The sequence below is a fragment of the Lactuca sativa genome, chromosome 6, assembly GCF_002870075.4.
Source record: "Lactuca sativa cultivar Salinas chromosome 6, Lsat_Salinas_v11, whole genome shotgun sequence".
Lineage (NCBI taxonomy): Eukaryota > Viridiplantae > Streptophyta > Magnoliopsida > Asterales > Asteraceae > Lactuca > Lactuca sativa.
In genome coordinates this window covers 176,996,299-177,068,387 of record NC_056628.2, presented here as the reverse complement: position 1 = coordinate 177,068,387, position 72,089 = coordinate 176,996,299, and the positions used below count along the sequence as shown (strand labels likewise).

Here is a 72,089-nt window from a genome sequence, read left to right as displayed (position 1 = left end):
TGGCTCCACCAGCTGTTATTGTAAACTGTATTCTTGTAAAACCAGTACTTTATATTCGTACTCTTTGGTTTAAGTATTTATACACTAATATTATTGTTAATATCTTTTTGTGAGTTATTATAACCATACTAATGACGCGAGGTCCTAATACGACGCTTACGTTCGCTGGAACTGTAACGACATTTGTCACCCTATGGCATGTCAGCCTAACTATAGCTAGCAGTTGGGTACGGGATTGTCAATCCCATATAAATCTATACACATTTTTCTCGCTCTCTGTTGGGAGATTCTAGTTATAATCATCAGCACTTTAATAGTGTTTGCTTACTTAACTGAATAAATAAGCTAATGAAAAAATGTCTCACAAAAACCATATTGACGCTTACGTGTATAATAAAAATGCACAATCATTATGTAATAAATGACTGATAGTATGTTCCTTGTTTAATATACTTGGATATGTAAAGTAATTCGCACATACGTGTTTAGTTTCAAATTATATCCTTATGTGATTGACTAGTAAAATAGAATCCTTGTATCGTAAATTATATCTATTATAATTTATTTGTTCTGTTTGGTATGAACTATTCATGAATGTACCCATTTGCTCAACATGTTACAAAGGGTATTGAAACTGATTGAAGTAACTTTTATATTCATATACATATGTAATATGTATAATTAAAACTTAAACGACATTCGGACAGATAACTATACCCTAAGCCCACATCCAAACAAGGAAAAGAAAATAAAGCGAGTTTCAGTTTCTGCTTCCATATATATATATATATATATATATATATATATATATATATATATATATATATATATGTGATTTTGGCAAAATTTAAGTTTAGAAGGATTTATAAAACATTTAAAGGGTTTAACAACATTTAAAAGAGTTTCAGTGATTTTGAGTCGTTTTGGAAGATATTTAGAAATCATATATTTGTAAACACAATAAGCTCGTGTTAGACTTATATTCTCCCCCCTAAAACATCGAAAAGTAGTAAAAACGCAGGGGTATGAACTCACATCGTGTATGAGTTCCTAGTTGGTTTCGATGTGGTTGCGATGATTCCCAGTATAGAATACATGTGATTAACTGTATCCTGATTATATTTTACACATAATTGTATTCCTTAAATTAGTTAACTAGTAATATAACAAGGTAACTAATATTTGCTCAAAGAGATTACTTACAATTAGTGAAGGAATTATGGAAGCAGATATGAAGTGTTCTTGAGAGTTTGAAGGTTCTCTGGATATAACTTGATACTTGAGAGAAAATAAAGAACTAAAGCTTGAAATTTTGTAAGAGAATGAAGAGTTTACGGTTGTTAAATGTGTAAATGAATTCATTTGCACATTATATATGAAAGAACTTGATGTGATATGTTCGCTGGTAAGTGTATTCTATCACATTGGTATGCTGAATTAAGATAAGATATGAGATATTTGATGTGTTCACAGTTCATGGCCAACCATGAACACCTATTTTGTTTTGAGATTCAATCGTGAACTACCTTGGAATAAGTCCCCAAACCGTGAACTCCCTTTTGGTTTAATTAAATGGACCGTGAACTTAAAAGATCCTTGGATCTTTGGACCGTGAACACTTTTTTAGGATCAAAAGCAATCTGTGAACTTTTGTCTATGTGATGTTTGGCCGTAAACTCCATTTAAGGAGTGTTTTCATGGCTTAAACTTTCATATTTTGACTTATCTTGACTTATATAATAAGCTATAAGTGTACAACTTTCAATGTAAGTGTTTACAACTTATAAATATGTGTGATTAACAAGGAATGTATAATTATATACCTTAACATATACAAGTATGTATTCTTGGTATTCAAAGTTCTTATTTTTTTTGATGATTATGATGTTATTTTACTTGCATACAATTGTAGCTTTGGATTTTATTCAAATAATCCCAACTTACATTGATTTGAAATTACGGGTTATTACAACTTCGCATGTTTTACTTCCAGAATAATAGGTTTATTCAAACAACCACAATCAATCATACTTTGGAAGTAAGTAGCGAGGTAATACTATCATGAATCCGACTATAGATTGTCTAAGTGCTTAAACATATCAAATGTTTGCTTCAGTGCTCATGAGTGCTCCTGAAATAAGAATTGAGTGTTGGATTAAACCTACGCTCATCTAAATCACTTCGTGGATTTTATCACGAGTGATTGTGAGATGATAATATCTTATATTCTTGAAACGGAGACATATACTTATTGTCTATGAGTCGGTTTTGCATTGATAATACGTAAACACATTAGTAACTTGGTGTTATAAAACGTATTATTGTGTGTGATTTGATGAGTAGATAGTTCAAGAATATGAGTTGAAGTTTATCCATTCCTCTTACCCTAAATGGGATAAAAGCGATATATGTGGGCCCCTCGATGATTTAGTGATGACACCCTAAGCGCTTGGCCAAGCCTGGACTGATTTGATTTGTTCAATTAGTCAATCATCATAAATCAGAAATCGGGAAACAACTCTTGGACAGAGAGAATGATTAGGATCCATGTCTCATGTCCATACGATATCTTGTAGAATGGAGGAATATTTAATCCTTATCTAAAGGGCGCGTTACTGATATGATCAGAGTTAAACAATGGCTTTTGAAAGCTACGATTGCTAATCAAATTCTAATGTCATACTTGTAATAATAGTTATTAGATTTATCCAAGTGGGAGACTGTTGGATTAGGTGTCTAAGCCCATAACTATAATTGGTGTGTATTTGATTTGATTATGAGCATGCTCCTTTTGGGTTGTCTTCAATCATGAAACTTGAAAGGATGACTAGTGGAGAGAGGGAGGGAGAGAGAGTAGGATTTATTATATGAATAATAAATTAGTACTCAAAATGATTTTATTAATATATTAAAAGTTTAATATATTATTTGGAAATCATATTATTAATTAGCAATTAATCAGAAATAAATTTGATATTAATTTTGGGTATTAAAGGAACTGATTAATAATAGAGGGACTGGTTTTAGGAATCATTAATAGTTGAAAAACTGGGTTAATGGACTCATTAATTAGGATTGGATGAAATCATATAGGGAGACCCTATAGATTTCGTCCAAGGCCTTATAAGGAGGAGTCCATGGGCTGCTTAAGCCTTAAGCAGAAATTAGGGTTTTCTCCAGAAACCCTAGCAGCCCATACAACTATAAAAGGACCCCCACACATGATGATTTCGGCCCCTATGCATTCCAAGAAGAACCCTAGATGACTTCCTCATCTCTCCATGTTATCCTTGTTGTGTTGAGTGTTTGTGACTCCATTAGAGATGCAACACGTGGGGCACTAAGCTTTCAAGAGTCAAGGATTGTTCTTGAGATTACAATATAACAAGTGAGGTAATCTTCTAACCCTAATATATATATGTGAATTTCGAATTGTAGATACTAGATCTAGGGTTATTGCTTTGTTGTTCAAATTTGTATGTTCAGTAGAGAAAAACTTAGATTCAAAGCAATTAGGGTTGCATGTACACATAAGAATGTTGTTAAGCTCATAACCCATCATTTTCTGCAACTATGTATACTAGAACTCTGCCAAATAAGTAGACATGTGACAGAAAATGGCTAGTATACTCCGAAGAGCTTGATAAAGTTTTTTGTTTTTGCTGTAAAATATTTAGAAAAGGGATCCCAAAGGTCAATTGGCTAGTGAAGGTTATGCAGATTGGCAACTTCTTAGTACAAGACTTAAAGATCATGAAGTTGGTTTAGATCATCTCACAAATTTAGCTACTTGGTGTGAAATGCGTGAAACATGGAAAGTTAATGAAACAATTGATAAAGTGGGGTATGATCAATTTAAGAAAGAAAAGGAGCATTAGAAGCAAGTACTATTGAGGATTATTGCACTAATCAAATACTTGCTAAATATAATCTAGCATTTCGTGGAACAAATGAAAAATTATATAAAAAAAGTAAATGAAACTTTCTGGGAATGATTGAGATGTTTGAAGAGTTTAACCTGGTTATGAAAGAGCATGTGTCGTATCACAAATGATGAGATCCATGTACATGATCTTGGCCACAAGATCAAAAATGAGGTGATACTTTTACTAGCTGATGAAATTAAACAAGAAATCATTAAAAAAGTAAAGGAAGCAAAATATTACTGTATCATACTTGATTGTACCTCTGATAAAAGTCACCAAGATCAAATGTCTTTGATAGTGAGGTATGTAAATTGAGGTATGTAAATTTCTCCTCTAATAATGTTAGTGTTGAAGAATATTTTTTAGGTTTTTGGAATGTTAAAAGGCTCTTTGATATTACATACAATGAATTAAAGTCTTGATATTGATGATATGCGGGGACAAAGGTATGACAATGGATCAAACATGAGAGGAAAACATCAAGGAGTTCAAAAGAGATTTTCGAAATAAATTCTAGAGCATTTTATACTCCATGTGGTTGTAATAGTCTTAATCTTGCACTGTGTGACATGGCTAACAGTTGTAGTAAAGCTAGAGATTTTTTTTGGAGTCATACGAGTATATATAATATTTTCCAATTCTACTAAGAGGTGGAAAAATTTTGAAAGATAATATCAAAGGTTTGACTCCCAAGTCATTGTCTGCCACTCGGTGGGAAAGTCATGTTGATAGTGCGAAGGCTATTAGGCAACAACTTCCGGATTTAAGAGAAGTTTTACTTGAAGTTGCGGAAAAATACAACGATGCTAAAATCCAAAGTGAAGCCAAAATCGCTAGCAAATAATGAACTTGGTGGATTTGAGTTTTTGGTATCCATAGTCATTTGGTATCAAATCTTGTACATGGTGAGCTTAGAAAAAAATTACAATCAAAAGATATGATAACATGTAAACGAAGCCCAGCCCAGTTCAGTTGGAAAAGAGGTTTAGGGCTTATAACCTTTGAGGGAGGTGGGGAGTTCGACTCCCATTGGAATCCCATTAAAAAGGGATAAGGGTTTGCCATGTAAAAGAACTCGAACCCGGACCCGGACTTCCGCTGAAAAAAAGGAGGAAGGCTTCCGCATGGTATTCGCTGTTTCAAAAAAAAAAAAAAAAACTAGTCTAAGTGTACATACAAGGGACTCGGATAATCCTACACCATACATAAATAATAGACAAAACCACACTAACAACCTGTACAATGTCAAAATGAACAATCAATACAATGATAAAAAGAATCAACACGCAAACTACTCCATATTTCTTCTTTCTGTCTTCTTCTTCGTATCCAACCAAGATCAAACATCATCAACAAAGAGAAGAACCCTGATATTCTTCATTTTCCCTGTCAAAATACCAAAGCTCAAACACCCAATCCAAACACACATGGATTTCTGTCAAAAATTAAACCCATATCCCCTTCATTATCATCGATTTTCCAGGAAAACCCAAACACCCCAATGATTTCTATCAAACAAAAAAAAAAAGAAAAAAAATCTCAAAAAAAAAAGAGAGAACTTGAAACCGATCGAAGCAGCAGACACACCGAACCCTCGCAGTCCTCTTCCCCTCCCGTCGAGCAAACCAACCGAACACCCCGTCATCGTCGCTACTGCTGCTCGCGACGCCTCCCAGACCCCCATCGGACCTCTTTCCCCTTCGCAACTACTTCCAAGACAGAAGACGATCAGTCCCGCTGCTTCGTCTCTTCCTTCTCGTCCGAGATCATAGCCGCCTCGCTGCTTCGATCCTTCTCCTTCTTCAGTCTAATCGAGCGCCGGAGGCCATCACCGAGGGCGAGTCGGGCGACGAACCTTCGTGCTACCTTTCGACCCATCGATTGTTCGTTCTCGTTCCTTTTCTTTACCCGCTCAAACAAATGACAACGATTAAACCACAAGATCGCCGGGGAGCGGCCTATCTATCCTCCACCTGCGATTGACCAGCAACCATCGGACCCCTCACCTGATTTTGTGTTTCCCTCGTCTGCCGTCGTGTTCCTTTCAGATCGTCGTCGATTTCGTTCAAGACTCTTCTTTTGATCAAGCAACTGATGACGACGGGGCATAAAAGCCCTAGATTAATTAAAGTTTGGCCATTAAACCTAATAAGCCTTCCATGATATTTCTTTACATATAAGCCCTAATTTTCTTTCAACTTTGATACATTTACAAAAGAACCCCCTACTGCCATATTTATCTTAAAAATCAATCCCAATCCACAAACCTTGACCCCATTTATTCAAAACAGTCCCTTCCATAGAATTTTCTTAACAATACCAGTCGAAGACTCGAAACATTAAACCTATTTAAACCTTTTCAGTCCCCCTATTTATTTATTTTAACCAAAGCAATCATATTTTGGTTAATTAAATTACCAAATAGCCCCCAATAGTTTAAATTCGTTACGAAGCGGTTTCAAAAATATTTCAAAGTTCAAGAATGGTGGATTTGTGGTTTCTCATGACAAGTTTCTCAAAAGAATCCGAATTCGAACAACTCGAACCCACGCTTCAAGGGTGAGTGTTTATGACCCCTTTTTAATATTTTAATTCTTTCGAGGGGGAATACATGTGCCTAAATATTATGTTTATACAAATCAATTCCCTTTTGATGCGAAAATACAATAAATCTAGTTTATAAAAATATTATTATTTAACAATTTACCAGATTGTTATGAATAAACTAGTAAAAAATTTCCGCATACGTATTAGGGTTATTTTATCGTGAAATAACCATTTCACATAACAAATACTACACGATACAAAATTATATGATTTTAATGTGACATTTCAAATTATAACAAGCACATTATGAAACCATGTAGTATTTCAAGGATTTAAGCTATTATTATGCATGTTTATTTATATGTTTAAGTACACAACATTTATACATGTACCTATGTCCATTAATTTGAAACATTCGTTTTTATAAAAGCAAGCACACCACACTTCCATGATGTCAAACATACTCAGGTTTTGTAACCTCATACAACGATATTCATTATGCCTAGTGACTATTAAATTAGGGCTGAGAGTTATTCACCAACTTTTTAGTTCATGGTTTTTTAGTGAGACATAATTCGTTAGCTGAGCTTAAACACTTAGCCTACCCACACTACTGTAACCGTTGATCTTCGGAGCGAGATACATATGTATATATTTATACGGGGTTGACATCGCCACATGCGGTTGCTAGCTACAACCCTCGACCGAGCAATCGAAGCAGGTGATAGGTGTCTACTGATTTTACTACAACGTCAAATGAAGCGTTGTAGGGGGTACACTCAAGTCATATAGCTTTGTTATCGGACTCACTATAAACATTAACTAGAATATCTCTCTCTCTTTCTCTCTCTCACTAACAATCATGGACTTGGTTGCTTTCAAAACTATTTTTAAATATGGAATTACTTATGTAACATAACACCTTGGTTTTCAAGGATATTCAAAGGTTTATTACGAACACAATTTAAAGTATGGATTTACTTATACAAAAGATACATTTTGGCTTTCAAGGATTTATTACAAACACAGTTTAAAGTATGGATTTACTTATACCAAAATACATTTTGGGCTTTTAAAGACTCATTGCAAACACTATTTTAACTATTGTTATACGTACAAAGATAAATCTTTTTAGACTTATTAAAAATATTACTACTTTTAGCAAAAAACCTGTAACACTCACCAACCTTGCGTTGACACTCAAAACTATATGTATTCTCAAGAAATCACTAAACAGACATTCAAGATGGAATGGATTACATGTGACCTAGTTTACTTACTGTTGTATTATATGCCTGTCTGTTAAGGCAATTCATGTATTATTATTATTATTTGTAAAAACCTTGTATTCAAATATCAAGATGGAGCAGGAATGTAAAAACCTATGGAGATTTTCTGTGACAGCAATAATGCGGTTGCCTTAGCCAAAGAACCGAGATATCATGGCAGATCCATACACATTGACAAAAAATATCACTTCATAAGACACAAGATTGAAGAAGGACTCCTCGTAGCAAAGAAGATATTGTCAGAGGAGAACCCAACAGATCCCCTCACGAATGGACGAACTAGGGTTAGGCATTTGCAACATGCGAGGCGCATCGGGCTGAAGGACGATATTAGTTTTACAGATTAGTAGTTTTTGGAATTTGAAAAGTGTAATTGACATTTGACGATGAATAAAAGTTGTTGTTTATTTATGAGCAAAGTGTTGATATCTTTTGTCAATCGTTTACTATTATTTCATTTTGTATGTTTTGACTTCCAAAATAATTATGTTACCGTATATCATATTGTTCAAATTCTCCACAGTCAGTCATATGTTGGAAGTAGATATGAATTAAGACTATCATGAGTTGGCTTGTAGATGTCTAAGATGTTGGACATAGCAAGAGTTGCTACAACACTCATGAGTGCTCATAAGTTCTGAGTATTGGATTCTACCCACGCTCACATGTATCACTTCATGGAATTTATCTCGAGTGATCGAGAGACGGTAATATCATATAAGTGTTCAAACCTAGAGATATGAGTCGTTAACTATGAGTTGGTTATGCATTGATTGTACGAAAACGTATCAGTTACTTGATGTCATAAAACGTACCTTTGTGTATAATTCAACAAGTAGTAGAACAAGTATATGAGTCGAACTTTATCTGTTCCTTCTTGGATTAGAAGCGATATTTGGGCCCCTCGATGATTTTGTTTTGACCTATGTACTGGGCCCGGTCAGAACTAAAATTGATGTGTTCAATTAAGTTCGATGTCAAACAAATCGGAAATCAGGAAACAAACTACTAAACAACAAGTACGACATTGTTCCATGTATTTGTCTGACTGATATCCAGAATAGAGGATTATATGACCCCTTATCTAAAATGGCGCTTCATAGTTCAACAGAGTTTAAAGAGCTACGATTGCTGGTCGGTTCCTGAAGTCATGCTTGCAACTATAGTTATTAGACTTATCCAAGTGGGAGACTGTTGGATAAGGTGTCTAAGTCCATAACTATGTTTGAGATGTATTTGACTCGACCCGGCATGGTCCATTTGGGTTGTACTTCACCTGAACAATTTATATGGATAATCATTTGAGAATAGTATAAGTTATGATTTATTAATATAATATAAGTTCTAATATTTATTATGAAATCATATTATTTAATTAGTATAGATCTAGAATTAATTTGGTGATAAACAGGGTGACTAATTAAATATGGACTCTTGTATTTATATAGTGTGGGCTAATGCTTATTTGGAATGGGCTAGGATTGCATGGAAAGTTCATGGATAGTCCATGGAGCTTTAACCCATGGATCTCATATAAATGAAAAGTCATGGGTATTAGGGTTTACATGGATGTAACCCTAATCCACCACACTATATAAAGGAGTCCTTGACACTTGAAATGGCACTAGTGTGTGTGTGAGCAAAGGTGGCCAATTTCTACAAGTGTTCACACTCTCTCTAAGGGTTTCCAAAGTTTGTGGTGATTTGTGACTTCCATTTGAGGCATCCACATTATTGGTGCTAGGCTCTCAAACTCTAAAGAAATCAACCACGACTAAAAGGTATGTAATTCTACTAGTATTTTATGATTCAAGTTCCCCATAACATGCTAGTTAGGAAGTAAACCTTGGAAAATCATTATTTGCATGTATTTTAGAGAAAACAAAGATCCAAGGTTTCTAGGGTTGCATCTACACCATAGGAGTGTTAGAATTCTCAAAACCCATCAGTTGGAGACTCCAAAATCATTCATATGCTTCATAGAACACAAGTGTACGGTTTTGGCTTATGAGGGTTTCTTTTATAGTGTGGGCTTCCTAAGGTTTAATCTTGTAAATGCTATTCTATTTGCTTAAGCCTTTAAGCAATCCAATAATCCATATGATGGGCCTTATGGACTAGCTCTTCATGGACTCCCACATAGAATTAGCCATTCCTATTCAATATGGATCATTGGTCCAAACTATAAATATTACTGATTGACTTAATCAGTCCCCGTTAATTTAATTAGTCTTTTTTATCACTAAATTAATTCTTGATCAATACTAATTAAATAATATGATTTCTTATTTAATATATTATGCTTATAATATATTAATAAGTCACATATAACCTCTTTCTCAAATATCCATCCTATCAAATTGTTCCAGAGTGTTACAACCCAAATGGACCATGCTTGTATCGGGTCAAGTACATACAAATTATAGTAATGGGCTTAGCCACCTAATCCAACACATGAACTATAAGCTGGAATGCACGTCCTCGATCCCCCGAAGGCTCTGCCTTACCCTGTCCCCCGTTAGTGATCTGTAATGTGGCTGGTGTTGGAGCCTACGCCGGCTTGGCGGCTAGTAGGGGACACTGGGCCTTCATATGTGTAACAACCCGGAATTTCATATCACTTCTTGTATCACAACTTGTAATCCGATCCGATCAACCAAACGTCATTTTCAATTTCGTTTCCAATTTCTCCATTTCATTAAGTCAATAGTTTTTATTGACCTAAAATGACTTAATGAGTGTCTTAATACATTTAGAAATCATTTTAGCACCCAACTGTAGTGATCGGAATATTTCTAGAAATTACCATATCGGGTTGCGGTAACTCTATCGGGTACGACTAAAAACCCCGTCTAACGCCGGTATCGGGTAGAATTCCACAGTGTCCAAAATTTTAACACTATATAAACGTGTTTAGGACTTCATTTGAAGCCTTTGGCCAAATTATCACTAAACATTTCTGTGACAAACCCAAATCTAATTCCGTTAAAAATCCCATTTTCACTAACGGAAAGCGTCACAATACGCTATTTTACGTAATATTTAGAATCGTCAATATCCGAAAATCTAAATTTAAGCATGGTTTGATATTATTATAAGTAATATGTCTCATAGGTGTTATCCCCGTTTAACCTAATAGAGTGGTTTTACCTTCTCAACCACTTCACCCGGGTAAAAAGTTTTAACCCAGTTAACTTTAAACATCGGGTAGCCGTGTATCGGGCGCGATTCTCGAGACATATGCAATGGTGTTCCCAACATTTGAACACTCATTCACTACACACCCACTCTCTCTCTCTACTTTCTCTCTCTAGACTCAAAAACGACCCCGACTCCGCTAATTTCCGACTTCCAAACGTAAGTACTCATCCCCTATCTTATTCTAGACATGCTTCATTGAATTTGAGGGCCAAAAACCATAGGAATCAAGATTCAAAGAGGAGTTTACGGCCTAAGAAGCTCCTTCGGCCGTAAACCCCCAAATTCATGCCCAAGGCCATGTTTTTCTTTCCTTTAAGCTAGTACACTAATTAAGGCTTATGACTAGAAGGGTTTGGACATTAAAACACAAGAAAATGGTGCTTAAAAAGGAGTTTACGGCCCAAGCATGTGCTTAGGCCGTAAACACCTCAAACACCCCATAAATCCATGTTTTAAGCCCCAAAAACACTTCTAGGATGTTAGGTAAATTAGACATGACTCCAAGGAACACTTAGATGCATCAAACATCAACATTTGAGGCCAAAAAGAGGAGTTTACGGCCTAGCATAAGCTTGGGCCGTAAACACCCAAGAAATTGTGTCAAAAAAGTCCCTAAACTACCCTAATGCATGAAAGGAATTAATCTAAGGCCTATGGAAGTGTGTTGTACCATTAAACACTTCATTTTGACACCAAATGAAGAGTTTACGGCCAAGGATGTTCTTGGGCCGTAAACTCCCCATAAATATGTGCCAAATTGCTCCAAACTCACTATAGGACCTTCTAGGATTTTTCTAAGCCATTTGGGACCATGTTGTACAAGTAAAACCATCACCTTAAAGGACTTATAGGAGTTTACGGCCCAAGAACAAGTCTTGGCCGTAAACTCCCCTAAAATATCACAAATTTAGATGTTTAATCCTTCCCTCTTGGTCCAAAACACACACCACTAAATCAAGGAAGTGAGATAAGGCCTTAAACACACATTTTGGAGTGTCACAAGAGTTTACGGCCAAGCCTAGGGGGCTTACGGCCGTAAACTCCCAATGAATGGCTTTTAGGCCATAAACTCTAAGAGAATAAACTCTAGGACCCTCCCGTAAATCATCCATGGCCTTGTACCACTCCCGGGAACCCTCTCTAGGCCTTAAAACCCCGAAAACGACACTAGAATGTCCAAATACTATAATGAGAAGCATAAGATGACTAACTTCTTGCAAAATACATATTTCATATGCCATTAGGGTCCTAAAAGGTGCTCAAGTGGTTATTTGGTACCAAACGCTCAATCGACACTATTACCCGATTTACCCGATTCACCCGATTTCCGCGATTTCAGGTGAGTTCATACCCCTTTAATGAACCTTTCAAGTGTTTTACATGTTTTAGGGGGGAGATACAAGTTGCTTATAAATGTTTATGCAAAGTTTTACAGAACGATTTCCGAGTTACAAGGGTTAATCGCATGTGATTCACTACTCTTAGTTCAAATCACATGTGATTTGCCCCTATGCCTTAAAAACGGGTTTTACCCTTTTCAAACTATTTTTAAACAGTGAATCAGAATTCAAATGTTCTTTTGGAAAAATACTTTTATTAAATCAATTTGCTTATAAAATGTAACCACTCTGATATATTTATATAAATAAGACTTGGAGGACTTAGGACCAATATCTCGCCTTATTTCCTGTTCTTGTTTGATTGTGGGCTTAGGGTAGTAGTTATCCGTCCGACTGTCGTTGATTTCTTACTTATATAAAATCTGTATATCAGTATGGGATACGAATATTTCTGCTCCCACTAAATGCTAAAGTCACTAACGTGCTAAGAAACACCCCCACTAAGATAACCATAATAGGTATGGTTAGGGTCGTTTCCGCTACTACTCGCTAAAGTTATTTACTAACCACACTATAATACTCACTATTACTAGACGATACACTAGCAAGAGAATACACTATGATCATACTAAAAGATGACTACACTATGACAATAGAGAAAACACTAAACAAACAATAATACACTAACCCGCTATGAGATACTCTATTCGCTATTCACTACGCCCGGAGTGTTCCAGCAGGAGACGACTCTACATGTATAGATCTATACGGGGCAAACGCTATTACATCCCGACTGTTAACTCAGTCCGCGCCGTACAGGCCCAGGGATGCCATTACTTCACTACACTATGCGTGACCGGGAAGGTCATGGGATCCTCTATTATCCACACTATTGGTAATATACAAGGAATGCCCTACAACTACACTAAAATACTACACTAAATGCTAAACCACATCCCGAAGTAAGTAAGTATTTATCACTAAAGGAAGCTCGCACCTCTATCATGAATCACGGGCTTAACTTGTCCTATCACATTTGTTATTTGGAGTTTTGCCAAAGTATTTTTACAATAAATTGTTTTCAAAGAGACAAAGAATGCATACTTTTCACAGATTGCCACTTACAATGTATTTCCTGGAAAATATGGGATTTTTCTAAGTTTCTACTACTTATGAACATAAATGATACATTTTTAAACACTAATGCTTTGTATACAAAAACTCACACTAAACTCTTATGAACTCACCAGCTTTATGCTGATAATTGTTTTCAAAATAACTTGTATCTTCAGGTCAAAGATAGACAGGTACAGACGCAACATTTTTGGAGAAGGTGGAGCACACAAGACCCATCTCTTATTTTTGAATTACTTTTGAGTGATTGTTAAACATTACAGAACACGCATGTAATTAAATTCACTATGTAATACTATGGTTGTATGATTCTTGTTTCTACTATTATGCAATTGTGATGATACTGTTCACTACGTCATCCACCCCGAAATGTATTCCGCCGTTATCGGTTTTGGGGTGTGACAGGTTGGTATCAGAGCATTGTTTATAGTGAATCAAGTATATCAACCTATAAAATATATACGAACTATAAACACTTCGGGACTAAAACACTCTGACCAAAAATATATACTGTTAAGTATCTAAAAGATCTAACTAAGTATATATATACACACATCACTATAAAACACAGGAATTAGTATCATCCTAGAACAAAACAAAAGTATTAAGATTGTTGGGCAACACAATTGGGTTTAGAGACATATAGTCACATTCAGGATGATGTAGCCTGATCAACTACGTTTTCCTGAGGGTGACTAGCATGTGCCTAAGTTCGGTTGTGATGTTGCAACAAGTCTAAAACTTACCAACAATACCACAATAACGCTAACATAAGAATACTATAGGAGTATTCTGTATCTCTAGATTATACGTATGTGTTAACATCAAGGGTCGTTACTAGTAGGACAATAGTTGCTAAGTGGATACACCACGATTACATGTGATTGGGGCGCTATAGACTCAGAATCTGCAGCCTTTGCTTCATTCCCTGTTCTTGTTTGATTGGGGGTCTGAAGTTAGGGTGGTTTATTCGAAGGACTATCTTGCTTCGGGTACATGTAATCGGTATGCACTATGCAAGTATTGGGTCAACTGGTAATGATTCCTCCTATAAGTATCTTAGAATAGTACGTCTATTAATCTTCTTTCCCCCCCCCCTTCTCGCGTAGATAGCATGGCTGGCTTCCACCTACCCGGTGATCCGTACTTTCCGAACCAGGGCAATGGAGGGTGGCTCGAAGAAGAGTCTGACGACGATCACCCTATTCCTTTGGATGATCATCATGCTGAAGGCTTCTCGGATAGCTCGAGCTCCGAGCCAGAAGTCAACAATCAACCTCCTGAAGCCCCGAACCCTAACCCCCGACCGGCATTTCAGGGCCCCACTCCTATGTGGGCAATGTCCTTGCATCGATGGAGCGAGGAGCAGGGTCATCCCTTGCCTTACAATGGAGACCGAAGTTTCTACAACATAAGCGAAGGAGGATCAGCAGATCGGGTTCTGCCCATCATGATCCGAAGAATTGCCAGGAATGTTGAGCAAAGTCAAGCGGCCATAGGTCGGGTGGTAGAAGTGGATGCCAACTCAAACCTCAACACTGTTCGCATCCGCCAACTCGAAGAAGCCATGGACAGGACAAGGAGGACCAACGAGGCTCTGCAGCATCAGCTGGCAGCATCCCGAGCTGAAATTAGGGAACTCCGAGCACGCCAAAGGACTCAGGATCGACACCTTCAAGAAGTTACGCGGCAACTGGAAGATCTAAGGATTCGCCCGACAAGCAGCCGTCGCCAGTAGAAGGCATCTATTTACCTCACTCTTTTGTTTAAAGGACTAGCCTTTTATCTCTATGTTCCATAGGTCTTTTGACTGTAAGCATTCCTAGTTTAAAAGTACTCTATCTGAACCTCTAAACTGCCAACATTTTCTCTATGGTATGATGTAAGACCTACTACTAGGTCAATTTTCATGAACTTCTATTGCATCATTAATACCAGTATATTGGCAGATGATTTCTCTATTGCTATAGCTCTTACCCTGATCTTGGATTATGTTGATTTAATCCATGAAACACCCTATTCATATTCGCAATAGGCTCTTACTATTGCTATCATTTCTATGATCTTCCAGTGAGGGATGCCTCCACGAAAGCGTCCCAGCAGAGGAAGACCTGAAACCCAAACCCCTCCTCCACCACCTCCTCCTCTGCAGTTCGATCCGGTGTTGTTCCAAGCGGCTGTGACTGCGGCTGTAACAGCAGCCATGGCCCAGATGAACTCGGGTGATGCGAGCGGTGGAAATTCTAGATTTGGTGAAGTCCACCAGCGAGTGCAGGGATGCACTTATAAGGACTTCATGAATTGTAAACCTGCTTTCTTTGATGGGACCGGAGGAATTCTGGCATTGTCCCAATGGTTCGAAAGAACCGAAGCTGTATTCGAAATGTGCTCTTGTCCCGAGGAGAGCAAAAATCAAGTTCGCTACTGCTACCCTCACTAACAGGGCGTTGTCATGGTGGAACGGCCATGTCAACGCACTCTCCTTGGTCACAGCCAATGCCATGGGCTGGGGCACTCTAAAAGATCTTATGAGAGGAGAGTATTGCCCTAGGGGCGAAGTTCAGAAGCTTGAGGAAGAACTCTGGAACCTCAAGATGAAGGGGACCGACATAACAGCTTATACGGCCAGGTTTTGCGACTTGGCGGCTATGTGTCCCAACATGATCCCCTCTGAAAGCAAGAAGATTGAGCGTTACATCTGGGGTTTAGTGCCCCCGTATCGAGGAAATGTTCTGGCTTCACGCCCTACCACTTTCGACAGCGCCAAGGAATTGGCCCAGAGTCTGATCAATCACGAAATCTCCTCCACTCCAGCAGCAACAACCACAACAACCACTGCACCATCCGGATCCTCTGACAGAAAAAGGAAACGGTGGGATAAGAAGAAGGGCAAGAAAACTCAAACCGCCTCCAGGGATCAGCAAATTGTGGCGGTTCATGCTGCCACCACCCCGGCCGTACCAGCTGCTCCAGCCCCACCGAAAGCTTACAGTGGGAACTTGCCTAAATGTCCCAAGTGCCCTTTTCACCACAACGGTCCATGCCGTGAATTGCAGTGTTCCAACTGCGGTCGGAAGGGCCATACTGTCCGATTTTGCAAGGCCCCTCCCAAACCTATCACACAGGTTCCTGGTACGGGAGTGACCCCAACTTGTTATGGCTGCGGTGAAGCGGGCCATTTTAAGAAGAACTGTCCGAAGACTGCAAATGCTGGGGGAACTGGAAGGTTACTTGCTATCGGTCACAATGAAGTAGTAGCCGATCCCACAGTCGTCACGGGTACGTTTCTTCTCAACAACTCTTATGCCTGTGTCTTATTCGATAGTGGTGCAGAAAGAAGCTTCATAAATCAAAACTTTAAACATTTACTCAAACAAACCCCTCAACCACTAAAAGAAACATTCGTTGTAGAAATGGCTAATGGAAAGACAGAAAGCTCTAATGAAATCTATATAGGTTGTACTCTCACGTTAGATGATCACCCCTTTTTAATCGACCTTATACCAGTCTCAATCAAAAATTTCGATGTCATTGTTGGTATGGATTGGCTAAGCCTTCACTACGCCGACATCCTATGTTCCGAGAAAGCCATTCGCCTGAACTTTCCGAATCGAGAGACCCTAGTGATATACGGAGATAAGCCAAGTACAAACCTTCGTATCATCTCTAGTATTCAGGCTCAGAAATACTTGCGCAAAGAATATCGCGCCTTTCTTGCTCACGTCGTCGGCACTAACCAGAAATCGAAGGATCCAAAGGACATTCCAGTGGTATGCGATTTTCCTGATGTCTTTCCGGAGGATCTCCCAGGCCTACCTCCTAAACGACAGGTTGAATTCAGAATCGACCTAATCCCAGGAGCTACTCCCGTAGCTAAGTCGCCCTACCGACTAGCGTCTGCCGAAATGCAAGAACTATCCGGTCAACTCAACGAACTGCTTAGCAAGGGCTTCATAAGACCGAGCTTCTCACCTTGGGGAGCTCCGGTCTTGTTCGTGAAGAAAAAGGATGGGTCATTTCGGATGTGCATCGATTATAGGGAACTCAATAAACTCACGATCAAAAATCGCTATCCTCTCCCTCATATCGACGACCTATTCGACCAACTCCAAGGAGCCAGTTACTTCTCCAAGATTGATCTTAGATCCGGGTATCACCAATTACGGGTGCTTGAGGAAGATGTTCCTAAGACAGCTTTCCGAACCCGCTACGGGCATTTCGAGTTTGTAGTGATGCCCTTTGGACTGACTAACGCCCCCGCAGTATTCATGGACTTGATGAATAGGGTGTGTCGTCCATATCTAGATCAGTTCGTCATCGTCTTTATTGACGACATTCTCGTCTACTCTCGGAGCGAGGGAGAGCACAGAAGCCATTTACGATTAGTCCTGGAAACCCTGCGAGCCGAGAAGTTGTATGCGAAGTTCCCTAAGTGCGAGTTTTGGATTCGGAGAGTTGAATTCTTAGGACACGTGGTCAGTGAAGACGGAATCCACGTGGACCCCTCCAAAATTAAGGCTATTGAGAACTGGTCAGCACCAAAGACGCCTACGGAAATTCGCAAATTTCTAGGCCTCGCTGGCTACTACCGTCGGTTCATTCAAAACTTCTCTCGGATTGCGAAGCCTCTCACCACGTTAACACAGAAGGGTGTGCCATTCGACTGGGAAGAGAAACAGGAGAAGGCATTTCAGACCCTGAAGCGAGCCCTATGCACCGCACCAGTATTATCCCTTCCCGAAGGGACAGAAGATTTTGTTGTATACTGTGATGCATCCAATCAGGGGCTCGGTTGTGTCTTGATGCAACGAGGCAAGGTTATCGCCTATGCCTCGAGACAGCTAAAGAACCATGAGGTGAACTACACAACTCACGACCTCGAGTTAGGAGCGGTCGTCTTCGCACTAAAAATCTGGAGACACTACTTGTATGGGACGAAGAGCGTGGTGTACACTGATTATAAAAGCCTCCAACACATACTGAACCAGAAAGAACTCAACATGAGACAACGTCGATGGGTCGAATTGCTCAACGATTACGACTGTGAAATTAGATATCACCCGGGGAAAGCCAACGTAGTAGCAGACGCCCTGAGCAGAAAAGAGTATTCCGGACGAAGAACCAAGTCGCTAACCATGACTATACATTCACATCTATCCACGCAGATCAAGGAGGCTCAGCTGGAAGCCTTGAAGCCTGAAAATGTGGCGGGAGAATCCCTGCGCGGAATGGATAAAAATATGGAGGTTAAGGGTGACGGAACCTATTACTTTATGGACCGAATCTGGACTCCACGCCATGGAGGTTTTAGGGATTTGGTGATGAGAGAAGCACACAACACTCGTTACTCCGTCCACCCGGGTTCAGATAAGATGTACCTGGATCTCAAAAAGCTTTACTGGTGGCCGAACATGAAAGCGGAGATCGCTACCTTTGTAGGTAAGTGCCTTACTTGCGCGAAGGTCAAAGCAGAATGTCAAAAGCCATCAGGACTCCTCCAACAACCAGAAACACCAGAATGGAAGTGGGAGCGAATCACAATGGACTTCATCACCAAACTGCCCAAGACAGCAGGTGGATTGGATACCATTTGGGTCATTGTTGACAGGTTGACCAAGTCCGCCCACTTCCTACCCATCAGAGAGACAGATAAGATGGAAAAGCTCACTAGGACTTATATAAAAGAAATAGTGCGATTGCATGGCGTCCCTATATCTATTATATCAGACAGAGATAGTAGATTCACCTCTAGATTTTGGCAATCATTACAAAAGGCACTAGGGACGAGGCTGGATATGAGTACGGCCTACCATCCGCAGACTGACGGGCAAAGTGAGAGGACGATCCAAACATTAGAAGACATGCTGCGAGCTTGTGTGATCGACTTCGGGAAATCGTGGGATACACACTTACCTCTTGTGGAGTTTTCCTACAACAATAGTTATCACACGAGCATCAAGGCAGCTCCATTCGAAGCCCTCTACGGACGAAAGTGCAGATCCCCGTTGTGCTGGGCCGAGGTGGGAGACACTCAGTTAGCTAAAGGACGAGTTCCTGATAGCGCCCTCACTGGTCCAGAGATCATTAGAGAAACGACCGAGAAGATCGTACAGATACGTGAACGACTAAAAGCCGCTAGGGATCGACAGAAGAGCTACGCCGACAAACGAAGGAAACCCTTGGAATTCCAGGTCGGAGACCGGGTCCTTCTGAAGGTCTCGCCCTGGAAAGGCACGATACGCTTCGGGAAGCATGGAAAGTTAAACCCAAGGTACATAGGGCCTTTTGAGATTCTTGCCAGAATCGGCCCTGTAGCTTACAAACTAAACTTACCCCGCGAGCTAAGTAACATACATCCGACCTTCCACGTCTCAAACTTGAAGAAATGTCTGTCTGACGAGACTCTCGTGATTCCCCTCGACGAGATCGAGCTCAACGAGAGCCTCAACTTCGTGGAAGAGCCTGCGGAGGTATTGGATAGTGAAGTAAAGCGGACGAAGCAAAGCCGCATCCCAATTGTGAAGGTTCGGTGGAACGCCAAGCGAGGACCGGAATTCACTTGGGAGCGCGAGGATCAAATGAAACTCAAATACCATCATCTCTTCGCTTAGTAGTATTGTAATATCGTATCTGTTTGTATTCTAAATTTCGGGACGAAATTCCCCTAACGGGGGGATGATGTGACAACCCCAAATCTAATTCCGTTAAAAATCCCATTTTCACTAACGGAAAGCGTCACTATACGCTATTTTACGTAATATTTAGAATCGTCAATATCCGAATATCTAAATTTAAGCATGGTTTGATATTATTATAAGTAATATGTCTCATAGGTGTTATCCCCGTTTAACCTAATAGAGTGGTTTTACCTTCTCAACCACTTCACCCGGGTAAAAAGTTTTAACCCAGTTAACTTTAAACATCGGGTAGCCGTGTATCGGGCGCGATTCTCGAGACATATGCAATGGTGTTCCCAACATTTGAACACTCATTCACTACACACCCACTCTCTCTCTCTACTTTCTCTCTCTAGACTCAAAAACGACCCCGACTCCGCTAATTTCCGACTTCCAAACGTAAGTACCCATCCCCTATCTTATTCTAGACATGCTTCATTGAATTTGAGGGCCAAAAACCATAGGAATCAAGATTCAAAGAGGAGTTTACGGCCTAAGAAGCTCCTTAGGCCGTAAACCCCCAAATTCATGCCCAAGGCCATGTTTTTCTTTCCTTTAAGCTAGTACACTAATTAAGGCTTATGACTAGAAGGGTTTGGACATTAAAACACAAGAAAATGGTGCTTAAAAAGGAGTTTACGGCCCAAGCATGTGCTTAGGCCGTAAACACCTCAAACACCCCATAAATCCATGTTTTAAGCCCCAAAAACACTTCTAGGATGTTAGGTAAATTAGACATGACTCCAAGGAACACTTAGATGCATCAAACATCAACATTTGAGGCCAAAAAGAGGAGTTTACGACCTAGCATAAGCTTGGGCCGTAAACACCCAAGAAATTGTGTCAAAAAAGTCCCTAAACTACCCTAATGCATGAAAGGAATTAATCTAAGGCCTATGGAAGTGTGTTGTACCATTAAACACTTCATTTTGACACCAAATGAAGAGTTTACGGCCAAGGATGTTCTTGGGCCGTAAACTCCCCATAAATATGTGCCAAATTGCTCCAAACTCACTATAGGACCTTCTAGGATTTTTCTAAGCCATTTGGGACCATGTTGTACAAGTAAAACCATCACCTTAAAGGACTTATAGGAGTTTACGGCCCAAGAACAAGTCTTGGCCGTAAACTCCCCTAAAATATCACAAATTTAGATGTTTAATCCTTCCCTCTTGGTCCAAAACACACACCACTAAATCAAGGAAGTGAGATAAGGCCTTAAACACACATTTTGGAGTGTCACAAGAGTTTACGGCCAAGCCTAGGGGGCTTACGGCCGTAAACTCCCAATGAATGGCTTTTAGGCCATAAACTCTAAGATAATAAACTCTAGGACCCTCCCGTAAATCATCCATGGCCTTGTACCACTCCCGGGAACCCTCTCTAGGCCTTAAAACCCCGAAAACGACACTAGAATGTCCAAATACTATAATGAGAAGCATAAGATGACTAACTTCTTGCAAAATACATATTTCATATGCCATTAGGGTCCTAAAAGGTGCTCAAGTGGTTATTTGGTACCAAACGCTCAATCGACACTATTACCCGATTTACCCGATTCACCCGATTTCCGCGATTTCAGGTGAGTTCATACCCCTTTAATGAACCTTTCAAGTGTTTTACATGTTTTAGGGGGGAGATACAAGTTGCTTATAAATGTTTATGCAAAGTTTTACAAAACGATTTCCGAGTTACAAGGGTTAATCGCATGTGATTCACTACTCTTAGTTCAAATCACATGTGATTTGCCCCTATGCCTTAAAAACGGGTTTTACCCTTTTCAAACTATTTTTAAACAGTGAATCAGAATTCAAATGTTCTTTTGGAAAAATACTTTTATTAAATCAATTTGCTTATAAAATGTAACCACTCTGATATATTTATATAAATAAGACTTGGAGGACTTAGGACCGATATCTCGCCTTATTTCCTGTTCTTGTTTGATTGTGGGCTTAGGGTAGTAGTTATCCGTCCGACTGTCGTTGATTTCTTACTTATATAAAATCTGTATATCAGTATGGGATACGAATATTTCTGCTCCCACTAAATGCTAAAGTCACTAACGTGCTAAGAAACACCCCCACTAAGATAACCATAATAGGTATGGTTAGGGTCGTTTCCGCTACTACTCGCTAAAGTTATTTACTAACCACACTATAATACTCACTATTACTAGACGATACACTAGCAAGAGAATACACTATGATCATACTAAAAGATGACTACACTATGACAATAGAGAAAACACTAAACAAACAATAATACACTAACCCGCTATGAGATACTCTATTCGCTATTCACTACGCCCGGAGTGTTCCAGCAGGAGACGACTCTACATGTATAGATCTATACGGGGCAAACGCTATTACATCCCGACTGTTAACTCAGTTCGCGCCGTACAGGCCCAGGGATGCCACTACTTCACTACACTATGCGTGACCGGGAAGGTCATGGGATCCTCTATTATCCACACTATTGGTAATATACAAGGAATGCCCTACAACTACACTAAAATACTACACTAAATGCTAAACCACATCCCGAAGTAAGTAAGTATTTATCACTAAAGGAAGCTCGCACCTCTATCATGAATCACGGGCTTAACTTGTCCTATCACATTTGTTATTTGGAGTTTTGCCAAAGTATTTTTACAATAAATTGTTTTCAAAGAGACAAAGAATGCATACTTTTCACAGATTGCCACTTACAATGTATTTCCTGGAAAATATGGGATTTTTCTAAGTTTCTACTACTTATGAACATAAATGATACATTTTTAAACACTAATGCTTTGTATACAAAAACTCACACTAAACTCTTATGAACTCACCAGCTTTATGCTGATAATTGTTTTCAAAATAACTTGTATCTTCAGGTCAAAGATAGACAGGTACAGACGCAACATTTTTGGAGAAGGTGGAGCACACAAGACCCATCTCTTATTTTTGAATTACTTTTGAGTGATTGTTAAACATTACAGAACACGCATGTAATTAAATTCACTATGTAATACTATGGTTGTATGATTCTTGTTTCTACTATTATGCAATTGTGATGATACTGTTCACTACGTCATGCAATTGTGATGATACCAAACCTTACATGGTATAAAACTATAAACACTAAAGGGCCTAAGTGCTCTGAAATAAAAGTATCTTCAGACTATAAGTATTTTCAAAAATATACAAGTATACCGAACAGTCGAAATTCGTATCTATAAATAGAACAAAACATAAGTAAATGGGTGTTGTGTATTGCAGTTAAACCTGGGCAGTTATGTAGTCGTGTCTAGGGTCAATATAGCTTGGCCAACTATATTCATTCGAGACACGGCCAACATGTGCCTGGGAGTGATTGTGGTACGTGGCATGCCTAAAACTTACCCAATATCCCAAACAACAAATCGTCGCTGCAGCGAACCATGAAATACTATGGGAGTATCTCTCGAGCCGATCCTTTGTAGGAGTTCTTGTATACGCGTTATTCTTTGATAATTACTCTAGTGATAAAATGTTCTATCTTGATAACTCCTTTCTGCTTTATCGCTTAGTATGATGCTATATTTGCCTTGAAGAGATATCTCCTGTCCCATATCTCTTGATTCAATTCAGAGGACTTATGATCCTCTCTTTCCTGATCTTTTTATATCAAGATGCCTCCAAGAAAAAGACCCAGCTCAAAGAACAACGACGATCCCTCTTCGTCGCCACCCCCTCTCCAGTTTGACCTAGCATCACTCCAGACGATGATGACCGCTGCAATGGTAGCAGCTATGTCGCAAATGAACTCTAATGGTTCAGGAGGTGGTTCTCAATCTCAAAACCCTGAAGGTAGTCAGGGACACCAAAGAGGAAATTCTTATAAGGATTTCATGAACGCGAAACCAACATCCTTTAATGGCACTGGAGGTGTCATTTCCTTATCCCGATGGTTCGAGAAAATCGAGTCCATCTTCGAAATCTGTGCTTGTGCTGAGTCTGATAAAGTTAAATTTGCGGCTTGTACCTTCGAAGATAAATCCTTGACTTGATGGAATGGCCGAGTCAAATCTCTTACCTTACCTGTAGCCAATGCCATGGGCTGGGAGGCCATGAAAGAACTCCTCCTTGCTGAGTACTGCCCCTGTGGCGAAATGCAACAATTAGAGCACGAGCTTTGGAATTTGAAAAATGAAAGGTTCTGACATTGCTGCGTATACTTCCCGATTTGATGATCTCTCACTTCTCTGTCCGGGATTAGTCACTCCTGAAAACAAAAAGATCGAAAGGTTCATTTGGGGGTTATCTCAACCGACAAAGAGTCATGTTTTGGCTGCTCGTCCAAATACTTACGATAGTGCCAAGACTTTAGCTCAAATTTTGATTGATCATAGCGACGACGTTAAGGAAATCACTACCACTTCTGAGCCGACTCAAAGGAGTGGTGAAAAGAGGAAATTCTGGAAGAAAAAGAAGGGTCAATCTTCTCAAGGATCTTCCAAGAAACAACAAACAATAGCAGTTCATGTTGCTACTACCCCTGTAGCTGCAGTTTCTGTCATGGGATCCACAGCCTCAACTCCTACCAGCCGATATGTTGGTAACCTCCCTCTTTGTGAAAAATGCAAGTATCACCACAATCCTGGTCCCTGTCGAGAACTATCCTGTACCAATTATGGAAAGAAGGGACACACTGTTCGATACTGCAAAGCTCCGACTCATTCAGCAAATCAATCCTCTGGAACAGGCGTTGGTCAAGCCTGTTATAATTGTGGTGAAGCCGGACACTTTAAAAGGAACTGCCCCAAGAAGACTACTGCTAGCAACACAGGAAGGGTCCTTACTATGGGACGAGAAGAAGCAGTGGCCGATCCCAATATTGTCTCGGGTACGTTTCTTCTCGACAACTCGTATGCTAATATTCTTTTCGATTCGGGCGCTGAAAGAAGTTTTGTTAGTCATGCATTCAAACATAACCTAAAACATAATTCCCAACCTCTAACCGAAATATTTATCGTCGAGATGGCAAACGGAGAGAAAGAGAGTGCGAGTGAAGTATTCATAGATTGCATTCTTACCTTAAACGACCATTCGTTTCCTATCGATCTTATGTCCGTATCTATAAAGAGCTTTGATGTCAATATTGGCATGGATTGGTTGAGCCCCAATCATGCAGATATCCTTTGCTTCGAAAAAGCCATCCGTCTTAACCTTCCTTCTGGTCAAACCCTAGTGATCTATGGCGACAAACTCGGTTCCAACCTTCGTATCATCTCCTGCATCAAAGCTCAGAAACTCATGCGTAAGGAGTGTGTTGCATTCTTGGCTCACGTAATCAACGAAAATCAAGAAGTTAAAAACCTCGCGAGCATCCCCGAGGTCTGCAATTTTCCTGATGTGTTTCCCGAAGAGCTTCCAGGAATCCCTCCCGAGCGTCAGGTCGAGTTTCGTATTGACCTAATTCCTGGGGCTACTCCTGTAGCGAAGTCTCCGTATCGCTTAGCTCCAGCAGAGATGCAGGAGCTATCCAGTCAACTTAACGAGTTGCTTAGCAAAGGATTCATTAGGCCGAGTTCCTCACCCTGGGGAGCTCCGGTTTTGTTCGTCAAGAAGAAGGATGGATCCTTTCGTATGTGTATTGATTATCGAGAGCTAAACAAGTTGACTGTCAAAAACCGATATCCTCTTCCTCGTATAGATGACCTTTTCGATCAACTCCAGGGAGCCAGTTACTTCTCTAAGATAGACCTTCGGTCAGGGTATCATCAGTTGCGAGTTCATGAAAGTGATGTGCCCAAAACAGCTTTCAGGACTCAATATGGACACTACGAGTTCGTAGTGATGCCATTCGGTCTAACCAATGCACCGGCAGTGTTCATGGACCTTATGAACCGGGTGTGCCGTCCCTTCTTAGACAAATTCGTCATCGTGTTCATTGACGACATCCTCGTTTACTCCCGAAGCGAAGAAGACCACAAACAACACTTGAGGCTAGTATTGGAAACCCTTAGATCCGAAAAGCTATACGCAAAGTTTTCAAAATGTGAGTTTTGGATACGGAAGGTAACTTTCCTTGGTCATGTGATAAGTGAGGAGGGTATTCATGTTGATCCTTCCAAGATTAAGGCAATAGAGAATTGGTCAGCACCGAAGGCACCCACAGAAATCGACAATTCTTGGGTCTCGCTGGCTATTATCGAAGGTTCATCCAAAACTTTTCCCGAATCGCCAAACCTCTAACTACTCTAACACAGAAAGGTGTACCCTTTTGTTGGGGTGATAAACAAGAGACCGCATTTCAGACGTTGAAGAAAGCTCTGTGCAGCGCGCCTGTCCTATCCCTACCCGAAGGGACAGAGGACTTTGTTGTCTACTGCGATGCGTCTACTCAAGGTTTAGGTTGTGTGCTTATGCAGAGAGGAAAAGTGATTGCTTATGCCTCTAGGCAGTTAAAAACACACGAGGTCAACTATACCACACACGACTTGGAGCTTGGAGCCGTAGTTTTTGCATTGAAGATTTGGAGGCATTACCTTTACGGAACTAAGTGCACGATCTTTACTGACCATAAGAGCCTGCAACATATCTTTGACCAAAAAGACCTGAACATGAGACAAAGGCGATGGGTTGAACTACTCAGTGATTATGAGTGTGAAATCCGCTACCATCCCGGCAAGGCCAATGTGGTAGCAGATGCCCTTAGCCGAAAGGAGAATACCAGCAACAAAGTGAAGAGTCAGTCGATAACCATCCATTCCAACCTACCCGTGCAAATCCGAGAAGCTCAGTTAGAAGCCCTGAAACCTAAGAACATGACAACTGAAGCGTTAAGAGGAATGGAAAAGAAACTTGAGATCAGAAGTGACGGAGTCCAATGTTTTAGGGATCGAATCTGGATTCCCAAGTCTGGAGGATTAAGAGAGTTAGTCATGGAGGAAGCACATAGAACCAAATACTCTGTTCACCCGGGCTCTGACAAGATGTACTTAGATCTCAAGAAACAATATTGGTGGCCAAACATGAAAGCTGAGATAGCTACATTTGTGGGCAAGTGCTTGACTTGTGCCAAAGTCAAAGTCGAACATCAGAAACCTTCAGGTCTGCTTCAACAACCCGAGATCCCCGAGTGGAAATGGGAAATGATTACCATGGACTTCATCACCAAACTACCCAAGTGTTCTAATGGGTACGATACCATTTGGGTAATTGTCGATTGTTTGACAAAATCCGCTCACTTCATTCCAATTAAAGAATCATACAAGATGGAAAGACTTGCGCGAATCTACATCCAGGAGGTAGTACGTCTACACGGTGTACCTGTATCCATTATCTCTGATCGAGATAGCAGGTTTACTTCCAGATTCTGGCAATCCCTTCAGAAAGCCCTTGGAACCCAACTAGACATGAGCACAGCATACCATCCTCAGACTGACGGTCAAAGCGAGAGAACAATCCAAACTCTGGAGGACATGCTTAGGGCATGTGTCATTGATTTTGGAAAGTCGTGGGACGCACATCTACCATTGATCGAATTCTCATACAACAACAGTTACCACACCAGCATTAGGGCTGCCCCGTTCGAAGCCCTATACGGTCGCAAGTGTAGATCCCCTCTGTGCTGGGCCGAGGTAGGAGATACACAGTTAGCAAAGAGTCGAGTCCCCGACAGCGCACTTACCGGTCCTGAAATCATCCGTGAAACCACTGAGAAAATTATCCAAATCCGTGAACGACTAAAGGCCTCACGTGATCGTCAGAAGAGTTGCGCTGATAATCATCGGAAACCACTAGAATTCCAGGTTGGGGACCGTGTTTTGTTGAAGGTCTCACCCTGGAAAGGTACTGTACGCTTTGGTAAACGTGGAAAACTCAATCCGAGATACATTGGACCATTTGAAATCATCGCCAGAGTTGGTCCGGTAGCCTATAAACTTCAATTACCTCACGAACTTAGTAACATCCACCCCGTCTTTCATGTTTCAAACCTCAAGAAGTGCCTATCCGATGAAACCCTAGTGATTCCGTTAGTCGAGATTGAGATCGATGAAAACCTCAACTTTGTGGAAGAACCAATTAAAATCATGGATCGAGAAGTCAAACGTACGAAACAGAGTCGCATCCCATTGGTGAAGGTTCGCTGGAATGCCAAGCGAGGTCCGGAGTTCACTTGGGAGCGAGAAGATTCGATTAAACAAAAATATCCACAACTCTTTTCTATTCCATGATTTGTATCTTGTCTTGTGTTTTAAACTTTGAATTTTGGGACGAAATTCCCTCTAACGGGGGGATAATATAACAACCCGAAATTTCATATCACTTCTTGTATCACAACTTGTAATCCGATCCGATCAACCAAACGTCATTTTCAATTTCGTTTCCAATTTCTCCATTTCATTAAGTCAATAGTTTTTATTGACCTAAAATGACTTAATGAGTGTCTTAATACATTTAGAAATCATTTTAGCACCCAACTGTAGTGATCGGAATATTTCTAGAAATTACCATATCGGGTTGCGGTAACTCTATCGGGTACGACTAAAAACCCCGTCTAACGCCGGTATCGGGTAGAATTCCACAGTGTCCAAAATTTTAACACTATATAAACGTGTTTAGGACTTCATTTGAAGCCTTTGGCCAAATTATCACTAAACATTTCCCACCTCTCTCCTAATCCAAGTTTAAGGGATCAAAACTCAAAATTAAGGCTTCTAATCTCTAAGGTACCTTCCTAGCCTTAACCTATAACATATTTGACATCCAATTTCGAGTTTAAGACATGAATTAAGCCTATCATTCATGAGTTTACGGCCAAGGAACATTCATGGGCCGTAAACTCATATTTCAAGGGTTTTTAAGCCCTAAAACCCTTCCTTTGCATAGTTGGACACTAGATATGACTTAAGGGCTTAAAGGGAAGAAATTATAACATGGATTTAGAGGGACAAAAGTGAGTTTACGGCCAAGGAACATTCTTGGGCCGTAAACTCATATACAAGGGATATTTAAGCCAATTAACCCTTCCAAAACCTAGTTGAGACTTAGACATGAACCTTGGACTTGCTAATCTAGACTTGGAACACTTTAAACTTGATTTTTTGTGTAACAAAGAAGAGTTTACGGCCAAGACACTCTCTTGGGCCGTAAACTCCTCTAAAAGAGTGATTTAAGGCCTTTAAACATGTTCAAATGCTTCCAAACTCAATATATGGCTTTGTGGTAAAATCTAGATGCATCTAAAAATGGTTTAAAGGATTAAAACACAACAAAAGTATGATTTATGGGAGTTTACGGCCTAAGAACATATTCTTGGCCGTAAACTCATAAAACAATGTTTATGAGGCATTAAACACACTCAAATGTCTTGTGTAAATTTCTAGAATCACATGTGATTGTTTTAAGCACCAAAAACTACTTTGTTCAATTGTAAAGGAGAGTTTACGGCCTTAGAACATACCTCTAGGCCGTAAACTCCAATAAATGTCTTAATTGATGTTCTAAATTCATAACAATGCTTAGAAAATTAGTTTGAATCACATGTGATTGTCCTAAATAGCTCAAATCAAATTTTCTTAGCCTTGGTGAGTTTACGGCCGTAAACTCTATGAGTGTGGCCGTAAACTCATGCTTTAAATGTTTTAAATCCATTCCAAGTGTTCCAAGGTGTCTAGATAATTATTCCTAGCAATCCCTAAGTCCATTTGAGCCCTTAAAACACCAAAACCTCACCCACATGAGTTTACGGCCGTAAACTCATGTATGTGGGTGTTCCATTGTTGTGAACTCTTTAAAATGTTTACTTATGGGGAGAAAAATCATGTCCCAAGTCCCTAGTGCCATTACAAGTCCTTAAACGCCACCCGGGTCACTCCAAACGCTCATTTTAAGGTGTTTAACCTCATTGGAGTGTAATGTTCCATATGATTAGTGAATGTATCCCTAATTGTATATATATGGACATCATTTCATTTTACATAGGGTCATCGCGAATAATCAAACCCAGAACCAACGTCTAGCATTCAAATTCGACACGTTTCCGAGTCCGGTGAGTTCATACCCCTACCTTTTTCACTGTTTTTCACTGTTTTCAGGGGGGAACACAAGCAAAGTACAAGGGTTTTCTTGTACTCAAAACTTATTTTTCGTGTGTGTGTTTCACATTTCTTATGCTTTTAATACTGATATACGTAACTGATAACCAGTAGATCATACAGTTCACTTAAACATTTATTTGTGAAATGGATTTTATAAATGGTTATGTTATATATATATATTTCACAAATGGTTTCCACATTTTATCAGTTAAAAGCATGACATTATAACACATGAACAATATAATTCGTACACTGTCTTGTCCTCGGTAACATTCCACAGAGATACGCGAATGGAGGATTATACTACTATTACTAGTAAATTTGTTATTCCGTATGATTGGAGACACGTCCTCGGCGAACACTCCACAGAGATACGCGAGTGGAGGACTACACCCGTAACCAGAATCTCTGGGATTTAGAGAGCGTGACTTGAGTGTATAGATCTATACAGGGCTGACTACCCCACACCTGGCTGCTAGCTACAGCCAAACCGAAATGGTTCAAGGGTGACGAAAGTCATAAGAATTGTGGACTACTTATTGCCACAGGTTCAGTCCTTAGCATGGTTATGGAACTCGCAATTAGGATAACAGAGATTTACTTACAGTAATAATGAACTATATACTATATTTTACAGATAACCAGGATTCAGTTTACATCTTTTACATATTTTACATCTTTTACATCTTTTACAAACAATAACCAACATTCAGGAAGGTATGGGACCTTCCTGGGGAAAACTTTGTACATAACCAGGTTTGATAGAATGCATCTTTTGCATTGAAAACCAACATACAGGAAAGCATGGGGCATTCCTGGGTAACATTCACATAACCAGAAAAGTGTAACCAATTGTATATCATTACATCTTTTACAATAACTAACTATTCAGGAAAGTATGGGACTTTCCTGGGAATACACTGATGCATTTTCAGAAACAGAAAGGGAACATAAACATTTTCACAAAACAAAACTACTTATGAACTCACCAGCTTTATGCTGATTTTCAAACCGCTTGTGTTCTCAGGTCAGCGTTAGAACAGGTACCCGGAGATTCTTTTGATCAGAAGATGGAGTACATGAAGATCCGTTTCATTTTGTCTATATATACTATGTATCACAACTGTACAAACTTTACTTTTGAAACAACTGTAAAACTTTATTATGTAATGTAATGGTTGTTCTACTTTACTTACTATGTGCATTGGATTTGATACTCAACGTGGAGTCAACCCCGGAAATGTTTCCGCCTTCGGTTTTCGGGGTGTGACAATATGGCCCACCAACTCTCAATGATAACACAATTTGACCCCCAGACGAGGGAATCAGTTGCGTGAAATCGCTACTAATATGACCCTGCTTGCCACACATGTGGCACCCCAAAGAAGATCGAAAAACCCTATCACACATCTTGCCGCACTTTCCACAAATGTGGCCCTTTCGGCCCCCAGATCCAGTATCAGCGGTCTTAGACATCTTCGGCGCAGGCTGCAACTGCGTCGTGGCCTGCCTCTGCTCCCTCAACTAGAGCTCGATCTCCAACTCACGACACCTAGAGGCCTCCTATATATAAACATAGGTGAGTGCTCAATCCTCACTCTTAGAGGAATGCTAACATCTCACAATTGGCTAACTGAGCCCGTACAACTCAGCCTATGTCACACAACCCTCCATTGGTTCCAGATGACTACCTCATGAATACAATCACATGCTCCATATGTTAAACAATCTTAGAATGAAAAGCTTAGCCCTACAACGGTTAGGACTCATATAAGAGCTGCGCAGTAGGACTATACCTCCCATCCTAAGATCGTTTAAACCATGCAACATGTGACTTAGTGTATTCACTTAATAGTCAATTCACAAGTGAAAGAGTCACACAACTACCACATAAGAGAACCCTATAGGAACTTACGCTTCATGTAATCAGGCAATTCTATCATGCAATTCCTTAAGATCCCTAGCCTATAACTAGCATATTGTTCTAACATATCATAACATCAAATAACAGTATGGTATTCTGGGGTTTACTTATTGGCTCCGACTGATCGTACACTTCACATCCTCCTTTATTACTTTTGAAAGCCATTTGGAAAATCATTTTAAAATATTTGCCTTAGTTTGAGATTGGATTCACACGAGTGTTCCTCCAATTCACTCAAAACAAGGCTCTGATACCAACTTGTAACTCGACTTTTATAACCTCATACAACGATATTCATTATGCCTAGTGACTATTAAGTTAGGGCTGAGAGTTATTCACCAACTTTTTAGTTCAGGGTTTTTTAGTGAGACGTTATTCGTTAGGTGAGTTTAAACACTTAGCCTACCCACACTACTGTAACCGTTGATCTTCAGAGCGAGATACATATGTGTATATATATATATATATATATATATATATATATATATATATATATTTATCTATATATATATATATATATATATATATATATATATATATATATATATATATACGAGGTTGACATCCCCACATGCGATTGCTAGCTACAACCATCGGTCGAGCAATCGAAGCAAGTGATAGGTGTCTACGGTTTTTACTACAACGTCCAATGAAGCGTTGTAGGGGGTACACTCAAGTCATATAGCTTTGTTATAGGACTTACAATAAACATTAACTAGAATATATATATTTCTCTCTCACTAACAATCATGGGCTTGGTTGCTTTCAAAACTATTTTTAAATATGGAATTACTTATGTAACATAACAACTTAGTTTTCAAGGATATTCAAAGGTTTATTACGAACAAAATTTAAAGTATGGATTTACTTATACAAAAGATACATTTTGGCTTTCAAGGATTTATTACAAACACAGTTTAAAGTATGGATTTACTTATACCGAAATACATTTTGGGCTTTTAAAGACTCATTGCAAACACTATTTTAACTATTGTTATACATACAAATATAAATCTTTCTATTCTTATTAAAAATATTACTGCTTTTAGCAAAAAAAACCTGTAACACTCACCAACCTTGTGTTGACACTCAAAAGTATATGTATTCTCAGGAAATTACTTAACAGACATTCAAGATGGAATGGATTACATGTGACCTAGTTTACTTACTGTTGTATTATATGCCTGTCTGTTAAGGCAATTCATGTATTATTATTATTATTTGTAAAAACATTGTATTCAAATATCAGTATGGAATGGGAATGTAAAAACCTATGGAGATTTTCTGTGACAACAATAGTGCGATTGCCTTAGCCAAGGAACCGAGAGATCATGGAAGATCCATACACATTGACAAAAATATCCCTTCATAAGACACATGATTGAAGAAGGACTCCTCGTAGCAAAGAGGATATCGTCAGAGGAGAACCCAACAAATCCCATCACGAATGGACTGACTAGGGTTAGGCATTTGCAACATGCAAGGCGCATCGGGCTAAAGGAGGATATTAGTTTGATAGATTAGTAGTTTTTGAAATTTGTAAAGTGTAATTGACATTTGATGATGAATAAAAGTTGTTGTTTATTTATGAGGAAAGTGTTGCTATCTTTTGTCAATCGTTTACTATTATTTCATTTTGCATGTTTTGACTTCCAGAATAATTATGTTACAGTATATCATATTATTCAAATTCTCCACAGTCAGTCATATGTTTGAAGTAGTTATGAATTAAGACTATTATGAGTTGGCGTGTAGATATCTAAGATGTTGGACATAGCCAGAGTTGCTACAACACTAATGACTGCTTATAAGTTATGAGTATTGGATTCAACCCACGCTCACTTGTATCACTTCATGGAATTTATCTCAAGTGATCGTGAGACGGTAATATCATATAAGTGTTCAAACCTAGAGATATGAGTCGTTGAAGTTGGTAATGCATTGATTGTATGAAAACGCATCAGTAACTTGATTTCATAAAACGTACCTTTGTGTATAATTCAACAACTAGTAAAACAAGCATATGAGTCGAACTTTATCTGTTCCTTCTTGGATTAGAAGCGATATCTGGGCCCCTAGATGATTTTGTTTTGACCTATGTACTAGGCCCGGTCAGAACTAAAATTGATGTGTTCAATTAAGTTCTATGTCAAACAAATCGGAAAACGGGAAACAAACTGCTGGACAATAAGTACGACATTGCTCCATGTATTTGTCCAGCTGATATCCAGAATACAGGATTATATGATCCCTTATTTAAAATGGCGCTTCATAGTTGAACAGTGTTTAAAGAGCTACGATTGCTGGTCGGTTCCTGAAGTCATGCTTGCAACTATAGTTATTAGACTTATCCAAGTGGGAGACTGTTGGATAAGGTGTCTAAATCCATAACTATATTTGAGATGTACTTGACTTGATCCGGCATGGTCCATTTGGGTTGTACTTCACCCAAACAATTTATATGGGTAATCTTTTGAGAATAGTATAAGTTATGATTTATTAACATATTATAAGTTCTAATATATTAATATGAAATCATATTATTTAATTAGTATTGATCTACAATTAATTTAGAATTAATTTGGTGATAAAAAAGGTGACTAATTAAATATAGACTCTTGTATTTATATAGTGTGGGCTAATGCTTATTTGGAATGGGCTAGGCTTGCATGGAAAGTTCATGGATAGTCCATGGAGCTTTAACCCATGGATATCATATAAATGAAAAGTCATGGGTATTAGGGTTTACATGGATGTAACCCTAATCCACCACACTATATAAAGGAGTCCTTGACACTTGAAATGGCACTAGTGTGTGTGTGTGAGGAAAGGTGGCCAATTTCTACAAGTGTTCATACTCTCTCTAAAGGTTTCCAAAGTTTGTGGTGATTTGTGACTTCCATTTGAGGCATCCACATTATTGGTGCTAGGCTCTCAAACTCTAAAGAAATCAACCACTACTAAAAGGTATGTAATTCTACTAGTATTTTATGATTCTATTTCCCCATAACATGCTAGTTAGGAAGTAAACCTTGGAAAATCATTATTTGCATGTATCTTAGAGAAAACATAGATCCAAGGTTTCTAGGGTTGCATCTACACCATAGGAGTGTTAGAATGCTTAAAACCCATCAGTTGGAGACTCCAAAATCATTCATATGCTTCGTAGAACACAAGTGTACGGTTTTGGCTTATGAGGGTTTCTTTTATAGTGTGGGCTTCCTAAGGTTTAATCTTGTAAACACTATTCTATTTGCTTAAGCCTTTAAGCAATCCAATAATCCATATGATGGGCCTTATGGACTAGCTCTTCATGGACTCCCACATAGAATTAGCCCATCCTATTCAATATGGATCATTGGTCCAAACTATAAATATTACTGCTCAGTCCCCGTTAATTTAATTAGTCTTTTTTATCACTAAATTAATTCTTGATCAATACTAATTAAATAATATGATTTCTTAATTAATATATTATACTTATAATATATTAATAAGTCACACATAACCTCTTTCTCAAATATCCATCCTATCAAATTGTTCCAGAGTGTTACAACCCTAATGGACCATGCTTGTATCGGGTCAAGTACATACCAATTATAGTAATGGGCTTAGCCACCTAATCCAACACATGAACTACAAGCCGAAATGCACGTCCCCGATCCCCCGAAGGCTCTGCCTTACCCTGTCCCCCATTAGTGATCTGTAATGTGGCTGGTGTTGGAGCCTACGCCGGCTTGGGGGCTAGTAGGGGACACTGGGCCTTCATATGGCCCACCAGCTCTCAATGATAACACAATTTGACCCCCAGACGAGGGAATCAGTTGCGTGCAATCGCTAGTAATATGGCCCTGCTTGCCACACATGTGGCACACCAAAGAAGATCGAAAAACCCTATCATGTATCTTGCCGCACTTTCCATAAATGTGGCCCTTTCGGCCCCCCAGATCCAGTATCAGCGGTCTTCGACCGCTTCAGTGCAGGCTGCAACTGCTTCGGGGCCTGCCTCTGCTCTCTCAACTAGAGCTCGATCTCCAGATCATGACACCTATGAGCCTGCTATAACTCTAATAGCGTATCACAACGTTGGGTAGCCACAAACTGTTGAATTTTGGTCTTGAGCATGTTTATATAACGAGTCATCTGAGCCAGCTCATTAGCAAATCCGAGGAAGAACATCGCCCTCTTAGTGAACCTCCGGGTGATCTTCGTCGCCAACTTCGTACCCTGTCTCAGGTCCAAGAACTCCTGAGCCAGTCTCTTACGCTCAACCCTGGGAATATAGCAGGTGCTGAACATATCTTTTAACTGATCCCATGTCACAGCAGCCCTTTGCTCATCATAATACGGCCCAGTAACCAATCTCCACCAATCCTTCGCTCCGGAACTCAGCAGGTTCAGAGCGCACCTGACCTTCTGGTCAGCAGGGCAGGAACATGTGAAGAAACATCCCTCCATATCAGACAGCCACCGCATGGCTACAATCGCGTCCTGAGCTCCATCAAAAGATGGGGGCTTCGTGTTATCGAAGTCCCGATACTGAAACACTCATCCCGAACCAACACCCGCAGACGCCACAGCTGTAGAGGCTATAACAACAACAGTCTCAGCGATGGCCGCATATTTGTCATCAAAGTACTCCATCATCATGGTTTTGATAGACCCGAACATCTCCAGGATCTATCCCCAGAAAATCTCAACCACCTCTTCTCGGATGATCTCCCTGACATGATTCTCGGTCAATGCTGGCCTATCCTGGATGCTAGCTCCCGATCCTGACCTAGACCCGGTCTCCTATCGCCTCGTAGTCACCATACTAAAAAATACATTAGGATGATATCAGGTAATCCTCATAAACAACGATGGAGAGCCAACTCTCTACAAATCCTAGGGGTTGTGACTTCCTTGTTACGCGTATGGGTCTTGTGCTTTCAGTTGTACGGGCCCATACTGATGGGTTTTAGCCATAAGAACTTTCCTTTGTACGCATGCAAAACCCTAATGCTTGGATCTAGGCTTTCTAATTAAACATGCTTTGAATCCAAGACTTCTAATGGCTAATTAGGTTAAATAACAACATTGAAACAGATCTAGAACCATACCTTTGAATTCCTTATTGATCTTCTAGTCTTGGAGCTTCTAGAGTCACAAATGTCACTCCTCTAATGGCTTACAAACACCAATAGCAAGAAGGTGATTTAGGAGAGAGGAGAGGGGAGGAAATCGGCCAGGGTTCTCTTACTTTAGGTGAGGTACCGATTTCCTTATGCCATAGGGTCTATTTATACTTGTAGACTCCTTAAGGGTTACAATCTAAACCCTAATTGGATAATCTTCTTTTAAGGCTATCTAAATCCTTTCCTTAGATAAGTCATGGACGATTTTGAAGGTATCCTAGCTTCTAGAATCCGTCCACTATATATCTATAAGGATTTATAGTCTAAAGCTTAACTATCAAACAATTGACAGTTTATACCCCTTTATTTAATTAACCTCTTTAAGTCACCAAATTAATTCCAATTAATTCTATAACTTATATTAATCAAATAACAATATATTATTCTTTATATTATTCCCATAATATATTAATAATATTTACTCTCTCTCAATAAATCATCCTATCAAGTTGCTATGGTGAAGGCAACCCAAAAGGACCATGCACAACCGGGTCAAATACTTGCCTAATATAGTTGCAGCCATAGACACTATTCCAACAGTCTCCCACTTGGATAAGTCTAGTAACTATATGCACAAGTACAATTTGGTTTGCAATCGTAGCTCTCAAAGACGCTATCAAACTCTGATCTAATCAATCTTGTCCTTTAGATAAGGGATCGTACAGTCCTATGTTAGATATCATGCTGACAATCCTATGGAACAGTTAGTCGAGCATTTAGGTTTCTCGATCTCTGATTTATTTGACATAGAACTTAATCGAACACATCAATTCAGTTCTGACCGGGCCCGACACATAAGTCAAATCAAATCATCGAGCGGCCGAGATATCACTTTTACCTTCTTATATAAAAGTTACAGATAAACTTCGACTTATATGCATTTACTTATTCATTAATCAACTATACACAACAATGCGTTTTATAACACCGAGTTAATGATGCGTTTTCGCATTATCAATGTACAATCAATTAACAAATAACAAACCATATATCTAGGTTTTAAGACTATATGATATTATCGTCTTGCGATCACCTTTTATATCGTATTCCATAAGGTGATTCCAACAAGCGCGGGTTTGTTCCAATGCTCAAAACTAGTTCATAAGCACTCATAAACGTTGCATCAACCCTTTGCTATGTCTAAAACCATTTAGACAATCTACACACCAATTCATGACAATCTTCATTCATATCTACTTCCAACATATGAACGATTGTGGATAATTTGAACAATTCGATTATTCCTAATAAACTCAATTATTCTGGAAGTCAAAACATGCAAAGTGAAACAATAGCTAAACAATTAACATGAGATAGTAACATTACTCATAAATAAAACTCATTTATTTAATCATCAAATGTTAATTACATTTATCTATTACACGTTTCTAATACTATCTAATCTATGCTAATATCATCCTTCAGCCCAATACTCCTAGCATGCTGCAAGTGCTTAACCCTACTCAGTCCCTTCGTAAGCGGATCTGCTGGGTTATCTTCTGATGATATCCTCTTGACTATGAGTTGTCCTTCTTCTACACGATGTCTAATGAAGTGATATTTTCTGTCGATATGTCTTGATCTACCATGATCCCTCGGTTCCTTGGTCAAGGCAACCTCTCCTTCGTTATCACAGAAAATCTCCATAGGCTCCTTTATGGCAGGTACAACTCCAAGATCACCGATGAAGTTCTTTAGCCATATTGCCTCCTTCGACGCTTCGCTCGCTGCAATGTACTATGATTCGCACATTGAATCAGCTACGGTCTCCTGCTTGGAACTCTTCCATGTCACTGCTCCTCCATTTAGGGTAAAGACCCAGCCCGACTGCGAACGGTAGTTGTCTCTGTCGGTCTGAAAACTGGCATCACTATACCCTCGCACCTTCAAGTCATCACTCCCTCCGAGGACTAAGAACCATTCCTTCGTCCTCCGAAGGTACTTAAGGATGTTCTTCACCGCAATCCAATGTGCTCTGCCAGGATTCCCTTGATATCTGCTAACCATGCTCAAAGCGAAGGCTACATCAGGGCGAGTACAAGTCATAGCGTACATGATTGAGCCAACTGCGGAAGTGTATGGTACTCGGCTCATTTCTGCTATCTCAACTTCGGTACTCGGACTTTGAGTCTTACTGAATTTGGCATTACTCTGTAACGGTAATTCTCCCTTCTTCGAGTTTTCCATACTAAACCGTTTTAGTACTTTATCCAAGTAAGTATTCTGACTAAGTCCAATTAGTCTCTTACTTCTTTCTCTTACTATCCTTATTCCCAAAATGTAAGAAGCCTCTCCGAGGTCCTTCATAGCAAAGCACTTCCCGAGCCAGGACTTGACCTCCTGCAGAGTCGGGATGTCGTTTCCTATGAGTAATATGTCATCGACATATAGAACGAGGAAACTTACTATACTCCCACTGGCTTTGACATATACACAAGATTCATCTTCACTTCGTACAAATCCAAACTCTTTGACTTTCTCATCAAAGCAAAGATTCCATCTGCGAGATGCTTGCTTAAGTCCATAAATGGACTTCTCAAGCTTACACACTCTATTCGGATGCTTCGGATCCACAAACCCCTCTGGCTGAGCCATGTAAACATCCTCAGCCAACTTTTGGTTAAGGAAAGCGGTCTTGACATCCATTTGCGAAATCTCATAATCATGAAATGCGGCAATTGCTAGCATCACTCTAATAGATTTAATCTTCGCAACTGGTGAGATGGTCTCATCATAGTTAACTCCGGGAGTTTGAGTAAACCCCTTCACAACCAATCGCGCTTTATATGTGTGCACGTTTCCATCCACGTCGGTCTTCTTCTTGAAGATCCATTTGCACCCAACGGTCTTACGTTCGGGCACATTATCAACCAAATTCCAAACTTGGTTGTCATATATGGATTGGATCTCGCTATCCATTTCCTCTTTCCATTTTGCAGACTCCGGGCCTGCCATGGCTTCCTTATAGCTATTAGGTTCGTCAAGATTTATTAGTGTACCATCACTAATATACGTGTCCCCTTCGGTAGTAATATGAAAACCATAAAACTGGGGATGAACTCTAACTCTATCGGAACGTCTAAGAGGTAAGGATTCGTCAATCGGTTCAACCGGAGTTTCCTCCTCGGGTTGAGTGCCAGCGGTAGTAGTTCCTTCATCTATCGACTCTTGAATCTCTTCAAGCTCGATTTGCCTCCCACTGTCTCCTTGGCTTATGAGTTCTCGCTCTCGGAAAACTCCTCTCCTCGCAACGAAGAAAACATTGTCCTTCGGTCTATAGAAGAGATATCCAAAGGATGTCTGCGGGTAGCCGATGAAAATACATCGCTCACTTCGAGGTTCGAGCTTGTCGTGAGTATCTCGTCTTACGAAAGCCTCGCAACCCCAAACCTTGATATGTGCCAACGAGGGAGCTTTCCTTGTCCACATCTTGTGAGGTGTTTTGGCAACCTTCTTAGTAGGGACTCGGTTAAGGATATGGGCAGCAGTCTCTTAAGGCATACCCCCAAAAAGAGATAGGTAGTGAAGCCCGACTCATCATAGAGCGAACCATATCCAATAAGGTTCGATTACGTCTTTCTGCCACACCATTCAACTGCGGTGTCCTAGGAGGCATTAATTGCGAAACTATTCCACACTCCTTGAGATAATCGTGGAATTCAAGACTTAGGTACTCTCCTCCTCGATCGGATCGAAGCATCTTGATTTTCCTGCCCAATTGATTCTCCACTTCATTCTTGAACTCTTTGAACTTTTCAAAGGTTTCTGACTTTTGCTTGATTAAATAGATATACCCATATCTACTATAATCATCGGTAAAGGTCATGTAGAAGCAGTTTCCATCCTTTGTGGTTGATCTAAACGGTCCACATACATCGGTATGTATTAGGTCCAATAGACCCACACCCCTTTCACACGTACTCGTGAAGGGTGATTTAGTCATCTTTCCAAGTAAACAAGACTCGCATGTGTCATCTTCCCTAAGGTCGAATGACTCAAACACTCCATCCTTTTGGAGTTGGGCTATGCGTTTCTTGTTGACATGTCCAAGACGACAATGCCACAAGGATGCTTTATCCATACTAGTGGAAGAATCTATATTCAAAACATCATTTCCTAAGTTATCAACAATCATAACAGTTTCATATATTCCATTACATGGTATAGATTCAAAGTAAAAGACACCATTTAGATAAGCCAAAATAGAACCATTCTCGTTATTAAAAGAAAATCTAAATCCTTGTCTATATAAACCATGAAATGAAATGATGTTTCTAGCCATTTCTGGCGAATAGCAACAATTGTTCAAATCTAAACACAAATTATTCCTAAGCACTAAAGAATACACTCCAATCTTGGTCACAGGCGACGATCTTCTGTTCCCCATGATTAGATTGATTCTTCCTTGCTCCACATCCCTACTTCTTCTTAGTCCCTGCACATTAGAACAAATGTGATAACCACAACCGATATCAAGAACCCAAGAAATAGCATGATTAGAATTGTTAGATTTAATTGTGTATATACCTGCGAAAGATGGCTTGATCTTTCCTTCTTTGATTGCTTGCAGGTACTCTGGGCAGCTTCTCTTCCAATGTCCTATCTTGTGGCAGTGGTGGCACTCTGCCTCCTTTGGGTTAGGATAGGGCTTAGCGGGATCAACTTTGGTCCCACTAGAAGAGGCACCATCTCGGGCTTTGACTTTGCGATAGTTCTTCGATGAAGCCTTCCTCTTCTTTCCCTTTCCTTGACCAATAGCCAAGACATGAGCAGCAGGCGGATTGGGAGTTGGTGCAACAGACTTGTCTTTGAAGTTGCTCTCAGCAACCCTCAAGAGACCTTGGAGTTTGCTTAGGGTGACCTCTTCTTTGTTCATGTGGTAGGTCATCCTAAATTGGTTGTACATCGGAGGCAAAGAGTGAAGCACCATGTCGATCGCCAAGTCTTCTCCAAAGTCAACATTTAACTTACGAAGGCGGTCGACACACCTTTGCATCTTTTGCAGGTGCACGGTAAGAGATTCTCCATGACCCATCTTAGCAGGAATCATGTTGGTGAAAATCTCATAACGCTCTTGTCTCGCGTTCTGGTGGTATCTCTCCCATAAGTCTTGGTGCATCTCGTACGGGTACATGTCCTCGTAGGACTTTTGGAATTCGGAGTTCATGGTGGCAATCATGATGCAATGTACCTTCGTTGCATCTCGCTCATGAGTCTCAAAAGCGGTGATTTCGGCCGGAGTAGCGATTTCATGGTTGATTTTCTCGAGCTTCTCATCGAGGACATACTGCTTATCCTCATAGCGAGCAATGGTGCGAATGTACCTTATCCATTCGCTAAAGTTCGTTCCATCGAAGGTGACCTTTTGGCAAAGGCTCATCAACGTGAAAGAACTAGCAGCAGCATTGTTTGCGTTCGACATCTACAAAGGACAAAGATAGATTAGAATAAGAATCCCTAATTATCACCCAATATGAAAATTAGGGCTAGGATCCAACAATAACATCTACATACTAGAAAAGGGATGCCATAATCTAACATGTAAATAAATTGAAGGTAAGTGAATGACGATTCACTAATTCTCCATCACAAAAACCTAAACTATTAGTCCTAAGTGTATTGAGAATTCCTAGGTTCGAATGAGATTCATTGAAACTATTCAATGGCATGTTTAAATCTCGATATGCCCCTCTTGTTTGTGACTGGGATACCGAGGATCACAAAGCGGGTCTGAATTACCATGCAAATTCACATGGTGCCTTCATTGTAACGATCACCTATTCGATGTGCCGGTAAACCACACACGCTCCATCGAACTATGATAAACAATGAATCACCCTTTGCCACCTTTGCTTAAAACCAATTAGTGTGCCGGTAAACCACACACGCTCCACTAACTTCTTAGCAAGGGTGCAAAGTGTAATTTCATGGGATTACATCAATTCACTTTTCCTAAAGTAACTAAGATTGGGAAATTTTAAAATATGTGTAGTTACTTTGTATTACTTATTATACTTTTAATGAGAGGATGAGGTTGCCCTATCCTACCCGTTCGGCTAACGACCCTCCACCGATCAAGCAAGCGGTGGGTGTGAGTGTACACCCATTAAGCATCATTTTATAGGCCGCAACCTTATACCCACCTTATAGATCGGCTTCGTGAATGAGGCCTACTAACGGTAAGACTAGCATTTAGTTATACATATATATATATTATTCTAGTAATATCATATTATTATAGGGTTGTTTTTAAACCTTTTAAAATCTAGGGTTTGAAATTTAAGTTGTCTAAATTAAAACTTTTAATCACAAATATAAATTTCAAAACTTGAGGGAAAGTTTTAAACATTTAAAACATAGAGGATCAAATAACAAATAATTCCAATTAACAATTAATATCCTAATTATCTATATTTGATTTAATTCAAGATTTCTTTGAAAGATAATTACCAAAATAATTAAAATAATTAATTAATTATCATATAAGGAAATTAAATATTTTATTAGTTGATAAATACCTTTAACTAGATCAAGATAATAGTCATATATATCAAAAAAACGGATTTAGGTTGATCTCTTATGATTAAGGTAAGTTTCCATAAGATAATTATGAAAAAATCCCGAATCTGGCCATTCCTGACGCCTGGACTCGCCGAGTGCACAAAGGGACTCGCCGAGTCAGGCCTACTCGTCGAGTCCACTTTGGAACTCGCCGAGTCCATGACTCAGAAACCAAAAAATCGAATTTTTGCAGGTTTGTTTCAGTTAATCAAGCAACAATTTAAAGAAAACCAAGCTAGGCTCTGATACCACTGATGGGTTTTAACCATAAGAACTTTCCTATGTGCGCATGCAAAACCCTAATGCTTGGATCTAGGCTTTCTAATTAAACATGCTTTGAATCCAAGACTTCTAATGGCTAATTAGGTTAAATAACAACATTGAAACAAATCTAGAACCATACCTTTGAATTCCTTGTTGATCTTCTAGTCTTGGAGCTTCTAGAGTCACAAATGTCACTCCTCTAATGGCTTACAAACACCAATAGCAAGGAAGATGATTTAGGAGAGAGGAGAGGGGAGGAAATCGGCCAGGGTTCTCTTACTTTAGGTGAGGTACCGATTTCCTTATGCCATAGGGTCTATTTATACTTGTAGACTCCTTAAGGGTTACAATCTAAACCCTAATTGGATAATCTTCTCTTAAGGCTATCCAAATCCTTTCCTTAGATAAGTCATGGACGATTTTGAAGCTATCCTAGCTTCTAGAATCCGTCCACTATATATCTATAAGGATTTATAGTCTAAAGCTTAACTATCAAACAATTGACAGTTTATACCCCTTTATTTAATTAACCTCTTTAAGTCACCAAATTAATTCCAATTAATTCTATAACTTAAATTAATCAAATAACAATATATTATTCTTTATATTATTCCCATAATATATTAATAATATTTACTCTCTCTCAATAAATCATCCTATCAAGTTGCTATGGTGAAGGCAACCCAAAAGGACCATGCACAACCGGGTCAAATACTTGCCTAATATAGTTGCAGCCTTAGACACTATTCCAACACATACTACCTTCCATACCTAACAATGTTCATCCGTGTATCATCACAACGCCCTATATATATATATATATATATATATATATATATATATATATATATATATATATATATATATATATATATATATATATATAAACATAGGTGAGTGCTCAATCCTCACTCCTGGAGAAATGCTAACATCTCACAATTGGCCAACTGACCCTGTACAACTCAGCCTATGTCACACGACCCTCCATTGGTGCCAAATGACTACCTCATGAATACAATCACATGCTCCATAGGTTAAACAATCTTAGACTGAAAAGCTTAGTCCAACAACGGTTAGGACTCATATAAGAGCTGCACAGTAGGACTAAACCTCCCATCCTAAGATCATTTAAACCATGCAGCATGTGACTTAGTGTATTCACTTAATAGTCAATTCACACGCGAAAGAATCACACAACTGCCACATAAGAGAACCCTATAGGAACTAAGGCTTCATGTAATCAGGCAATTCTATCATGCAATTCCTTAAGATCCCTAGCCTATAACTAGCATGTTGTTCTAACATATCATAACATCAAATAACAGTATGGTATTCTGGGGACTACTTATTGGCTTCAGCTGATCGTACACTTCACATCCTCCTTTATTACTTTTGAAAGCCATTTTGAAAATCATTTTAAAATATTTGCCTTAGTTTGAGACTGGATTCACACGAGTGTTCCTCCAATTCACTCAAAACAAGGCTCTGATACCAACTTGTAACCTCCATAAATTTCACAAAAATTTAAAAGAATTTCAATAATTCGAAAACCATTAATTATTACAAAATGTTTTCAAAATTGTTTCATATCAGAGTATCCCAAAAATCCAAATCATAAATTGTGAGGAGGTGCACGATCAAGCCTTCACCTTCCCGCGATCCTTTGAAGTACCTGAAACCATAAACCAAACTGTGAGCCCAAAGCTTAGTGAGTTCCCCCAAAATACACACACTGCAATCATACATATATAATGACTGCATATTATGGGTCCAATCATCCATTGGGATGGAATACCCAAGCCCTCAACTATTGGGTTGAAATACCAACATACTATGGGTCCAATCATCATCGAGATGGTATACCCTCGGGCCTCAACCATCGGGTTGGAATGCCGACAAACAATGAGTCCAATCATCCTCGAGATGGAATACTCTCGACCCACAACCATCGGGTTGGAATGCCCACACACAATGAGTCCATTCATCCTCGGGATAGAATACTCTTGGCCCACAACCGTCGGGTTGGAATGCCCACATACAATGAGTCTAGTCACCCTCGAGATGTAATACTCTTGGCCCACAACCATCGAGTTAGAATGCCTACATATAATGCTTGATGGGTTTTATACAAGCAATCCTATGTGTGCATGCAACCTTATTTGGATCTATGTTTTCACTATTAGTAATACAACTTTATGAACACAAAAGGAAACCCAGCATGCATCTATAATTTTCGAAATTCACATATAAGAATAGAATACATACCTTTTGTTGCTATGTAGTAATAACAACTAGTTTCTTGAATCTCCTTAGCTTTTGAAAGCAAGTACCATAAGTGTAGTACCTCTAATGGCTCACAAACACACTTGAGTGAGAGGATGAATATGAGAGAGAGAGAGAGAGGAAGGAGAGTAACAAGCTCACAAAATCGGCTCTACTAGGGTTTCTCCAAGGGATTGCCGATTTTGAGTACCTTAGGGTACTATTTATAGTTGAAGTCAACTAGGGTTTCAAGGTTGAAACCCTAATCCCTTAGCTTAGGGCCTAAGAAAACCCATGGACTCCTTTCCATAAGCCCTTGGACAAAACTCCTAGACCCCTCTAGGATTTTCTGCCAAGCCCTAATAAAGGTGATCCAATGGCCCAAAGTCTCAACTATCAAATAATTACAAAACAATCCCTGTACTTTTAATTAATACCTTTAATCCCAAAGTTAATTCCTAATTAATTTCTGATTAAATACTAATTAATAATATGATTCCAAATTAATATATTATTCATATAATATATTAAAAAAATCATATTTATACTGCAATTTATTATTATTAACAATAAATCAGCCTCTCTCCCCAACATTCATCCTGTCTTAGTCACCAGTGTGAAGGCAACCCAAAAGGACCATGCTACAACCAGGTCAAGTACATACCAAATATTGTTATGGACTTAGACACTAATCCAACAATGCTCATATATCAGATATCACATAACAATCTATAGACAATCAAACTGATCTACACATCAGTAAGCATGGCAACATCCTATCTACCAGGATACATATCATAAACACATAGAAACGTCCTATCTAGCAAGACACCGATCTAAAAGATCAAAACAATAATTCAGCAGGATAACAATCCAAAGGGTCGGCCTTGGTGTCGTAGACCCTATCAGTATATTGAGGAAAACTCACCTCACAATGTTGAACTGAACTGAAGAAATCAAAGTCCCGAATACAGGTGCAAACTCAAACACCTATAGTCATCATAGAAGTAGTCCCATCAAGACCCAAATTACGAAAATACCCTCAGAAGTCAAACTTGGTCAACCCTTGGTAAAGTCAACGGTCAACAATCCATGTTGACCCAACTCAAACCTGAGAATGACCCCCATTTTGCACCAAAATACCCATAAACTTGTATAAGAAGAGATCTAAGGAATGGAAAGCCAAGGTAAAGACTTTTTACCTCCGAATGCAGGCCAACATGATCTAGATGTTGGATCTACAAGCTTCTACCCATTCCAAGTCTCCAAATCTTCAAGCCTCTTTCAATAAATGCACCAAACACACACTTTTAGGCTCTCTCTCTCTCTCTCTCTCACACACACACACATACACACACACTCAAAATAGGGTTTAATGGATTAGAGTTTGCTTCTGGATGTGAAAAGGTGGTAAGGAGGCTGGAAGGAAGGACTTAAGGTCCTTTAAATAGGGTGCAAACCCTAAGATTTAGGGTTTTCATGTACAGACTCTACTCGTCGAGTTGGGTCCTCCAACTCGTCGAGTAGGTTCCAGAAATCACACATCCATATCACTCTCTACACGACAAGTTGGGGAAACCAACTCGTCAAGTAGGTCTATAATTATGAATATAAAGCTTTAAAATTTATACCGGGGAGTCGGGATGTTACAAAAGGGGTCATTGCATGTAAGTTTAGACTCTAACACATTCTAGTAGTGGCAAGATTTTGGTATTCTTGCACCTGTAGTAAGGATTTGGAATTGTCAAATGAGCGTCATTGAAAATGTATTCAATTGATCTATTTCACAATAAAAGGGCCATAGATAAGCATAGTGTGCATGCTCGGAGCATGCCATGGCTATTGTTTTAATTCAAGTGACAAGTTGATTACTCGAAACATTATACAATAAGTAAGGTCTAATCAATATGGTGATTAAATAACAAGTGTTTTATTTATATTCAAAAAGTTTTGAGACCATATTGAATTAGGTTGTTCTTGTGTTTCACTTTGCATGTTTTACTTCCCGAATAATAGGATTATTCAAACTTCCACAATCAATCATACTTTGGAAGTAAGTAGTGAGGTAAGACTATCATGAATCCGACTATAAATTATCTAAGTGCTTAAACATAGCAAATGTTTGCTGCAGTGTTCATGAGTGGTCTTGAAATAAGATTTGAGTATTGGATTAAACCCACGCAATCACTTCATGGATTTTATCACGAGTGATTGTGAGATGATAATATCTTACTTTCTTGAAACGGAGACATATAGTTGTTGTCTATGAGTCGGTTGTGCATTGATAATACGTAAACACACCAGTAACTTGGTGTTATAAAATGTATTGTTGTGTGTGATTTGATGAGTAAATAGTACAACCATATGAGTCGAAGTTTATCCATTCCTCTTACCCTAAATGGGATAAAAGCGATATATGTGGGCCCCTCGATGATTTAGTGATGACACCCTAAGCGTTTGGCCAAGCCTGGACTGATTTGATTTGTTCAATTAGTCAGTCGTAATAGATCGGAAATCGGGAAAAAACTCTTGGATTGAGAGAATGATTATGATCCATGTCTCATGTCCACACAGTATCTTGTAGAATGGAGGAATATTCGATCTCTTATCTAAAGGATGCATTATTGATATGATCAGAGTTCGACAGCTGCTTTTGAAAGCTGTGATTGCTAATCAGATTCTAAAGTCATACTTGCATTAATATTTATTAGACTTATCCAAGTGGGAGACTGTTGGATTAGGTGTCTAAGCCCATAACTATAATTGGTGTGTACTTGATTTGATCATGTGCATGGTCCTTTTGGGTTGCCTTCACTCATGCAACTTGATAGGATGACTAGTGGAGAGAGAGAGAGAGAGAGAGATAGAGTATGATTTATTATATGAATAATAAATTAGTACTCAAAATGATTTTATTAATATAATACAAGTTTAATAAATTATTTGGAAATCATATTATTAATTAGTACTTAATCAGAAATTAATTTCATATTAATTTTGGGATTAAAGGAACTAATTAATAATGGAGGGACTGGTTTTGCGAATAATGGATAGTTGCAAAACTGGGTTGATGGACTCATTAATTAGGAGTGGACGAAATCATATAGGGAGGCCCTATAGATTTCGTCTAAAGCCTTATAAGGAGGAGTCCACAGGCTGCTTAATCCTTAAGCAGGAATTAGGGTTTCCTAGCAGCCCATACAACTATAAAAGGACCCCCACACATGAGGATTTCAGCCCCTATGCATTCCAAGAAGAGCCTTGGACAACATCCTCATCTCTCGAAGTCATCCTTGTTGTGTTGAGTGTTTGTGACTCCATTAGAGATGCAACACGTGGAGCACTAAGCTTTCAAGAGTCAAGGATTGTTCTTTTTATTACAGTATAACAAGTGAGGTAATCATCTAACCCTAATATATATGTGAATTTTAAATTGTAGATATTAGATCTAGGGTTATTTCTTTGTTGTTCAAATTTGTATGTTCAGTAGAGAAAAACTTAGATCCAAAGCAATTAGGGTTGCATGTACACATAAGAATGTTGTTATGCTCATAACCCATGATTTTCTGCAGCTATGTATACTAGAACTCCGCCAAATAAGTAGACATGTGACATAAAATGGCTAGTATACTCCAAAGAGCTTGATAAAGTTTTTTGTTTTTGCTGTAAAATATTTAGAAAAGGGATCCCGAAGGTCAATTGGATAGTGAAGGTTATGTAGATTGGCAACATCTTAGTACAAGACTTAAAGAGCATGAAGTTGGTTTAGATCATCTCACAAATTTATATACTTGGTGTGAAATGTGTGAAAGATTGAAAGTTAGTGAAACAATTGATAAAGTGGGGTATGATCAATTTAACAAAGAAAGGGAGCATTGGAAAAAAGTACTATTGAGGATTATTGCACTAATGAAATATCTTGCTGAACATAATTTAGCATTTCGTGGAACAAATGAAAAATTATATCAAAAAAGTAATGGAAACTTTCTGGGAGTGATTGAGATGTTTGAAGAGTTTAACCTGGTTAGGAAAGAGCATGTGCATCGTATCACAAATGATGAGATCCATGTACATTATCTTGGCCACAAGATAAAAAATGAGGGGATACTTTTACTAGCTGATGAAATTAAACAAGAAATCATTAAAAAGGTAAAGGAGGAAAAATATTACTATATCATACTTGATTGTGCCGCTTATACAAGTCACCAAGAACACTTGTATTTGATAGTGAGGTATGTAAATTGAGGTATGTAAATTTCTCCTCTAATGATGTTAGTGTTGAAGAATATTTTTTAGGTTTTTTGAATGTTAAAGGGCTCTTTGATATTACATACAATGAATTAAAATCTCTTGGTCTTGATATTGACAATATGCGGGGAGAAGGTATGCCAATGGATCAAACATGAGAGGAAAACATCATGGAGTTCAAAAGAGATTTTTGGACATAAATTCTAGAGCATTTTAGACGCCATGTGGTTGTCATAGTCTTAATCTTGCACTTTGTGACATGGCTAATAGTTGTAGTAAAGCTAGAGAATTTTTTGGAGTCATACGTGTATATACGATATTTTCCAATTCTACTAAGAGGTGGAAATTTTTGAAAGAGAATATCAAACGTTTGACTCCAAAGTCATTGTCTGCCACTCAGTGGGAAAGTCGTGTTGATAGTGTGAAGGCTATTAGACAACAACTTTCAGATTTTGGAGAAGCTTTACTTGAAGTTGCGGAAAAATACAACGATGCTAAAATTCAAAGTGAAGCTAAATCGCCAGCAAATAATGAGCTTGGTGGATTTGACTTTTTGGTATCCATAGTCATTTGGTATCAAATCTTGTAAATGGAGTTAGAAAAAAATTACAATCAAAAGATATGCTTGTCGATGTTGCTATTAACGAAGTAAATATGCTAAATGAGTACTTCAAGGAGTTTAGAGAAACACGGTTCTCCAAGGCGATTGATATTGCAAAGGAACTTTCCGTTGAAATGAATATTGATCCGATATTCTCTCAAAAGCGGCCGGTTAGTAGAAAAAAACAATTTGATGAGAATTCAAGTGATCAAGATGTTGTATTTTCAGTTGAGGAGAATTTTAAAGTTAATTACTTTTTATATATTGTTGATCAAGCGAGTGCTTCTCTTAAAACAAGATTTCAACAATACAAAGAATATGAAAATATTTTTGGTTTCTTGTTTCCAAAAAAAATTAAGTAATTTGATGACAAAGATCTCAAGTCATGTTGTAGCCGTCTCGAAGCCACACTTAAGTCTGGTGAACAATCAGATATAGATTCTCATGAACTTTATATGGAGTTAAAGCTGCTTGATATGTTCTTACCGAGAGAAATTATGAGCCTTATTGATGTTTTAAAGTATATGAAAAAGGTCGATTGTTTTCCTAATGAAATTATTGCCTACATAATCTTATTGACTATTCTCGTAACGTTTGCGTCTGCAAAACGAAGTTTTTCAAACTGAAGTTGTTGAAGTCCTACTTATGGTCCACAATGTCACAAGAAAGACTTAATGGATTGGCGATAATAGTTATGGGAACGATATATTAGATACTATTGATTATGAAGAGTTGGTGAACAATTTTGTTTCCAAGAATGCTAGGAAAGTCTCACGATTCATGTAGTTTTGTAAGATTATCTATTGTTTTATCGTTCTTTTGTTTTGCTTCATATTATAGCAATTATGGAATAATTAATGAATTTTTGGTATAAGTAAAAAATATATATATTGGGGCCCATTTTTTTAGTTTCGCACTGGGCCCATAAAATCAACGGACCGACCCTGAATTTAGCCACGACCTATTCCATCCTTCAAATATTAGAATAAAAACTCTATTTAACCTAAACTAAACGTTTCGTATTGGAAAAAGGTAGAAATCGAGAGAAAATCAGAGTTTACCTGGCAGCCAAAATCAAAGAAAAGACGTTGTACTCACCTTTGCTCTCTTTCTTTGTCTATTTCGTCCTACGATAGTTTAGAGTAGAGACGACGGTGAACTGTTCTTTTTCGGTCGCTAAAAACACACACAAAAAATTGATGACTTGTAATCGAAGATGAAGAAGAATTTTGATTGAAGGGTTGAATGGTATTAGAGCTTCAATACCTAGTCACTCAAAACACACAAAATCAATTATGGAGGTAGATGGTGATAAGTATACCGATGGTTGGTTGGAAAAGGGATTCCGACATGAGAAGTAGAACAGAAGTCTGTTCACACATAAAGTGGCGACGATGATGCTTTGGTGCTCACAATAGAGGAAAAGCCGGTCTCCATTGGGAAGAAGTAGACGATGATGGAGTTGGGGCTGGGTTTGTGGAGGTTTTGCAGTTCACAAGATATCCTATAATCGGAGAGCAGCGACATATAGAGCAGTGGTGGTGAGAGGGTTTTGGGTCTGAACTATGACAAAAAAAGACAGTGAGGTTAGTCTGGTAATATGGAAGATAGATGGTGATCGGGAAGAACGGTCGTATTTCACTGGAAATCGATGGCGTTGGGAGACACTCAGAAAGGGTCGAAGAAGCAGCAACCGGAGGAAAATGAATGGAACAACTATCGTAGCTAGCCCCTCACACTTTTAATATATATATAATAAATAAAAATTATAACAACACTAAATGTATATAAATTTATATACGTATGTATATAATAGTGTATGAGACATATGTCATAATCAATTATATATGGCGAATTAATTTTTCATACATATATATTAGATATATGTCAATATTTAATTTAAAAAACCAATGTTTAACAAATTAATAATTTTATATTTCCTAACGTATTAATTTCATTTTATATATACGTATATCGCACGAATAAAACTATATTGCACGAATAAAACTAATAAAATTTCTTAACAATTTAATCACAAATAAATAATTAAACCAATACATTGTATACAAAAGACAAATGATTGAACTAATACACTACACAAAACACTACTTGCAAATTTAAAACAAATACATTCCATAAAGAAAAAAAAACAAATAAGAATTGAAAACCAATTACTTCCACCTCTTAACTAGCTTAAATGTACCAATGAAACCCAGCCGAGTTGGGAAAAAGGTGTAGGGCTTACAACCATTGAAGGCAGGTGGGGAGTTCGACTCCCATTGGAATCCCATTAAAAAAGGATAAGGGTTTGCCCTGTAAAAGAACTCGAACCCGGACTTCCGCTCAAAAAAGCGGAAGGCTTCGTCATGGTATTCGCCGTTTCAAAAAAAAAAAAAAAAAAAAAAAAAAAAAAAAAAAAAAAAACTAGTCTAAGTGTACATACAAGGGACTCGGATAATCCTACACCATACATAAATAATAGACAAAACCACACTAACAACCTGTACAATGTCAAAATGAACAATCAATACAATGATAAAAAGAATCAACACGCAAACTACTCCATATTTCTTCTTTCTGTCTCCTTCTTCGTATCCAACCAAGATCAAACATCATCAACAAAGAGAAGAACCCTGATATTCTTCATTTTCCCTGTCAAAATACCAAAGCTCAAACACCCAATCCAAACACACATGGATTTCTGTCAAAAATTAAACCCATATCCCCTTCATTATCATCGATTTTCCAGGAAAACCCAAACACCCCAATGATTTCTATCAAACAAAAAAAAAAAGAAAAAAAATCTCAAAAAAAAAAAGAGAGAACTTGAAACCGATCGAAGCAGCAGACACACCGAACCCTCGCAGTCCTCTTCCCCTCCCGTCGAGCAAACCAACCGAACACCCCGTCATCGTCGCTACTGCTGCTCGCGACGCCTCCCAGACCCCCATCGGACCTCTTTCCCCTTCGCAACTACTTCCAAGACAGAAGACGATCAGTCCCGCTGCTTCGTCTCTTCCTTCTCGTCCGAGATCATAGCCGCCTCGCTGCTTCGATCCTTCTCCTTCTTCAGTCTAATCGAGCGCCGGAGGCCATCACCGAGGGCGAGTCGGGCGACGAACCTTCGTGCTACCTTTCGACCCATCGATTGTTCGTTCTCGTTCCTTTTCTTTACCCGCTCAAACAAATGACAACGATTAAACCACAAGATCGCCGGGGAGCGGCCTATCTATCCCTCCACCTGCGATTGACCAGCAACCATCGGACCCCTCACCTGATTTTGTGTTTCCCTCGTCTGCCGTCGTGTTCCTTTCAGATCGTCGTCGATTTCGTTCAAGACTCTTCTTTTGATCAAGCAACTGATGACGACGGGGCATAAAAGCCCTAGATTAATTAAAGTTTGGCCATTAAACCTAATAAGCCTTCCATGATATTTCTTTACATATAAGCCCTAATTTTCTTTCAACTTTGATACATTTACAAAAGAACCCCCTACTGCCATATTTATCTTAAAAATCAATCCCAATCCACAAACCTTGACCCCATTTATTCAAAACAGTCCCTTCCATAGAATTTTCTTAACAATACCAGTCGAAGACTCGAAACATTAAACCTATTTAAACCTTTTCAGTCCCCCCATTTATTTATTTTAACCAAAGCAATCATATTTTGGTTAATTAAATTACCAAATAGCCCCCAATAGTTTAAATTCGTTACGAAGCGGTCTCAGAAATATTTCAAAGTTCAAGAATGGTGGATTTGTGGTTTCTCATGACAAGTTTCTCAAAAGAATCCGAATTGGAACAACTCGAACCCACGCTTCAAGGGTGAGTGCTTATGACCCCTTTTTAATATTTTAATTCTTTCGAGGGGGAATACATGTGCCTAAATATTATGTTTATACAAATCAATTCCCTTTTGATGCGAAAATACAATAAATCTAGTTTATAAAAATATTATTATTTAACAATTTACCATATTGTTATGAATAAACTAGTAAAAAATTTCCGCATACGTATTAGGGTTATTTTATCGTGAAATAATCATTTCACATAACAAATACTACACGATACAAAATTATATGATTTTAATGTGACATTTCAAATTATAACAAGCACATTTTGAAACCATGTAGTATTTCAAGGATTTAAGCTATTACTTTGCATGTTTATTTATATGTTTAAGTACACAACATTTATACATGTACCTATGTCTAGTAATTTGAAACATTCGTTTTTATAAAAGCGAGCACACTACGCTTCCATGATGTCAAACATACTCGGCTTTTATAACCTCATACAACGATATTCATTATGCCTAGTGACTATTAAGTTAGGGCTGAGAGTTATTCACCAACTTTTTAGTTCATGGTTTTTTAGTGAGACGTAATTTGTTAGCTGAGCTTAAACACTTAGCCTACCCACACTACTGTAACTGTTGATCTTCGAAGCGAGATACATATGGATATATCTATACGGGGTTGACATCCCCACATGCGGTTGCTAGCTACAACCCTCGACCGAGTGCTTGAAGCGGGTAATAGATGTCTACAATTTTTACTACAACGTCCAATGAAGCGTTGTAGGGGGTACACTCAACTCATATAGCTTTGTTATAAGACTCACAATAAACATTAACTAGAATATCTCTCTCACACTAACAATCATGGGTTTGGTTGCTTTCAAAACTATTTTTAAATAAGGAATTACTTAGGCCTGACAATGGAGCGGGTTTTGACCGTGATCCGATCCAACCCCTTAAGAATTATATGGGTTTGGAGCATATTTTTTGATTCGCTTACCCGTTAACGACCCATACCCGCTAACCCTTTTATTAAAAGGGTCGGGTATGGATCATCATTGATCCGCTCCGTTTATAACCCGCCCCTTATAAATTTTGAATTATTGGTTTATATTTTATATTTCTTAAAGTTTAATTTTAATTCCAATCGTATGTCCAAAAGGAAAATGTCAAAGTCCAAACTGTTTATACATAAAAATGGAGGAGTCAACTTCTAGACTTCCAGTCTTCTACTAAGAATTATGATGACATTTCATTTATATTTCATCAAGCAATCATCATATTTCATTCATAAATCAATAAATGCATTCATCAACCGAAAGAAACTTTGTCATTGCTATTATCTATCACTACAATTGACAGTAAAAAATAAATCAGTAGTTACTACAATAGATATTTTTAATTCCAATTGGAAGTCCTCGAGTACGTAATGTGTTTTCTAAATCAACATTTTTTATTCAAGAAATATTATTTTATGAATTAAGTAATATGTGTTTGATAATTCAAAAAGCCTATGGGTTACGGGGCGGATTTGGATATCTGTTGATTCGGTGGATAAGGGTATGGATTTGATTATTTAAAACCCTGCGGGTTACGGAGCGGGTTTGGATCGGATTTTGAAATTTGTTAAAAGAGTTTGGATCAAGGTCGATTCGACCCAAACCCGCCCCATTGCCAGGTCTAGAATTACTTATGTAACATAACATCTTGGTTTTCAAGGATATTCAAAGGTTTGTTACGAACACAATTTAAAGTATGGATTTACTCATACAAAAGATACATTTTGGCTTTCAAGGATTTATTACAAACACAGTTTAAAGTATGGATTTACTTATACCAAAATACATTTTGGGCTTTTAAAGACTCATCGCAAACACTGTTTTAACTATTGTTATACGTACAAAGATAAATATTTTTAGACTTATTAGAAATATTACAGCTTTTAGCAAAAAACCTGTAATACTCACCAACCTTGTGTTGACACTCAAAACTATATGTATTCTCAGGAAATCACTAAACAGACATTAAAGATGGAATGGATTACATGTAACCTAGTTTACTTACCGTTGTATTATATGCATGTCTGTTAAGGCAATTCATGTATTATTATTATTTGTAAAAATCTTGTATTCAAATAGCAAGATGGAACGGGAATGTAAAAACCTATGGAGATTTTCTGTGACAGCAATAGTGTGGTTGCCTTAGCCAAGGAACCGAGAGATCATGGCAGATCCATACACATTGACAAAAAATATCACTTTATAAGATACAAGATTGAAGGACTCCTCGTAGCGAAGATGATATCGTCAAAGGAGAACCCAACAGATCCCCTCACAAATGGACCGACTAGGGTTAGGCATTTGCAACATGCGAGGCGCAACGGGCTAAAGGAAGATATTAGTTTTACAGATTAGTAGTTTTTGAATTTTGTAAAGTGTAATTGACATTTGATGATGAATAAAAGTTGTTGTTTATTTATGAGCAAAGTGTTGCTATCTTTTGTCAATCGTTTGCTATTATTTCATTTTGCATGTCTTGACTTCCAGAATAATTATGTTACGGTATATCATATTATTCTAATTCTCCACAGTCAGTCATATGTTGGAAGTAGATATGAATTAAGACTATCATGAGTTGGCTTGTAGATGTCTAAGATGTTGGACATAGCAAGATTTGCTACAAAACTCATGAGTGCTCAAAAGTTCTGAGTATTGGATTTAACCCACGCTCACTTGTATCACTTCATGGAATTTATCTCGAGTGATCGTGAGACGGTAATATCATATAAGTGTTCAAACCTAGAGATATGAGTCGTTGACTATGAGTTGGTTATGCATTGATAAACGCATCAGTAACTTGATGTCATAAAACGTACCTTTGTGTATAATTCAACAAGTAGTAAGACAAGCATATGAGTCGAACTTTATCTGTTCCTTCTTGGATTAGAATCGATATTTGGGCCCCTAGATGATTTTGTTTTGACATATGTACTAGGCTCGGTCAGAACTAAAATTGATGTGTTCAATTAAGTTCTATGTCAAACAAATCAGAAAACAGGAAACAAACTGCTGGACAATAAGTACGACATTGCTCCATGTATTTGTCCAGCTGATATCCAGAATACAGGATTATATGATCCCTTATCTAAAATGGCGCTTCATAGTTGAATAGTGTTTAAAGAGCTACGATTGCTGGTCGGTTCCTGAATTCATGATTGCAACTATAGTTATTAGACTTATCCAAGTGGGAGACTGTTGGATAAGGTGTTTAAGTCCATAACTATATTTGAGATGTACTTGACCCGACCCGTCATGGTCCATTTGGGTTGTACTTCACCCAAACAATTTATCTGGGTAATCTTTTGAGAATAGTATAAGTTATGATTTATTAATATATTATAAGTTCTAATATATTAATATGAAATCATATTATTTAATTAGTATTGATCTACAATTAATTTAGAATTAATTTGGTGATAAAAAGGTGACTAATTAAATATAGACTCTTGTATTTATATAGTGTGGGCTAATGCTTATTTGGAATGGGCTAGGCTTGCATGGAAAGTTCATGGATAGCCCTTGGAGCTTTAACCCATGGATCTCATATAAATGAAAAGTCATGGGTATTAGGGTTTACATGGATGTAACCCTAATCCACCACACTATATAAAGGAGTCCTTGACACTTGAAATGGCACTAGTGTGTGTGTGAGCAAAGGTGGCCAATTTCTACAAGTGTTCATACTCTCTCTAAAGGTTTCCAAAGTTTGTGGTGATTTGTGACTTCCATTTGAGGCATCCACATTATTGGTGCTAGGCTCTCAAACTCTAAAGAAATCAACCACTACTAAAAGGTATGTAATTCTACTAGTATTTTCTGATTCAAGTTCTCCATAACATGCTAGTTAGGAAGTAAACCTTGGAAAATCATTATTTGCATGTATCTTAGAGAAAAAATAGATCTAAGGTTTCTAGGGTTACATCTACACCATAGGAGTGTTAGAATGCACAAAACCCATCAGTTAGAGACTCCCAAATCGTTCATATGCTTCATAGAACACAAGTGTACGGTTTTAGCTTAGGAGGGTTTCTTTTATAGTGTGGGCTTCCTAAGGTTTAATCTTGTAAACGCTAGTCTATTTGCTTAAGCCTTTAAGAAATCCAATAATCCATATGATGGACCTTATGGACTAACTCTTCATGGACTCCCACATAGAATTAGTCCATCCTAATCAATATGGATCATTAGTCCAAACTATAAATGTTAGTGATTGACTTAATCAGTCCCCGTTAATTTAATTAGTCTCTTTTGATCACTAAATTAATTTCAAATTAATTCTTGATCAATACTAATTAAATAATATTATTTCTCGCACAGGTGCGGACCTTACGGCCACCAGATCCAGTATCAGCGGTCTTAGACCGCTTCGGCGCAGGCTGCAAGTGCGTCGGGGCCTGCCTCTACTCCCTCAACTGGAGATCGATCTCCAGCTCACGCCGCCTAGCGGCCTCCTGTAACTCTAATATTGTATCACAACGTTGGGTGGCTACATACTGCCAAATTTCAGTCTTGAGCATGCTTAGATAACAAGTCATCTGAGCCTAAACTCTGAGCAAAACATCGCCCTCTCAATGAACCTCCAGGTGATCTACGTCACCGACTTCGTACCCTGTCTCAGGTCCAAGAACTCCTAAGCCAGTCTCTCACAACATCCGTTTGCTCATTAGAATACGACCCAGTAACCAATCTCCACCAATCCTTCACTCCGGACCTCAACAGGTTCAGAGCTCACCTGACCTTCTGGTCAGCAGGGCAGGAATGTGTGAAGAAACATCCCTCCACATCAAACAGCCACCTCATGGATACAATCGCGTCCTGAGCTCCATAAAAAGATAGGGGATTCATGTTATCGAAGTCTCGATACTGAAACACTCGTCCCGACCCAGCACCCGCAGCAGCCATAGCTGCAGAGGCTGCAACAACAGCAGTCTCAGCGATGCCTGCATATTTGTCATCAAAGTACTCCATCATCGCGGTCTTGATTGAACTGAACATCTCCGGTATCTGTGCCCGGAATGCTAACATCTCACAACTGGCCAACTAACCCTAGGGGCTATGATTCCTTGCTACGCATATGGGTCATGTGCTTTCAGTAGTATGGGCCCATACTACCTTCCACAGATACCTATGTTTGTCGCAACCATCATCACAACACCCTAATATATATATATATATATATATATATATATATATATATATATATATATATATATATATATATATATAAACATAGGCGAACCCTCAATCCACACTCCTAGAGGAATGCTAACATCTCACAACTGGCCAACTAACCCCGTACAACTAAGCCTACGTCACACGACCCTCCATTGGTGCCAGAAAACTACATCATGAATACCATCACATGCTTCATAGGTTAAACAATAATAGACTGAAAAGCTTAACCCTACAAAGGTTAGGACTCATACAAGAGTTGCACAGTAGGACTAAACCCCCCATCCTAAGATCATTTAAACCATGCAGCATGTGACTTGGTGTATTCACTTAATAGCCAATTCACACGCGAAAGAGTCCACAGCTGCCACATAAGAGAACCCTATAGGAACTAAGGCATCATGTAATCAGGGAATTCTGTCATGCAATTCCTGAAGATCCCTAGCCTATAACTAGCATGTTGTTCTAACATATCATAACATCAAATAACAATATGGTATTCTGGGGTCTACTTACTGGCTCTGACTGATAATCCAGAAAGAGGGAAAACCCGACTCAACTCATTCAGCTGGCTATGCAACTCGTCGAGTTTCTTCAGTCCTTTTCTCATTAAGATGTTTTTGAGCGAAACCAAAATTCCAAACTGTAGTTCTAGCTTCCTAGGGTGTGGTTATCATGTAAAGTTGCTAACTTTACGTGCATGCAAGGTATCAAAAGGCTTAAAAAACCCAAACTAAGTCTAAGAAGAGGTTTAGGGCATGGAGAAAGGCCAAAGCTTCATAAAGTTTGAGGCTTTATGTCAAAGAGGGTCTAAAGGAGTCTAGCTCTGAAGCCATGTCCTCGTGACCAACTCAAACCTGAGAATGACCCCCATTTTGAACCAAGATACCCATAAACTTGTATAAGAAGAGATATAAGGAATGGAAAGCCAAGGTAAATACTTTTTACCTCCAAATGTAGGCCAACACGATGTAGAAGTTGGATCTACAAGCTTCTTCCAGTTCCAAGTCTCCAAATCTTCAAGCTTCTTTCAAGAAATGCACCAAACATACACTTTTATCCTCATACACACACTCAAAAGAGGGTTTGATCAATTAGGGTTTGCTTCTGGATGTGAAAAGCTAGTAAGGAGGCTGGAAGGAAGGAATTAAGGTACTTTAAATAGGGTGCAAACCTTAAAATTTAGGGTTTTCATGTACAGACTCTTCTTGTCGAGTTGGGTCCTCCAACTCGTCGAGTAGGTTCCAGAAGTCGCGCGGCCATACCACTCTATACATGACGAGTTGGGGCAACCAACTCGTCGAGTAGGTCTATAATTATGAATATAAAGCTTTAAAATTTATACCTGGGAGTCAGGATGTTACAAAAGGGGTCATTGCATGTGAGTTTAGACTCTAACACATTCTAGTGGTGGCAAGAATTTGGTATTCTTGTGCTTGTAGTAAGGATTTGGAATTGTGAAATGAGCGTCATTGAAAATGTATTCAATTGATCTATTTCACGATAGAAGGGCCATAGATAAGCATAATGTGCATGCTTGGAGTATGGCATGAATATTGTTTTAATTCAAGTGATAAGTTGATTACTTGAAACATTATACAATGAGTAAAGTCTAATCAATATTGTGATTAAATAATAAGTGTTTTATTTATATTCAAAAAGTTTTTAGACCATATTGGATTAGGTTGTTCTTGTGTTTCACTTCTATCACACCCCCAAACCTGAACGACAGAAATATTTGGGGGTGGATGACTTCATGTTTAAGTATCACAACACATGCATCATAGTAATAAAAGTACAACAACCATTACATTAAATAAGTATAAGTTTTTACGTATGTGTTCAATCAATGAATATTGACACCAAAATATAGCAAAAACTGAAAGACGCAACTCAAAACTGCTCCGTCTTCTCAAAAGCTTGGGAAGGTACCTGTCTATTGGTTCCCTGAGAATACAAGTATTTTGAAAAAGAAAGTATCAACATTTAATTTGAGTGAGTGCATAAGTATTTATGTTTGAAAGCTTGTTTTTCGTTCCTTGAGTATGTTTACTACTCCAGAAAATCCTATATTTTCTGATGTAATTGAAAAGTAGTTTTAATCCCATAAAATCGTTCTGTGTAAGTATTATTGTACTTATAAAATAGTGTGACATAGTTTTAGTTCACAGTAAAACTATCAAAAGAATGTTTTATGTATTGTTATGTTTTCCATGTTCTGTAATTGTACTCTTTGAAAACCCTGTAAAAATGAATGTGCCTGACTCCACCAGCTGTTATTGTAAACTATATTCTTGTAAAACTAGTACTTTATATTCGTACTCTTTGGTTTAAGTATTTATACACTAATGATATTGTTAATATCTTTTTGTGAGTTATTATAACCATACTAGTGACTCGAGGTCCTAATACGACACTTACGGTCGTTGGAATTGTAACGACATTTGTCACCCTATGGCATGTCAACCTAACTGTAGCTAGCAGTTGGGTACAGGATTGTCAATCCCATATAGATTTATACACATTTTTCTCGCTCTCTATTGGGAGATTCTGTTTATAATCATTAGGACTTTAACAGTGTTTGCTTACTTAACTGAATAAATAAGCTAATGAAAAAATGTCCCACAAAAACCATATTAATGCTTACGTGTATAATAAAAATGCACAATCATTCTGCAATAAATGACTGATAGTATGTTCCTTGTTTAATATACTTGGATATGTAAAGTAATTCGCACATACGTGTTTAGTTTCAAATTATATCCTTATGTGATTGACTAGTAAAATAGATTCCTTGTATCGTAGATTATATCTATTATAATTTATTTGTTCTGTTTGGTATGAACTGTTCATGAATGTACCCATTTGCTCAACATGTTACAAAGGGTATTGAAACTGACTGAAATAACTTTTATATTCACATACATATGTAATATGTATAATTAAAACTTAAATGACATTCGCCCACATCCAAACAAGGAAAAGGAAATAAAGCGAGTTATTAGTCCTAATCCCTTTAAATCTTATATATATATATATATATATATATATATATATATATATATATATATGATTTTGGCAAAATATAAGTTTAAAAGGATTTATAAAACATTTAAAGGGTTTAACAATATTTAAAAGAGTTTCAGTGATTTTGAGTCGTTTTGGAAGATATTTAGAAATCATATATTTGTAAACACATAAGCTTGTGTTAGAATTATATTCCCCCCCCCCCCCCCTAAAACATCGAAAAATAGTAAAAACGCAGGGGTATGAACTCACCTCGTGTATGAGTTCCTGGATGGTTTCGATGTGGTTGCGATGATTCCCAGTATAGAATACGTGTGATTAGCCGTATCCTGATTATATTTTACACATAATTGTATTCCCTAAATTAATTAACTAGTAATATAACAAGGTAACTAATATTTGCTCAAAGATATTACTTAAAATTAGTGAAGGAATTATGGAAGCAGATATGAAGTGTTCTTGAGAGTTTGAAGGTTCTGATATAACTTGATACTTGAGAGAAAATAAAGAACTAAAGCTTGAAATTTTGTAAGAGAATGAAGAGTTTACGGTTGTTAAATGTGCAACTGAATTCATTTGCACATTATATATGAAAGAACTTGATGTGATTCGGGACTTCAGGCCAATCAGCAATGGTGGAAGTGTCACCTTTGGTAACAACGCAAATGGGATAATCCGAGGTTATGGAATTCTTACTATGGGAAACTTCTTTATTCAGAAGGTTGCTTATGTGGAAGGCCTTAAACACAATCTAATCAATGTAGGCCAACTATGTAAAGCAGGCCACTGAGTTGAATTTGACAATGATTACTGCTACATCATGACAAGTGACAGAAGCACATGTTTGATCAAATCCAAATCCGAAAGGACCATGTACCCTTTGGATGTCTCTATGATCATTGGAAAACCGCAGTTGTGTTTTCTCTCAAAAGCGGTAACCGAAGTCAGCTAGCTATGGCACCGCAAGCTAGCTCATCTTAATTTCAAATATATCAACAATCTCGTCACTGAGAACTCGTACGAGGTCTCCCAATTCTTAAATTCAGCAATGATACACTCTGTCCTGCCTGCGAATGTGGCAAACAATCCAAAGCAAGTCACCCAATGGTGATTGATTCTTCAATCTCTGAACCTCTAGAGCTCATACACATTGATCTTTGCAGTCCATATACCATATCCGGTCTCCATCACAAGAAGTACATACTGGTTATAGTATATGACTTCACTCGCTTCACATGGGTCTTCTTCTTGAGACTAAAGTCTGAAACACCGCAGGTTCTGATCAATTTCATCAAGGAAATTGAATTACAAATCAAGTTACCAGTTCGCCACATCCTAGTGACAATGGAACTGAATTCACCAACCATCTCTTGAACAATTTCTTGGTTTCAAAGGGGATTAGCCACAATTTCTCAGCTCCTTACACACCTAAACAGAATGGAGTTGTAGAGAGAAGAAATCAAACTCTGGTAGAAGCAGCCAGATCTATGCTCAATTTTGCCAACCTTCCTCTCTACTTCTGGGCTGAAGCAATTTCCACAACATGTTTTGTTCAAAACCAGAGCATAATATGCAAGCGTCTCAACAAAACTCCATATGATGGCCTTAGCAACCGCAAACCAAATGTCTGATTCTTTCATATCTTTGGGTGTAGATGTTTTGTGATCAACAACAAGGATCACCTAAACAAGTTTGCACCGAAGTCTGATGAAGGCATTTTTCTTGGTTACTCAACAAGCAAAGTAGCCTATAGGGTACTCATAAGACGTACAAGACTAGTAGGTGAAAGCTTCGATGTCAAATTTGATGACTATTACGTCCGCAACTCTGTTCCATCCAATGAAACTAAAGCCATCATGGAAAGTGATATTCCATCCTCTTCGGGTTTGCTCAATATAGTTGATGTCAACTACGATGATCTCTTTGACTCCATTGAGATCGCTCAACTATCCGAAGTTCTTGTGTCTCCTGAAGCTCAACAACAACATACCGAAGTATCTGGTCCTACGCAATCTGCTGAAGCTTCACTCAATACTTCCACACTGCCAACCGAAGGAGAAAGCTCGACTCCATATCAAGAAACAACGATTGAAGTTCCAATACTTGAGGAAATCGTTCCTGTCTCGCCCCGCAGAGTATGACTACCTTCAAATGTATCCTCAGACTCAGACGATAGCAACATAGAGACAATTGACACTCGAACGGATTCAAGGATTTCTCAACTACCTTCATTCCAGGGGGAACCTTCTCAAGTTCAGGTGGAACTCCCATCAGCAATTCAGGGGGAACTCCTATCCGTAATCCAGGGGGAGCCTCCTACTGCCCAAAGAAATTTTGCAGCTTGTTTTTAAGTCCAAGGGGAACTGCAGTCCCCAACCGAAGTAGTCTTTGACATTGAAGACATTCCCTCCACCATAGCTGCTAACCATTTGCAACCTCGTCTTCATTTCTGGACAAAGGATCACCCACCTGGTTAAATCATTGGCAACCCATCTGTAGGTATCCAGACTCGATCTTCAAAAGATTTGTCTAATCACTGTCACTATGCATTCATGTCATCCATCGAGCCTCGAACAATCAAAGAAGCCCTATTGGAGCTTGACTGGATATCTGCAATGCAAGAAGAACTATACGATGGCTCTACAAGAACAAACTGGATGAATCATGTGCGGTCACCAGAAACACAACCAGATTAGTCGCCAAGGGGTATAGTCAACTTGAAGGTATTGACTATGATGAAACATATGCTCCAGTAGCACGAATGGAAGCCATCCACATCTTCTTAGCATACGCAGCTCACAAGAACATTAAAGTACATCAAATGGATGTGAAGAGTTCTTTTCTCAACGGTGAATTGAAAGAAGAGGTTTATCTTCAGCAACCTCTTGGCTTCGAAAGTCTTGCATTTCCAGATCACTGCTATAAGCTTGAAAAAGCAGTCTATGGTATAAAGCAAGCTCCAAGAGCATGGTACGAGACTCTCTCAGAATTTCTTGTCTCGTCCGGATACAATAGAGGGGTGATTGATCCCACTTTATTTAGAAAAGCAAACGGTGATCACCTTATGCTCATACAAATTTATGTGGATGATATCATCTTCGGATCTACAGATCAGGGGATGGTGGATGAATTTGAAAAAGCTCATGACTAGCAAATTTCAAATGAGCATGAATAGAGAGATTAATTTCTTTCTAGGTCTTCAAATAAAATAGGTTCCGCAAGGAATATTCATCCATCAGGAGAAATACACCTCTGAACTGCTGAAGAAATACTCAATGGACAATTGTTCCTCAGCAAAGGTCCAAATGGCCTTCGGATATAAGATCTCAGCTGATCCTAACAGCAAATATGTAGATCACAAAACTTATCGAGGAATGATTGGTTCATTGATGTACCTCACCGCAAGCCGACCAGACATAATTTTCTCTACAGGCTTATGTGCAAGATACCAAGCTGATTCGAAAGTTACTCACCTGACCGCAGTTAAACAAATTCTTAGATACTTAAAACGCAGCAAAGCCCTTGTCTATGGTACCCCGCAGGAAACGATTTCAGTCTTCAAGCATTCACTGATGTTGATCATACTGGACGTAGATTGGATCGAAAGAGCACTCCAGGTGGATGTCAATTTCTGGGTGGAAGACTCGTTAGCTGGTCTTCAAGGAAACAAAGTTGTGTCTCATTGTCTACCGCAGAAGCTGAATATGTAACAACGGATTCCTGGTACGATTTTATTTAGGTATTTTTCTTAATTTTTGCCATGAACTCGGCGAGTCTGCGTCTCGACTCGCCAAGTAGCAGCGAGGTGGACACGGGATTTAAACGGGGAACTCGGCGAGTCGATATATGGACTCGGCGAGTTCACATGTCTGGATGAAACTCTACTTTAAGACATTGCACCCTATTTTGCCCATTCTAAAACACCCATTTCGTCCCATTTGCTCCCAGAGAGTAGTAGAGAGCAATCCAAGCCCCCTTTTAGTGTTCTTGAGTGATTTTTATCTTCCAAAAAAGGTTTTGGAGCTTAAGGAAGAAGGAAGAAGTTGGAGTGTTCCAAAAGTGAAGGTAGATCCGAAATCTACTCTGTGGAAAGCATCAAATCAGGTAATAAAACCCCCCACTTTGCTCTTTAGCTTCTTAGGTTCCTTTTTGTCCCCAATGGGTGGTCTTCAAGCCTTAAACCCCCCCAAATTTCGTGTGTATTTGTGATAACCAGACCCTAGGAACTGGTACCCATGAGTTGGATCCGTTGCATGTCTCAGTTTTGGCCTGTGCAGGAAGAAGGTTTGAAGGAACTCGGCGAGTTGGTCGAACAACTCGGCAAGTTGGATGAACAACTCAGCGAGTCCCTTGAATATAGCCTTGAACTCGACGAGTTGTTCTTCCAACTCGGCGAGTTGTATGAACTTTCCCCGATTTCAGTAGGGTTTAAGTGTAGGAGGTCCAACCCTTCGTAGACACATGCGGAATTAGCAATTTAACGCGTAGCTATAGTCCCAAAATCTCCAAATCTCCAAGGTTGATGTTCTAATGGAATATTGGAGCGATTTGTGAGATCTGCTCGTCGGACTCGGTGAGTCCAGTCGTGAGTTTGTTAGTTGTCCCCATTTAGCGAGTCAAGTTGACTCAGTGAGTGGGAACAGGGACCTGATGAGTCAGAGTCGGACTAGACGTAGAAGGACTTGGCGAGTCGCTTTATGGACTCGGCGAGTCCAGTCAATCAGAGAGTTGACTTTGACCAAGAAGTTGACTTTGACCAGTCATTTGACCTAAGGGGTATTTATGAATACCTAATCCATGTTTACGGATTTATAGCCAGAGGGATTACCGGTGCGGCAGCCATGTGTAGGTTGAGCAGGTTTTCAGCAGCTACTTTCGAGGTGAGTTACTTTCCAGTAGAAGTGGGTCTAAGGCCACAATGTCGGCCCACTAGTAGGAGGCGTATGATAGATGATTGTCTTTGTGATAATCATATAGGTTTGCTACTACCTGATATGCTTTATGTGTTAGCAAATTTTGATGTACGGGTTATGTGATATGTTATTATGTGGTAGTAGCAGTAGGGGGTGAAACAGTCCCCGATCCGGTCGACGGGACTGAAGGGGTAGGCCAGCACCCAAATATGCTAGGCAGTATCCGGTCGACAGGACCGAAGGGGAAGGTCGGGCACCCAGAAATGCCCGGCAGACATGTATGCTATGTGATTGTATGGTATGAGGTTCGTTGGGGGAACTCACTAAGCTTCGTGCTTATGTTTTATAGTTTTGTTTTCAGGTACCTCTTCAGCTAGGGGAAAGGAGCTGGCGCGGTAGCAGCATATCACACACACTGTTGTTTCCGCACCATGGATTTTCTGGGATGCACTCTGAAATATTACTATGATATTACCGGTTTTCAGACATGAAGTATTATTATGAATGTTTTATAACGATGTTTTTATGTATTAACCTAATTTAAAATTGAAATTTTTAGCCGGTATTTTTGGGATGTTACAGAATATGTGGATGCAACCAGTTTCTGTTCACAAGTCCTATGGATGAAAACACAACTTATAGACTATGGATACAGGATGCTGCAGATACCAATTTACTGTGATTCTAAGAGTGCTATAGCGATTTCTCACAATCCTATTCATCACTCTAAGACGAAGCACACTGAACTACGGTATCACTTCATCAAAGACCACATTCTCAAAGGTAATATTGAACTAATATTTGTAAACACTAATGAAGAAATTGCTGATGTATTCACAAAGGCACTTGACTCTACAAAACTATACAAATTCTTACAAATGTTAGAAATGATGAATCCGGACCCATAATTATTTCTGAATTGTTAGGTACCGCAAACCTTCTATGGTCATCATTGTGGTCCTAGCCACATATAAGTATCATACATAGTTGCAGTATATATTCTATATATACCGCAACCATATATCATACATATATGCCAAGGTCCTTATTTTATTTGTTTTCTGACTTTGATTTAAGTGCTCTCCTCAGCTGTTTCTACCATCTACCGCAATGATGATTCCATCCGCAATGGTGTCTTACATTGCAATCAATTGAAGATCCTGAGTCCAGATGAATAAACATTTATTTTCTTCATAAATTCTTTTTGTCACGATGTGTGCTATTTAATGATCCTTCGTTAAATAAGAAAAACATTCTAAAAAAAACATTCGATACACACAATCGTTTCAGTTCCTTTCTCAAATGAACTTTTTGTCAGACCTATTTTGGGTATGACGCCAAAATAAATCAGTTTCCAACAAAAGAAATCTTTTAGAAATCTTTTTACTAAACTGTCTTTTCCCCTTACCCAAGATGTCACATCCGTTACATATTCCACCTTTATTCAACGGTTTTTCTCCCCTCACCACACGTTTTGAGAACGTGGGAAACAGTGTCTGACATTACATTTAATGTTATTTCAAAAAAAGACACAAAAAATTAAATAAAATAACTGATCATTATTTTTGTGTGGCTAATAATGATCGTTTTTACCATAAGAACTCACGGGTTTTTACCCTTAATTAGGGTAAAAACAATCTTTTTTCAAATCTGCCACTATATAAACGTTTTCCCTTCTCCAAGAAAGATTTAAGCTTTCTTATCCCTCAAAGACGAACAACCTTCATCTTCTTCCCTCTTGCACTTCAAGTTTTTCTGCAAGTTCTTGAAAGTTTTTAAAAAATGGTGAAATTAGGAATCTCCAAGAAACATTAAAAAGCATTTGCTTCTGTTCAACCAACTGGTCTCGACTCTGCTGCACGAAACCAATCGCCATCAATTGCTTCTAGCAATTTTAGGGCAATTTTCGATGATCACTCTTCCTACAATGACTCGATTCGTCTCATGATCAAGTTCATCTGCAATCATCTACTTTATGGACCATTCGACGTATTCACTGATGTGGTTCCGATCTCCACATTGTTCAAGTGTGCTGCTATGCCCCGGGATTTGGATCTCATGACTGGCCCTGTACTTGCAGTTACAGGAGCCGTGAATCTCCAGTAACCTAGCCCCCTACTGCAGGAGACTAAGCCTAAACAAGTAAACTGATATTATTCTCTGATTGTTAAGAAATTCAAGCATACTTTATTCCAATAAGGACTGCCCTTTAAATAGGGAAAACAATTACTCAAAAATAAGGAAGCAAATCTCCTAAATCACCAAGACTTTGGAAACAGAATCAAACTCAAAACTAGACATTATCTTGAATTAAAATACTCCTAATTAATAGCATGCATTAAAAAAATGAAATCCTTTTTAGCCTCCTCCAATTGCCATAGATTCTTTCTTACGCTTCTGATAAACTTTGCCATATCTGTTATTGGCGACCATAACATTACTCCCCTCCTCCGCATTGAGCTTGTCCTCAAGCTCAAAATCTGGATAAGCTTCCTGGAAGGTGGCTTGATCTTCCCAAGTAGCACTCTCGACAGAATCAGGAGCCCACTGAACCAACAACTCGGGTTTGCCTTGCAAATTCCGCATACACAACACTTTGACAGGAGTACATAGAGTCTTTCCATCCAAGAGCTGTGGAAGTTCGGTAACCATATCAGGTGGGGACCCGTGATGTGGCTTCAATAAGGACACATGAAACACGTTATGGATACGAGACCCCTCTGGTAATGCCAATTGATAGGCGACTGACCCGATTTTTTCAATAACACCAAAAGGTCCATAAAACTTAGGAGACAACTTATTAAAAGTATTCTTAGACACGGACATCTGGCGATAAGGTTGCAGTTTTAGCCAAACCCAATCACCCACCTGAAACTCCAGAAGGCGATGGTGATCATCATAAGTTGTCTTCATGCGTTGTTGTGCTTCAGCTAGACGGTTGCGTGCTTCTTGTAGGAAGGTCGTACGGTCGATCAAGGCTTGGTCTACCGTATCCACCTTACAGTGACCTCTCACATAATTAAGCAAACTAGGTGGATCCCTGCCATAAACAAGTTTGAAAGGTGTCGCCTTAAGAGCTGTGTGGTAAGAAGTATTATAACAGTACTCCGCCCAAGGTATCCATGTAAGCCAACGACGCGGTCTATCCTCTGTCAAGCAACGTAAGTACATTTCGATGGTGCGATTAACCACCTCTGTTTGGCCATCACTTTGTGGATGGTAGGCTGTAGAAAAAGAGAGTTTTGTTCCAGAGAGACGAAATAATTCTTTCCAAAAGGCACTTTGAAAGATTTTATCCCGATCAGACACAATGGTTTCGGGAAGACCATGCAGCCGGAAAATTTCCGAAAAAAACACTCGTGCAACTGATTCAGCCGTGTACGGATGCCCGAGGGGAATAAAATGGGCGTATTTAGAGAAACGGTCTATGACAACGAGTAAAGCCGATTTTCCCGACACCTTAGGGAGAGCCTCAACAAAATCCATTGAAATATCAGCCTAGATCGTAGTAGGGATCGGTAAGGGCTGCAAAAAACCTGCAGGCTGTAGTGTTTCCCATTTATTGCGTTGACACACCACGCAATTACGAACATAGTCTTGAACCGTCTTTTTCCATCCCTTCCAATAGAAATCTCGACGAATCCGCTCCATAGTTTTCTGAGTCCCTTCATGAGCCGAGTCATGAATGCCTGATAGAACTGTCTCTACCAGCGGTGAAGTTGGTTGCAAATATGCTCGTTTATTGTAAAAAATGAGTCCATCTCGGACTGACCACTTGGTCGCCTCGGTACCGCCTATAATCCGCTGGCGCAAGTCTTGAAGGTCCGCACTAGTGTCGATCTCTTGTTGGAGGGAAGAAAAAATATCTATGCAGACTTCTGATAAAGCAAACAGCTC

The 72,089-nt window shown here is 38.8% G+C and overlaps 1 protein-coding gene and 1 long non-coding RNA gene across 2 annotated transcripts; one reads left to right on the top strand and one right to left on the bottom strand.

Annotated features, from left to right (window-relative positions):
• Nucleotides 1–4,767: 4,767 nt before the first annotated feature.
• LOC122194647 (uncharacterized) lies at nt 4,768–7,459 on the bottom strand. Its single transcript, XR_006184007.2, has 2 exons — nt 5,162–7,459; nt 4,768–5,060 (listed from the first exon to the last, which is right to left on the bottom strand). It is a non-coding gene; the product is annotated as an uncharacterized LOC122194647 (long non-coding RNA).
• Nucleotides 7,460–24,767: 17,308 nt separating this feature from the next.
• On the top strand, nt 24,768–51,846 carry LOC111914817 (uncharacterized). The gene is made up of 6 exons (XM_052765116.1): nt 24,768–24,980; nt 50,050–50,603; nt 50,648–50,754; nt 50,976–51,175; nt 51,295–51,553; nt 51,596–51,846. The coding sequence occupies exons 1-6, from the start codon at nt 24,768–24,770 to the stop codon at nt 51,844–51,846; spliced, it is 1,584 nt and encodes a 527-aa protein (XP_052621076.1).
• The last annotated feature ends 20,243 nt before the right edge of the window (nt 51,847–72,089 follow it).

Coding starts and splice junctions, on each gene's coding strand:
- LOC111914817 (XM_052765116.1), top strand. CDS start 24,768: ATGGAAAGAAGGGACACACTGTTCGATACTGCAAAGCTCCGACTCATT. Junction 24,981..50,049: donor CGATCCCAATATTGTCTCGG/GTACGTTTCTTC, acceptor TAAAATATTTAG/AAAAGGGATCCCGAAGGTCA. Junction 50,604..50,647: donor CACTTGTATTTGATAGTGAG/GTATGTAAATTG, acceptor TAATGATGTTAG/TGTTGAAGAATATTTTTTAG.